This window comes from Cinclus cinclus, chromosome 21 (genome assembly GCF_963662255.1).
Source record: "Cinclus cinclus chromosome 21, bCinCin1.1, whole genome shotgun sequence".
NCBI classification, from domain to species: Eukaryota; Metazoa; Chordata; class Aves; order Passeriformes; family Cinclidae; genus Cinclus; species Cinclus cinclus.
This window is the reverse complement of record NC_085066.1, coordinates 11378926-11451014: the sequence shown is the minus strand read 5'-3', so window position 1 is coordinate 11451014 and position 72089 is coordinate 11378926.

The following is a 72089-nucleotide window of genomic DNA, read 5'->3' as shown; positions in this document are numbered from 1 at the left end:
GTGGTGTCACAATGCATCCCATGCCCTTTTAGGCCACTTGATGTCACAATGAATCATTTGATTCTTGGCGTCCATGGTGGCATAATTGTACCAGGTTTTACTGGGGCCCCATGCTTTCACAAATCATCCCTGCCCCTTTTAGGCCCATTGGTGTCACAAGGGATCATTAGATTGATAGCCTGCTTTGGGTCACAATGATTCCTTGCTTCTCTTAACCTCTGTGGTGTCACAATGCATCCCATGCCCTTTTAGGCCACTTGATGTCACAATGAATCATTTGATTCTTGGCCTCCATGGTGTCATAATGGTTCCTTGTTTCTATTGGGCCCCATGCTGTCACAATTCATCCCTGGCCCTTTTACGCCCCCTGGTGTCAAATGGGATCCTGGGATTATTAGCCTGCAATGGGTCACAATGGATCCTTGCTTCTCTTAACCTCTGTGGTGTCACAATGCATTCCAAGCCCTTTTAGGCCACTTGGTCTTACAATGAACCATTTGATTCTTGGCCTTCATGGTGGCATAATGGTACCTTGCTTCTATAGGTCCCCGTGCTGTCAAGGTTCATCCGTGGTCCTTTTGCGCCCCCTGGTGTCAAAAGGGATTCTTAGATTGTTAGCCTGCATTGGGTCACAATGGTTCCATGCTTCTCTTAACCCCTGTGGTGTCACAATGCATCCCATGCCCTTTTAGGCCACTTGATGTCACAATGAATCATTTGATTCTTGGCCTCCATGGTGGCATAATTGTACCAGGTTTTACTTGGGCCCCATGCTGTCACAATTCATCCCTGCCCCTTTTAGGCCCATTGGTGTCACAAGGGATCATTAGATTGTTAGCCTGCATTGGGTCACAATGGTTCCTTGCTTCTCTTAACCTCTGTGGTGTCACAATGCATCCCATGCCCTTTTAGGCCACTTGATGTCACAATGAATCATTTGATTCTTGGCCTCCATGGTGTCATAATGGTTCCTTGTTTCTATTGGGCCCCATGCTGTCACAATTCATCCCTGGCCCTTTTACGCCCCCTGGTGTCAAATGGGATCCTGGGATTATTAGCCTCCATTGGGTCACAATGGATCCTTGCTTCTCTTAACCCCTGTGCTGTCACAATGCATCCCATGCCCTTTTAGGCCACTTGATGTCACAATGAATCATTTGATTCTTGGCCTCCACGGTGGCATAATAGATCCTTGCTTCTATTGGTCCCCGTGCTGTAACAATCCATCCCTGGCCCTTTTTATACCCCCTGGTGCCACAAGGGATCATTAGATTGTTAGCCTGCATTGGGTCACAATGGTTCCTTGCTTCTCTTAACCCCTGTGGTGTCACAATGCATCCCATGCCCTTTTAGGCCACTTAATGTCGCAATGAATCATTTGATTCTTAGCCTCCATGATGGCGTAATTGTACCAGGTTTTAATTGGGCCCCATGCTTTCACAATACATCCCTGCCCCTTTTAGGCCCATTGGTGTCAAAAGGGATCATTAGATTGTTAGCGTCCATTGGGTCACAATGGATCCTTGCTTCTCTTAACCCCAGTGCTGTCACAATGCATCCCATGCCCTTTTAGGCCACTTGATGTCACAATGAATTATTTGTTTCTTGGCCTCCATGGTGGCATAATAGATCCTTGCTTCTATTGGTCCCCGTGCTGTAACAATTCATTCCTGGCCCTTTTAGGCCCATTGGTGTCACAAGGGATCATTAGATTGTTAGCCTGCATTGGGTCACAATGGTTCCTTGCTTCTCTTAACCCCTGTGGTGTCACAATGCATCCCATGCCCTTTTAGGCCACTTGATGTCACAATGAATCATTTGATTCTTGGCCTCCACGGTGGCATAATAGATCCTTTCTTCTATTGGTCCCCGTGCTGTAACAATTCATCCCTGGCCCTTTTTTTACCCCCTGGTGCCACAAGGGATCATTAGATTGTTAGCCTGCATTGGGTCACAATGATTCCTTGCTTCTCTTAACCTCTGTGGTGTCACAATGCATCCCATGCCCTTTTAGGCCACTTGATGTCACAATGAATCATTTGATTCTTGGCCTCCATGGTGTCATAATGGTTCCTTGTTTCTATTGGTCCCCGTGCTGTCACAATTCATCCCTGGCCCTTTTACGCCCCCTGGTGTCAAATGGGATCCTGGGATTATTAGCCTCCATTGGGTCACAATGGATCCTTGCTTCTCTTAACCCCTGTGGTGTCACAATGCATCCCATGCCCTTTTAGGCCACTTGATGTCACAATGAATCATTTGATTCTTGGCCTCCACGGTGGCATAATAGATCCTTGCTTCTATTGGTCCCCGTGCTGTAACAATCCATCCCTGGCCCTTTTTATACCTCCTGGTGCCACAAGGGATCATTAGATTGTTAGCCTGCATTGGGTCACAATGGTTCCTTGCTTCTCTTAACCTCTGTGGTGTCACAATGCATTCCAAGCCCTTTTAGGCCACTTGGTCTTACAATGAACCATTTGATTCTTGGCCTTCATGGTGTCATAATGGTTCCTTGCTTCTATAGCTCCCCATGCTGTCAGAGTTCATCCGTGGTCCTTTTCCGCCCCCTGGTGTCAAAAGGGATTCTTAGATTGTTAGCCTGCATTGGGTCACAATGGTTCCTTGCTTCTCTTAACCCCTGTGGTGTCACAATGCATCCCATGCCCTTTTAGGCCACTTGATGTCACAATGAATCATTTGATTCTTGGCGTCCATGGTGGCATAATTGTACCAGGTTTTACTGGGGCCCCATGCTTTCACAAATCATCCCTGCCCCTTTTAGGCCCATTGGTGTCACAAGGGATCATTAGATTGATAGCCTGCATTGGGTCACAATGATTCCTTGCTTCTCTTAACCTCTGTGTTGTCACAATGCATCCCATGCCCTTTTAGGACTCTTGATGTCACAATGAATCATTTGATTCTTGGCCTCCATGGTGTCATAATGGTTCCTTGTTTCTATTGGGCCCCATGCTGTCACAATTCATCCCTGGCCCTTTTACGCCCCCTGGTGTCAAATGGGATCCTGGGATTATTAGCCTCCATTGGGTCACAATGGATCCTTGCTTCTCTTAACCTCTGTGGTGTCACAATGCATTCCAAGCCCTTTTAGGCCACTTGGTCTTACAATGAATCATTTGATTCTTGGCCTTCATGGTGGCATAATGGTACCTTGCTTCTATAGGTCCCGGTGCTGTCAAGGTTCATCCGTGGTCCTTTTGCGCCCCCTGGTGTCAAAAGGGATTCTTAGATTGTTAGCCTGCATTGGGTCACAATGGTTCCATGCTTCTCTTAACCCCTGTGGTGTCACAATGCATCCCATGCCCTTTTAGGCCACTTGATGTCACAATGAATCATTTGATTCTTGGCCTCCATGGTGGCATAATTGTACCAGGTTTTACTTGGGCCCCATGCTGTCACAATTCATCCCTGCCCCTTTTAGGCCCATTGGTGTCACAAGGGATCATTAGATTGTTAGCCTGCATTGGGTCACAATGGTTCCTTGCTTCTCTTAACCTCTGTGCTGTCACAATGCATCCCATGCCCTTTTAGGCCACTTGATGTCACAATGAATCATTTGATTCTTGGCCTCCATGGTGTCATAATGATTCCTTGTTTCTATTGGGCCCCAAGCTGTCACAATCCATCCCTGGCCCTTTTACGCCCCCTGGTGTCAAATGGGATCCTGGGATTATTAGCCTCCATTGGGTCACAATGGATCCTTGCTTCTCTTAACCTCTGTGGTGTCATAATGCATCCCATGCCCTTTTAGGCCACTTGATGTCACAATGAATCATTTGATTCTTGGCCTCCATGGTGTCATAATGGTTCCTTGTTTCTATTGGGCCCCATGATGTCACAATTCATCCCTGGCCCTTTTACGCCCCCTGGTGTCAAATGGGATCCTGGGATTATTAGCCTCCATTGGGTCACAATGGATCCTTGCTTCTCTTAACCCCTGTGCTGTCACAATGCATCCCATGCCCTTTTAGGCCACTTGATGTCACAATGAATCATTTGATTCTTGGCCTCCACGGTGGCATAATAGATCCTTGCTTCTATTGGTCCCCGTGCTGTAACAATCCATCCCTGGCCCTTTTTATACCCCCTGGTGCCACAAGGGATCATTAGATTGTTAGCCTGCATTGGGTCACAATGGTTCCTTGCTTCTCTTAACCCCTGTGGTGTCACAATGCATCCCATGCCCTTTTAGGCCACTTAATGTCGCAATGAATCATTTGATTCTTAGCCTCCATGATGGCGTAATTGTACCAGGTTTTAATTGGGCCCCATGCTTTCACAATACATCCCTGCCCCTTTTAGGCCCATTGGTGTCAAAAGGGATCATTAGATTGTTAGCGTCCATTGGGTCACAATGGATCCTTGCTTCTCTTAACCCCAGTGCTGTCAAAATGCATCCCATGCCCTTTTAGGCCACTTGATGTCACAATGAATTATTTGTTTCTTGGCCTCCATGGTGGCATAATAGATCCTTGCTTCTATTGGTCCCCATGCTGTAACAATTCATTCCTGGCCCTTTTAGGCCCATTGGTGTCAAAAGGGATCATTAGATTGTTAGCCTGCATTGGGTCACAATGGTTCCTTGCTTCTCTTAACCTCTGTGGTGTCACAATGCATCCCATGCCCTTTTAGGCCACTTGATGTCACAATGAACCATTTGATTCTTGGCCTCCATGATGGCGTAATTGTACCAGGTTTTAATTGGGCCCCATGCTTTCACAATACATCCCTGCCCCTTTTAGGCCCATTGGTGTCACAAGGGATCCTGGGATTATTAGCCTCCATTGAGTCACAATGGATCCTTGTTCTCTTAACCCCTGTGCTGTCACAATGCATCCCATGCCCTTTTAGGCCACTTGATGTCACAATGAATCATTTGATTCTTGACCTCCACGGTGGCATAATAGATCCTTGCTTCTATTGGTCCCCGTGCTGTAACAATCCATCCCTGGCCCTTTTACGCCCCTGGTGTCAAATGGGATCCTGGGATTATTAGCCTCCATTGGGTTACAGTGGATCCTTGTTTCTCTTAACCTCTGTGGTGTCACAATGCATTCCAAGCCCTTTTAGGCCACTTGGTCTTACAATGAACCATTTGATTCTTGGCCTTCATGGTGTCATAATGGTTCCTTGCTTCTATAGGTCCCCATGAGGTCAGAGTTCATCCATGGTCCTTTTGCGCCCCCTGGTGTCAAAAGGGATTCTTAGATTGTTAGCCTGCATTGGGTCACAATGGTTCCTTGCTTCTCTTAACCCCTGTGGTGTCACAATGTATCCCATGCCCTTTTAGGCCACTTGATGTCACAATGAATCATTTGATTCTTGGCCTCCATGGTGGCATAATTGTACCAGGTTTTACTTGGGCCCCATGCTTTCACAATTCATCCCTGCCCCTTTTAGGCCCATTGGTGTCACAAGGGATCCTGGGATTATTAGCCTCCATTGGGTCACAATGGATCCTTGCTTCTCTTAACCCCTGTGGTGTCACAATGCATCCCATGCCCTTTTAGGCCACTTGATGTCACAATGAATCATTTGATTCTTGGCCTCCACGGTGGCATAATAGATCCTTGCTTCTATTGGTCCCCGTGCTGTAACAATTCATCCCTGGCCCTTTTTATACCCCCTGGTGCCACAAGGGATCATTAGATTGTTAGCCTGCATTGGGTCACAATGGTTCCTTGCTTCTCTTAACCTCTGTGGTGTCACAATGCATCCCATGCCCTTTTAGGCCACTTGATGTCACAATGAATCATTTGATTCTTGGCCTCCATGGTGTCATAATGGTTCCTTGTTTCTATTGGTCCCCGTGCTGTCACAATTCATCCCTGGCCCTTTTACGCCCCCTGGTGTCAAATGGGATCCTGGGATTATTAGCCTCCATTGGGTCACAATGGATCCTTGCTTCTCTTAACCCCTGTGCTGTCACAATGCATCCCATGCCCTTTTAGGCCACTTGATGTCACAATGAATCATTTGATTCTTGGCCTCCACGGTGGCATAATAGATCCTTGCTTCTATGGGTCCCCGTGCTGTAACAATCCATCCCTGGCTCTTTTTATACCTCCTGGTGCCACAAGGGATCATTAGATTGTTAGCCTGCATTGGGTCACAATGGTTCCTTGCTTCTCTTAACCTCTGTGGTGTCACAATGCATTCCAAGCCCTTTTAGGCCACTTGGTCTTACAATGAACCATTTGATTCTTGGCCTTCATGGTGTCATAATGGTTCCTTGCTTCTATAGCTCCCCATGCTGTCAGAGTTCATCCGTGGTCCTTTTACGCCCCCTGGTGTCAAAAGGGATTCTTAGATTGTTAGCCTGCATTGGGTCACAATGGTTCCTTGCTTCTCTTAACCCCTGTGGTGTCACAATGCATCCCATGCCCTTTTAGGCCACTTGATGTCACAATGAATCATTTGATTCTTGGCCTCCATGGTGGCATAATTGTACCAGGTTTTACTGGGGCCCCATGCTTTCACAAATCATCCCTGCCCCTTTTAGGCCCATTGGTGTCACAAGGGATCATTAGATTGATAGCCTGCATTGGGTCACAATGATTCCTTGCTTCTCTTAACCTCTGTGGTGTCACAATGCATCCCATGCCCTTTTAGGACTCTTGATGTCACAATGAATCATTTGATTCTTGGCCTCCATGGTGTCATAATGGTTCCTTGTTTCTATTGGGCCCCATGCTGTCACAATTCATCCCTGGCCCTTTTACGCCCCCTGGTGTCAAATGGGATCCTGGGATTATTAGCCTCCATTGGGTCACAATGGATCCTTGCTTCTCTTAACCCCTGTGGTGTCACAATGCATCCCATGCCCTTTTAGGCCACTTGATGTCACAATGAATCATTTGATTCTTGGCCTCCATGGTGGCATAATTGTACCAGGTTTTACTTGGGCCCCATGCTTTCACAATTCATCCCTGGCCCTTTTAGGCCTATTGGTGTCAAATGGGATTCTTAGATTGTTAGCCTGCATTGGGTCACAATGGTTCCTTGCTTCTCTTAACCCCTGTGGTGTCACAGTGCATCCCATGCCGTTTTAGGCCACTTAATGTCACAATGAATCATTTGATTCTTGGCCTCCATGGTAGCATAATTGTGCCAGGTTTTACTTGGGCCCCATGCTGTCGCAATTCATCCCTGCCCCTTTTAGGCCCATTGGTGTCACAAGGGATCATTAGATTGTTAGCCTGCATTGGGTCTCAATGGTTCCTTGCTTCTCTTAACCTCTGTGGTGTCACAATGCATCCCATGCCCTTTTAGGCCACTTGATGTCACAATGAATCATTTGATTCTTGGCCTCCATGGTGTCATAATGGTTCCTTGTTTCTATTGGGCCCCATGCTGTCACAATTCATCCCTGGCCCTTTTACGCCCCCTGGTGTCAAATGGGATCCTGGGATTATTAGCCTCCATTGGGTCACAATGGATCCTTGCTTCTCTTAACCCCTGTGCTGTCACAATGCATCCCATGCCCTTTTAGGCCACTTGATGTCACAATGAATCATTTGATTCTTGGCCTCCACGGTGGCATAATAGATCCTTGCTTCTATTGGTCCCCGTGCTGTAACAATCCATCCCTGGCCCTTTTTATACCCCCTGGTGCCACAAGGGATCATTAGATTGTTAGCCTGCATTGGGTCACAATGGTTCCTTGCTTCTCTTAACCTCTGTGCTCTCACAATGCATTCCAAGCCCTTTTAGGCCACTTGATGTCACAATGAACCATTTGATTCTTGGCCTTCATGGTGTCATAATGGTTCCTTGCTTCTATAGGTCCCCATGCTGTCACAATTCATCCCTGGCCCTTTTATGCCCCCTGGTGTCAAATGGGATCCTGGGATTATTAGCCTCCATTGGGTCACAATGGATCCTTGCTTCTCTTAACCCCTGTGCTGTCACAATGCATCCCATGCCCTTTTAGGCCACTTGATGTCACAATGAATCATTTGATTCTTGGCCTCCATGATGGCGTAATTGTACCAGGTTTTCACTGGGCCCCATGCTTTCACAATACATCCCTGCCCCTTTTAGGCCCATTGGTGTCACTAGGGATCATTAGATTGTTAGCCTGCAATGGGTCACAATGGATCCTTGCTTCTCTTAACCTCTGTGGTGTCACAATGCATCCCATGCCCTTTTAGGCCACTTGATGTCACAATGAATCATTTGATTCTTGGCCTCCATGGTGTCATAATGGTTCCTTGTTTCTATTGGGCCCCATGCTGTCACAATTCATCCCTGGCCCTTTTACGCCCCCTGGTGTCAAATGGGATCCTGGGATTATTAGCCTCCATTGGGTCACAATGGATCCTTGCTTCTCTTAACCCCTGTGCTGTCACAATGCATCCCATGCCCTTTTAGGCCACTTGATGTCACAATGAATCATTTGATTCTTGGCCTCCACGGTGGCATAATAGATCCTTGCTTCTATTGGTCCCCGTGCTGTAACAATCCATCCCTGGCCCTTTTTATACCCCCTGGTGCCACAAGGGATCATTAGATTGTTAGCCTGCATTGGGTCACAATGGTTCCTTGCTTCTCTTAACCTCTGTGGTGTCACAATGCATTCCAAGCCCTTTTAGGCCACTTGGTCTTACAATGAACCATTTGATTCTTGGCCTTCATGGTGGCATAATGTTTCCTTGCTTCTATAGGTCCCCGTGCTGTCAAGGTTCATCCGTGGTCCTTTTGCGCCCCCTGGTGTCAAAAGGGATTCTTAGATTGTTAGCCTGCATTGGGTCACAATGGTTCCATGCTTCTCTTAACCCCTGTTGTGTCACAATGCATCCCATGCCCTTTTAGGCCACTTGATGACACAATGAATCATTTGATTCTTGGCCTCCATGGTGGCATAATTGTACCAGGTTTTACTTGGGCCCCATGCTGTCAAAATTCATCCCTGCCCCTTTTAGGCCCATTGGTGTCACAAGGGATCATTAGATTGTTAGCCTGCATTGGGTCACAATGGTTCCTTGCTTCTCTTAACCTCTGTGGTGTCACAATGCATCCCATGCCCTTTTAGGCCACTTGATGTCACAATGAATCATTTGATTCTTGGACTCCATGGTGTCATAATGGTTCCTTGTTTCTATTGGGCCCCATGCTGTCACAATTCATCCCTGGCCCTTTTACGCCCCCTGGTGTCAAATGGGATCCTGGGATTATTAGCCTCCATTGGGTCACAATGGATCCTTGCTTCTCTTAACCCCTGTGCTGTCACAGTGCATCCCATGCACTTTTAGGCCACTTGATGTCACAATGAATCATTTGATTCTTGGCCTCCACGTTGGCATAATAGATCCTTGCTTCTATTGGTCCCCGTGCTGTAACAATCCATCCCTGGCCCTTTTTATACCCCCTGGTGCCACAAGGGATCATTAGATTGTTAGCCTGCATTGGGTCACAATGGTTCCTTGCTTCTCTTAACCTCTGTGCTCTCACAATGCATTCCAAGCCCTTTTAGGCCACTTGGTCTTACAATGAACCATTTGATTCTTGGCCTTCATGGTGTCATAATGGTTCCTTGCTTCTATAGGTCCCCATGCTGTCAGAGTTCATCCGTGGTCCTTTTGCGCCCCCTGGTTTCAAAAGGGATGCTTAGATTGTTAGCCTGCATTGGGTCACAATGGTTCCTTGCTTCTCTTAACCCCTGTGGTGTCACAATGCATCCCATGCCCTTTTAGGCCACTTAATGTCGCAATGAATCATTTGATTCTTAGCCTCCATGATGGCGTAATTGTACCAGGTTTTAATTTGGGCCCCATGCTTTCACAATACATCCCTGCCCCTTTTAGGCCCATTGGTGTCAAAAGGGATCATTATATTGTTAGCGTCCATTGGGTCACAATGGATCCTTGCTTCTCTTAACCCCAGTGCTGTCACAATGCATCCCATGCCCTTTTAGGCCACTTGATGTCACAATGAATTATTTGTTTCTTGGCCTCCATGGTGGCATAATAGATCCTTGCTTCTATTGTTCCCCGTGCTGTAACAATTCATTCCTGGCCCTTTTAGGCCCATTGGTGTCACAAGGGATCATTAGATTGTTAGCCTGCATTGGGTCACAATGGTTCCTTGCTTCTCTTAACCTCTGTGGTGTCACAATGCATCCCATGCCCTTTTAGGCCACTTGATGTCACAATGAATCATTTGATTCTTGGCCTCCATGGTGTCATAATGGTTCCTTGTTTCTATTGGGCCCCATGCTGTCACAATTCATCCCTGGCCCTTTTACGCCCCCTGGTGTCAAATGGGATCCTGGGATTATTAGCCTCCATTGGGTCACAATGGATCCTTGCTTCTCTTAACCCCTGTGCTGTCACAATGCATCCCATGCCCTTTTAGGCCACTTGATGTCACAATGAATCATTTGATTCTTGGCCTCCACGGTGGCATAATAGATCCTTGCTTCTATTGGTCCCCGTGCTGTAACAATCCATCCCTGGCCCTTTTTATACCCCCTGGTGCCACAAGGGATCATTAGATTGTTAGCCTGCATTGGGTCACAATGGTTCCTTGCTTCTCTTAACCTCTGTGCTCTCACAATGCATTCCAAGCCCTTTTAGGCCACTTGATGTCACAATGAACCATTTGATTCTTGGCCTTCATGGTGTCATAATGGTTCCTTGCTTCTATAGGTCCCCATGCTGTCACAATTCATCCCTGGCCCTTTTGCGCCCCCTGGTGTCAAATGGGATCCTGGGATTATTAGCCTCCATTGGGTCACAATGGATCCTTGCTTCTCTTAACCCCTGTGCTGTCACAATGCATCCCATGCCCTTTTAGGCCCCTTGATGTCACAATGAATCATTTGATTCTTGGCCTCCATGATGGCGTAATTGTACCAGGTTTTAATTGGGCCCCATGCTTTCACAATACATCCCTGCCCCTTTTAGGCCCATTGGTGTCACTAGGGATCATTAGATTGTTAGCCTGCAATGGGTCACAATGGATCCTTGCTTCTCTTAACCTCTGTGGTGTCACAATGCATTCCAAGCCCTTTTAGGCCACTTGGTCTTACAATGAACTATTTGATTCTTGGCCTTCATGGTGGCATAATGTTTCCTTGCTTCTATAGGTCCCCGTGCTGTCAAGGTTCATCCGTGGTCCTTTTGCGCCCCCTGGTGTCAAAAGGGATTCTTAGATTGTTAGCCTGCATTGGGTCACAATGGTTCCATGCTTCTCTTAACCCCTGTTGTGTCTCAATGCATCCCATGCCCTTTTAGGCCACTTGATGACACAATGAATCATTTGATTCTTGGCCTCCATGGTGGCATAATTGTACCAGGTTTTACTTGGGCCCCATGCTGTCAAAATTCATCCCTGCCCCTTTTAGGCCCATTGGTGTCACAAGGGATCATTAGATTGTTAGCCTGCATTGGGTCACAATGGTTCCTTGCTTCTCTTAACCTCTGTGGTGTCACAATGCATCCCATGCCCTTTTAGGCCACTTGATGTCACAATGAATCATTTGATTCTTGGCCTCCATGGTGTCATAATGCTTCCTTGTTTCTATTGGGCCCCAAGCTGTCACAATCCATCCCTGGCCCTTTTACGCCCCCTGGTGTCAAATGGGATCCTGGGATTATTAGCCTCCATTGGGTCACAATGGATCCTTGCTTCTCTTAACCCCTGTGGTGTCATAATGCATCCCATGCCCTTTTAGGCCACTTGATGTCACAATGAATCATTTGATTCTTGGACTCCATGGTGTCATAATGGTTCCTTGTTTCTATTGGGCTCCATGCTGTCACAATTCATCCCTGGCCCTTTTACGCCCCCTGGTGTCAAATGGGATCCTGGGATTATTAGCCTCCATTGGGTCACAATGGATCCTTGCTTCTCTTAACCCCTGTGCTGTCACAATGCATCCCATGCCCTTTTAGGCCACTTGATGTCACAATGAATCATTTGACTCTTGGCCTCCACGGTGGCATAATAGATCCTTGCTTCTATTGGTCCCCGTGCTGTAACAATCCATCCCTGGCCCTTTTTATAACCCCTGGTGCCACAAGGGATCATTAGATTGTTAGCCTGCATAGGGTCACAATGGTTCCTTGCTTCTCTTAACCTCTGTGGTGTCACAATGCATTCCAAGCCCTTTTAGGCCACTTGATGTCACAATGAATCATTTGATTCTTGGCCTCCATGATGGCGTAATTGTACCAGGTTTTAATTGGGCCCCATGTTTTCACAATACATCCCTGCCCCTTTTAGGCCCACTGGTGTCAAAAGGGATCATTAGATTGTTAGCCTCCATTGGGTCACAATGGATCCTTGCTTCTCTTAACCCCTGTGCTGTCACAATGCATCCCATCCCCTTTTAGGGCACTTGATGTCACAATGAATTATTTGATTCTTGGCCTCCATGGTGGCATAATAGATACTTGCTTCTATTGGTCCCCGTGCTGTAACAATCCATCCCTGGCCCTTTTAGGCCCATTGGTGTCACAAGGGATCATTAGATTGTTAGCCTGCATTGGGTCACAATGGTTCCTTGCTTCTCTTAACCTCTGTGGTGTCACAATGCATCCCATGCCCTTTTAGGCCACTTGATGTCACAATGAATCATTTGATTCTTGGCCTCCATGGTGTCATAATGGTTCCTTGTTTCTATTGGGCCCCATGCTGTCACAATTCATCCCTGGCCCTTTTACGCCCCCTGGTGTCAAATGGGATCCTGGGATTATTAGCCTCCATTGGGTCACAATGGATCCTTGCTTCTCTGAACCCCAGTGCTGTCACAATGCATCCCATGCCCTTTTAGGCCACTTGATGTCACAATGAATTATTTGTTTCTTGGCCTCCATGGTGGCATAATAGATCCTTGCTTCTATTGGTCCCCGTGCTGTAACAATTCATTCCTTGCCCTTTTAGGCCCATTGGTGTCACAAGGGATCATTAGATTGTTAGCCTGCATTGGGTCACAATGGTTCCTTGCTTCTCTTAACCTCTGTGGTGTCACAATGCATCCCATGCCCTTTTAGGCCACTTGATGTCACAATGAACCATTTGATTCTTGGCCTCCATGGTGTCATAATGCTTCATTGTTTCTATTGGGCCCCATGCTGTCACAATTCATCCCTGGCCCTTTTACGCCCCCTGGTGTCAAATGGGATCCTGGGATTATTAGCCTCCATTGAGTCACAATGGATCCTTGTTCTCTTAACCCCTGTGCTGTCACAATGCATCCCATGCCCTTTTAGGCCACTTGATGTCACAATGAACCATTTGATTCTTGACCTCCACGGTGGCATAATAGATCCTTGCTTCTATTGGTCCCCGTGCTGTCACAATTCATCCCTGGCCCTTTTACGCCCCCTGGTGTCAAATGGGATCCTGGGATTATTAGCCTCCATTGGGTCACAATGGATCCTTGCTTCTCTTAACCCCTGTGGTGTCACAATGCATCCCATGCCCTTTTAGGCCACTTGATGTCACAATGAATCATTTGATTCTTGGCCTCCACGGTGGCATAATAGATCCTTGCTTCTATTGGTCCCCGTGCTGTAACAATCCATCCCTGGCTCTTTTTATACCTCCTGGTGCCACAAGGGATCATTAGATTGTTAGCCTGCATTGGGTCACAATGGTTCCTTGCTTCTCTTAACCTCTGTGGTGTCACAATGCATTCCAAGCCCTTTTAGGCCACTTGGTCTTACAATGAACCATTTGATTCTTGGCCTTCATGGTGTCATAATGGTTCCTTGCTTCTATAGCTCCCCATGCTGTCAGAGTTCATCCGTGGTCCTTTTCCGCCCCCTGGTGTCAAAAGGGATTCTTAGATTGTTAGCCTGCATTGGGTCACAATGGATCCTTGCTTCTCTTAACCCCTGTGCTGTCAGAATGCATCCCATGCCCTTTTAGGCCACTTGATGTCACAATGAATCATTTGATTCTTGGCGTCCATGGTGGCATAATTGTACCAGGTTTTACTGGGGCCCCATGCTTTCACAAATCATCCCTGCCCCTTTTAGGCCCATTGGTGTCACAAGGGATCATTAGATTCATAGCCTGCATTGGGTCACAATGATTCCTTGCTTCTCTTAACCTCTGTGGTGTCACAATGCATCCCATGCCCTTTTAGGACTCTTGATGTCACAATGAATCATTTGATTCTTGGCCTCCATGGTGTCATAATGGTTCCTTGTTTCTATTGGGCCCCATGCTGTCACAATTCATCCCTGGCCCTTTTACGCCCCCTGGTGTCAAATGGGATCCTGGGATTATTAGCCTCCATTGGGTCACAATGGATCCTTGCTTCTCTTAACCCCTGTGGTGTCACAATGCATCCCATGCCCTTTTAGGCCACTTGATGTCACAATGAATCATTTGATTCTTGGCCTCCACGGTGGCATAATAGATCCTTGCTTCTATTGGTCCCCGTGCTGTAACAATCCATCCCTGGCCCTTTTAGGCTCATTGGTGTCACAAGGGATTCTTAGATTGTTAGCCTGCATTGGGTCACAATGGTTCCTTGCTTCTCTTAACCCCTGTGGTGTCACAATGCATCCCATGCCGTTTTAGGCCACTTAATGTCACAATGAATCATTTGATTCTTGGCCTCCATGGTAGCATAATTGTGCCAGGTTTTACTTGGGCCCCATGCTGTCGCAATTCATCCCTGCCCCTTTTAGGCCCATTGGTGTCACAAGGGATCATTAGATTGTTAGCCTGCATTGGGTCACAATGGTTCCTTGCTTCTCTTAACCTCTGTGGTGTCACAATGCATCATCCCATGCCCTTTTAGGCCACTTGATGTCACAATGAATCATTTGATTCTTGGCCTCCATGGTGTCATAATGGTTCCTTGTTTCTATTGGGCCCCATGCTGTCACAATTCATCCCTGGCCCTTTTACGCCCCCTGGTGTCAAATGGGATCCTGGGATTATTAGCCTCCATTGGGTCACAATGGATCCTTGCTACTCTTAACCCCTGTGCTGTCACAATGCATCCCATGCCCTTTTAGGCCACTTAATGTCACAATGAATCATTTGATTCTTGGCCTCCACGGTGGCATAATAGATCCTTGCTTCTATTGGTCCCCGTGCTGTAACAATCCATCCCTGGCCCTTTTTATACCCCCTGGTGCCACAAGGGATCATTAGATTGTTAGCCTGCATTGGGTCACAATGGTTCCTTGCTTCTCTTAACCTCTGTGCTGTCACAATGCATCCCATGCCCTTTTAGGCCACTTGATGTCACAATGAATCATTTGATTCTTGGCCTCCACGGTGGCGTAATTGTACCAGGTTTTAATTGGGCCCCATGCTTTCACAATACATCCCTGCCCCTTTTAGGCCCATTGGTGTCACTAGGGATCATTAGATTGTTAGCCTGCAATGGGTCACAATGGATCCTTGCTTCTCTTAACCTCTGTGGTGTCACAATGCATCCCATGCCCTTTTAGGCCACTTGATGTCACAATGAATCATTTGATTCTTGGCCTCCATGGTGTCATAATGGTTCCTTGTTTCTATTGGGCCCCATGCTGTCACAATTCATCCCTGGCCCTTTTACGCCCCCTGGTGTCAAATGGGATCCTGGGATTATTAGCCTCCATTGGGTCACAATGGATCCTTGCTTCTCTTAACCCCTGTGCTGTCACAATGCATCCCATGCCCTTTTAGGCCACTTGATGTCACAATGAATCATTTGATTCTTGGCGTCCATGGTGGCTTGATTGTTCCAGGTTTTCACTGGGCCCCATGCTTTCACAATACATCCCTGACCCTTTTAGGCCCATTGGTGTCAAAAGGGGTCCTTAGATTGTTAGCCTCAATTGGGTGACAATGGATCCTTGCTTCTCTTAACCCCTGTGCTGTCACAATGCATCCCATGCCCTTTTAGGCCACTTGATGTCACAATGAATCATTTGACTCTTGGCCTCCACGGTGGCATAATAGATCCTTGCTTCTATTGGTCCCCGTGCTGTAACAATCCATCCCTGGCCCTTTTTATACCCCCTGGTGCCACAAGGGATCATTAGATTGTTAGCCTGCATAGGGTCACAATGGTTCCTTGCTTCTCTTAACCTCTGTGGTGTCACAATGCATTCCAAGCCCTTTTAGGCCACTTGATGTCACAATGAACCATTTGATTCTTGGCCTCCATGATGGCGTAATTGTACCAGGTTTTAATTGGGCCCCATGCTTTCACAATACATCCCTGCCCCTTTTAGGCCCACTGGTGTCAAAAGGGATCATTAGATTGTTAGCCTCCATTGGGTCACAATGGATCCTTGCTTCTCTTAACCCCTGTGCTGTCACAATGCATCCCATGCCCTTTTAGGGCACTTGATGTCACAATGAATTATTTGATTCTTGGCCTCCATGGTGGCATAATAGATACTTGCTTCTATTGGTCCCCGTGATGTAACAATCCATCCCTGGCCCTTTTAGGCTCATTGGTGTCACAAGGGATCATTAGATTGTTAGCCTGCATAGGGTCACAATGGTTCCTTGCTTCTCTTAACCTCTGTGGTGTCACAATGCATCCCATGCCCTTTTAGGCCACTTGATGTCACAATGAATCATTTGATTCTTGGCCTCCATGGTGTCCTAATGGTTCCTTGTTTCTATTGGGCCCCATGCTGTCACAATTCATCCCTGGCCCTTTTACGCCCCCTGGTGTCAAATGGGATCCTGGGATTATTAGCCTCCATTGGGTCACAATGGATCCTTGCTTCTCTTAACCCCTGTGCTGTCACAATGCATCCCATGCCCTTTTAGGCCACTTGATGTCACAATGAATCATTTGATTCTTGGCCTCCACGGTGTCATAATGGTTCCTTGCTTCTATTGGTCCCCGTGCTGTAACAATCCATCCCTGGCCCTTTTTATACCCCCTGGTGCCTCAAAGGATCATTAGATTGTTAGCCTGCATTGGGTCACAATGGTTCCTTGCTTCTCTTAACCTCTGTGCTGTCACAATGCATTCCAAGCCCTTTTAGGCCACTTGGTCTTACAATGAACCATTTGATTCTTGGCCTTCATGGTGTCATAATGGTTCCTTGCTTCTATAGGTCCCCGTGCTGTCAAGGTTCATCCGTGGTCCTTTTGCGCCCCCTGGTGTCAAAAGGGATTCTTAGATTGTTAGCCTGCATTGGGTCACAATGGTTCCATGCTTCTCTTAACCCCTGTGGTGTCACAATGCATCCCATGCCCTTTTAGGCCACTTGATGTCACAATGAATCATTTGATTCTTGGCCTCCACGGTGGCAAAATTGCACCAGGTTTTACTTGGGCCCCATGCTGTCCCAATATATCCCTGCCCCTTTTAGGCCCATTGGTGTCACAAGGGATCATTAGATTGTTAGCCTGCATTGGGTCACAATGGTTCCTTGCTTCTCTTAACCTCTGTGGTGTCACAATGCATCCCATGCCCTTTTAGGCCACTTGATGTCACAATGAATCATTTGATTCTTGGCCTCCATGGTGTCATAATGCTTCATTGTTTCTATTGGGCCCCAAGCTGTCACAATTCATCCCTGGCCCTTTTACGCCCCCTGGTGTCAAATGGGATCCTGGGATTATTAGCCTCCATTGGGTCACAATGGATCCTTGCTTCTCTTAACCCCTGTGCTGTCACAATGCATCCCATGCCCTTTTAGGCCACTTGATGTCACAATGAATCATTTGATTCTTGGCCTCCATGGTGTCATAATGGTTCCTTGTTTCTATTGGGCCCCATGCTGTCACAATTCATCCCTGGCCCTTTTACGCCCCCTGGTGTCAAATGGGATCCTGGGATTATTAGCCTCCATTGAGTCACAATGGATCCTTGTTCTCTTAACCCCTGTGCTGTCACAATGCATCCCATGCCCTTTTAGGCCACTTGATGTCACAATGAATCATTTGATTCTTGGCCTCCACGGTGGCATAATAGATCCTTGTTTCTATTGGTCCCCGTGCTTTAACAATCCATCCCTGGCTCTTTTTATACCTCCTGGTGCCACAAGGGATCATTAGATTGTTAGCCTGCATTGGGTCACAATGGTTCCTTGCTTCTCTTAACCTCTGAGGTGTCACAATGCATTCCTAGCCCTTTTAGGCCACTTGGTCTTACAAGGAACCATTTGATTCTAGGCCTTCATGGTGTCATAATGGTTCCTTGCTTCTATAGGTCCCCATGCTGTCAGAGTCCATCCGTGGTCCTTTTCCGCCCCCTGGTGTCAAAAGGGATTCTTAGATTGTTAGCCTGCATTGGGTCACAATGATTCCTTGCTTCTCTTAACCTCTGTGGTGTCACAATGCATCCCATGCCCTTTTAGGCCACTTGATGTCACAATGAATCATTTGATTCTTGGCCTCCATGGTGTCATAATGGTTCCTTGTTTCTATTGGGCCCCGTGCTGTAACAATCCATCCCTGGCCCTTTTTATACCCCCTGGTGCCACAAGGGATCATTAGATTGTTAGCGTCCATTGGGTCACAATGGTTCCTTGCTTCTCTTAACCTCTGTGCTGTCACAATGCATTCCAAGCCCTTTTAGGCCACTTGGTCTTACAATGAACCATTTGATTCTTGGCCTTCATGGTGTCATAATGGTTCCTTGCTTCTATAGGTCCCCATGCTGTCACAATTCATCCCTGGCCCTTTTACGCCCCCTGGTGTCAAATGGGATCCTGGGATTATTAGCCTCCATTGGGTCACAATGGATCCTTGCTTCTCTTACACCCCTGTGCTGTCACAATGCATCCCATGCCCTTTTAGGCCACTTGATGTCACAATGAATCATTTGATTCTTGGCCTCCATGATGGCGTAATTGTACCAGGTTTTAATTGGGCCCCATGCTTTCACAATACATCCCTGCCCCTTTTAGGCCCATTGGTGTCACAAGGGATCATTAGATTGTTAGCCTCCATTGGGTCACAATGGATCCTTGCTTCTCTTAACCCCTGTGCTGTCACAATGCATCCCATGCCCTTTTAGGCCACCGATGTCACAATGAATTTTTTGATATTTGGCCTCCATGGTGGCATAATAGATCCTTGCTTCTATTGGTCCCCGTGCTGTAACAATCCATCCCTGGCCCTTTTAGGCCCATTGGTGTCACTAGGGATCATTAGATTGCTAGCCTGCAATGGGTCACAATGGTTCCTTGCTTCTCTTAACCTCTGTGGTGTCACAATGCATCCCATGCCCTTTTAGGCCACTTGATGTCACAATGAATCATTTGATTCTTGGACTCCATGGTGTCATAATGGTTCCTTGTTTCTATTGGGCCCCATGCTGTCACAATTCATCCCTGGCCCTTTTACGCCCCCTGGTGTCAAATGGGATCCTGGGATTATTAGCCTCCATTGGGTCACAATGGATCCTTGCTTCTCTTAACCCCTGTGCTGTCACAATGCATCCCATGCCCTTTTAGGCCACTTGATGTCACAATGAATTTTTTGTTTCTTGGCCTCCATGGTGGCATAATAGATCCTTGCTTCTATTGGTCCCCGTGCTGTAACAATTCATCCCTGGCCCTTTTAGGCCCATTGGTGTCACAAGGGATCATTAGATTGTTAGCCTGCATTGGGTCACAATGGTTCCTTGCTTCTCTTAACCTCTGTGGTGTCACAATGCATCCCATGCCCTTTTAGGCCACTTGATGTCACAATGAACCATTTGATTCTTGGCCTCCATGGTGTCATAATGCTTCATTGTTTCTATTGGGCCCCATGCTGTCACAATTCATCCCTGGCCCTTTTACGCCCCCTGGTGTCAAATGGGATCCTGGGATTATTAGCCTCCATTGAGTCACAATGGATCCTTGTTCTCTTAACCTCTGTGGTGTCACAATGCATCCCATGCCCTTTTAGGCCACTTGATGTCACAATGAATCATTTAATTCTTGGCCTCCATGGTGTCATAATGGTTCCTTGTTTCTATTGGTCCCCGTGCTGTCACAATTCATCCCTGGCCCTTTTACGCCCCCTGGTGTCAAATGGGATCCTGGGATTATTAGCCTCCATTGGGTCACAATGGATCCTTGCTTCTCTTAACCCCTGTGGTGTCACAATGCATCCCATGCCCTTTTAGGCCACTTGATGTCACAATGAATCATTTGATTCTTGGCCTCCACGGTGGCATAATAGATCCTTGCTTCTATTGGTCCCCGTGCTGTAACAATCCATCCCTGGCTCTTTTTATACCTCCTGGTGCCACAAGGGATCATTAGATTGTTAGCCTGCATTGGGTCACAATGGTTCCTTGCTTCTCTTAACCTCTGTGGTGTCACAATGCATTCCAAGCCCTTTTAGGCCACTTGGTCTTACAATGAACCATTTGATTCTTGGCCTTCATGGTGTCATAATGGTTCCTTGCCTCTATAGCTCCCCATGCTGTCAGAGTTCATCCGTGGTCCTTTTCCGCCCCCTGGTGTCAAAAGGGATCCTGGGATTATTAGCCTCCTTTGGGTCACAATGGATCCTTGCTTCTCTTAACCCCTGTGCTGTCACAATGCATCCCATGCCCTTTTAGGCCACTTGATGTCACAATGAATCATTTGATTCTTGGCGTCCATGGTGGCATAATTGTACCAGGTTTTACTGGGGCTCCATGCTTTCACAAATCATCCCTGCCCCTTTTAGGACCATTGGTGTCACAAGGGATCATTAGATTGATAGCCTGCATTGGGTCACAATGATTCCTTGCTTCTCTTAACCTCTGTGGTGTCACAATGCATCCCATGCCCTTTTAGGACTCTTGATGTCACAATGAATCATTTGATTCTTGGCCTCCATGGTGTCATAATGGTTCCTTGTTTCTATTGGGCCCCATGCTGTCACAATTCATCCCTGGCCCTTTTACGCCCCCTGGTGTCAAATGGGATCCTGGGATTATTAGCCTCCATTGGGTCACAATGGATCCTTGCTTCTCTTAACCCCTGTGCTGTCACAATGCATCCCATGCCCTTTTAGGCCACTTGATGTCACAATGAATCATTTGATTCTTGGCCTCCATGGTGGCATAATTGTACCAGGTTTTACTTGGGCCCCATGCTTTCACAATTCATCCCTGGCCCTTTTAGGCCTATTGGTGTCACAAGGGATTCTTAGATTGTTAGCCTGCATTGGGTCACAATGGTTCCTTGCTTCTCTTAACCCCTGTGGTGTCACAGTGCATCCCATGCCGTTTTAGGCCACTTAATGTCACAATGAATCATTTGATTCTTGGCCTCCATGGTAGCATAATTGTGCCAGGTTTTACTTGGGCCCCATGCTGTCGCAATTCATCCCTGCCCCTTTTAGGCCCATTGGTGTCACAAGGGATCATTAGATTGTTAGCCTGCATTGGGTCACAATGGTTCCTTGCTTCTCTTAACCTCTGTGGTGTCACAATGCATCATCCCATGCCCTTTTAGGCCACTTGATGTCACAATGAGTCATTTGATTCTTGGCCTCCATGGTGTCATAATGGTTCCTTGTTTCTATTGGGCCCCATGCTGTCACAATTCATCCCTGGCCCTTTTACGCCCCCTGGTGTCAAATGGGATCCTGGGATTATTAGCCTCCATTGGGTCACAATGGATCCTTGCTACTCTTAACCCCTGTGCTGTCACAATGCATCCCATGCCCTTTTAGGCCACTTGATGTCACAATGAATCATTTGATTCTTGGCCTCCACGGTGGCATAATAGATCCTTGCTTCTATTGGTCCCCGTGCTGTAACAATCCATCCCTGGCCCTTTTTATACCCCCTGGTGCCACAAGGGATCATTAGATTGTTAGCCTGCATTGGGTCACAATGGTTCCTTGCTTCTCTTAACCTCTGTGCTCTCACAATGCATTCCAAGCCCTTTTAGGCCACTTGATGTCACAATGAACCATTTGATTCTTGGCCTTCATGGTGTCATAATGGTTCCTTGCTTCTATAGGTCCCCATGCTGTCAGAGTTCATCCGTGGTCCTTTTGCGCCCCCTGGTTTCAAAAGGGATTCTTATATTGTTTGCCTGCATTGGGTCACAATGGATCCTTGCTTCTCTTAACCCCTGTGCTGTCACAATGCATCCCATGCCCTTTTAGGCCACTTGATGTCACAATGAATCATTTGATTCTTGGCCTCCATGATGGCGTAATTGTACCAGGTTTTAATTGGGCCCCATGCTTTCACAATACATCCCTGCCCCTTTTAGGCCCATTGGTGTCACTAGGGATCATTAGATTGTTAGCCTGCAATGGGTCACAATGGATCCTTGCTTCTCTTAACCTCTGTGGTGTCACAATGCATCCCGTGCCCTTTTAGGCCACTTGATGTCACAATGAATCATTTGATTCTTGGCCTCCATGGTGTCATAATGGTTCCTTGTTTCTTTTGGGCCCCATGCTGTCACAATTCATTCCTGGCCCTTTTACGCCCCCTGGTGTCAAATGGGATCCTGGGATTATTAGCCTCCATTGGGTCACAATGGATCCTTGCTTCTCTTAACCCCTGTGCTGTCACAATGCATCCCATGCCCTTTTAGGCCACTTGATGTCACAATGAATCATTTGATTCTTGGCCTCCATGGTGGCTTGATTGTTCCAGGTTTTCACTGGGCCCCATGCTTTCACAATACATCCCTGACCCTTTTAGGCCCATTGGTGTCAAAAGGGATCCTTAGATTGTTAGCCTCAATTGGGTGACAATGGATCCTTGCTTCTCTTAACCCCTGTGCTGTCACAATGCATCCCATGCCCTTTTAGGCCACTTGATGTCACAATGAATCATTTGACTCTTGGCCTCCACGGTGGCATAATAGATCCTTGCTTCTATTGGTCCCCGTGCTGTAACAATCCATCCCTGGCCCTTTTTATACCCCCTGGTGCCACAAGGGATCATTAGATTGTTAGCCTGCATAGGGTCACAATGGTTCCTTGCTTCTCTTAACCTCTGTGGTGTCACAATGCATTCCAAGCCCTTTTAGGCCACTTGATGTAAAAATGAACCATTTGATTCTTGGCCTCCATGATGGCGTAATTGTACCAGGTTTTAATTGGGCCCCATGCTTTCACAATACATCCCTGCCCCTTTTAGGCCCACTGGTGTCAAAAGGGATCATTAGATTGTTAGCCTCCATTGGGTCACAATGGATCCTTGCTTCTCTTAACCCCTGTGCTGTCACAATGCATCCCATGCCCTTTTAGGGCACTTGATGTCACAATGAATTATTTGATTCTTGGCCTCCATGGTGGCATAATAGATACTTGCTTCTATTGGTCCCCGTGCTGTAAGAATCCATCCCTGGCCCTTTTAGGCTCATTGGTGTCACAAGGGATCATTAGATTGTTAGCCTGCATTGGGTCACAATGGTTCCTTGCTTCTCTTAACCTCTGTGGTGTCACAATGCATCATCCCATGCCCTTTTAGGCCACTTGATGTCACAATGAATCATTTGATTCTTGGCCTCCATGGTGTCATAATGGTTCCTTGTTTCTATTGGGCCCCATGCTGTCACAATTCATCCCTGGCCCTTTTACGCCCCCTGGTGTCAAATGGGATCCTGGGATTATTAGCCTCCATTGGGTCACAATGGATCCTTGCTTCTCTTAACCCCTGTGCTGTCACAATGCATCCCATGCCCTTTTAGGCCACTTGATGTCACAATGAATCATTTGATTCTTGGCCTCCACGGTGGCATAATAGATCCTTGCTTCTATTGGTCCCCGTGCTGTAACAATCCATCCCTGGCACTTTTTATACCCCCTGGTGTCAAAAGGGATCATTAGATTGTTAGCCTGCATTGGGTCACAATGGTTCCTTGCTTCTCTTAACCTCTGTGCTGTCACAATGCATTCCAAGCCCTTTTAGGCCACTTGGTCTTACAATGAACCATTTGATTCTTGGCCTTCATGGTGGCATAATGGTTCCTTGCTTCTATAGGTCCCCGTGCTGTCAAGGTTCATCCGTGGTCCTTTTTCGCCCCCTGGTGTCAAAAGGGATTCTTAGATTGTTAGCCTGCATTGGGTCACCATGGTTCCATGCTTCTCTTAACCCCTGTGGTGTCACAATGCATCCCATGCCCTTTTAGGCCACTTGATGTCACAATGAATCATTTGATTCTTGGCCTCCACGGTGGCATAATTGCACCAGGTTTTACTTGGGCCCCATGCTGTCCCAATACATCCCTGCCCCTTTTAGGCCCATTGGTGTCACAAGGGATCATTAGATTGTTAGCCTGCATTGGGTCACAATGGTTCCTTGCTTCTCTTAACCTCTGTGGTATCACAATGCATCCCATGCCCTTTTAGGCCACTTGATGTCACAATGAATCATTTGATTCTTGGCCTCCATGGTGTCATAATGGTTCCTTGATTGTATTGGGCTCCATGCTGTCACAATTCATCCCTGGCCCTTTTACGCCCCCTGGTGTCAAATGGGATCCTGGGATTATTAGCCTCCATTGGGTCACAATGGATCCTTGCTTCTCTTAACCTCTGTGGTGTCACAATGCATCCCATGCCCTTTTAGGCCACTTGATGTCACAATGAATCATTTGATTCTTGGCCTCCATGGTGTCATAATGCTTCCTTGTTTCTATTGGGCCCCAAGCTGTCACAATTCATCCCTGGCCCTTTAACGCCCCCTGGTGTCAAATGGGATCCTGGGATTATTAGCCTCCATTGAGTCACAATGGATCCTTGTTCTCTTAACCCCTGTGCTGTCACAATGAATCCCATGCCCTTTTAGGCCACTTGATGTCACAATGAATCATTTGATTCTTGGCCTCCACGGTGGCATAATAGATCCTTGATTCTATTGGTCCCCGTGCTTTAACAATCCATCCCTGGCTCTTTTTATACCTCCTGGTGCCACAAGGGATCATTAGATTGTTAGCCTGCATTGGGTCACAATGGTTCCTTGCTTCTCTTAACCTCTGAGGTGTCACAATGCATTCCTAGCCCTTTTAGGCCACTTGGTCTTACAAGGAACCATTTGATTCTAGGCCTTCATGGTGTCATAATGGTTCCTTGCTTCTATAGGTCCGCATGCTGTCAGAGTCCATCCGTGGTCCTTTTCCGCCCCCTGGTGTCAAAATGGATTCTTAGATTGTTAGCCTGCATTGGGTCACAATGATTCCTTGCTTCTCTTAACCTCTGTGGTGTCACAATGCATCCCATGCCCTTTTAGGCCACTTGATGTCACAATGAATCATTTGATTCTTGGCCTCCATGGTGTCATAATGGTTCCTTGTTTCTATTGGTCCCCGTGCTGTAACAATCCATCCCTGGCCCTTTTTATACCCCCTGGTGCCACAAGGGATCATTAGATTGTTAGCCTGCATTGGGTCACAATGGTTCCTTGCTTCTCTTAACCTCTGTGGTGTCACAATGCATTCCAAGCCCTTTTAGGCCACTTGGTCTTACAATGAACCATTTGATTCTTGGCCTTCATGGTGTCATAATGGTTCCTTGCTTCTATAGGTCCCCATGCTGTCAGAATTCATCCCTGGCCCTTTTACGCCCCCTGGTGTCAAATGGGATCCTGGGATTATTAGCCTCCATTGGGTCACAATGGATCCTTGCTTCTCTTAACCCCTGTGCTGTCACAATGCATCCCATGCCCTTTTAGGCCACTTGATGTCACAATGAATCATTTGATTCTTGGCCTCCATGATGGCGTAATTGTACCAGGTTTTAATTGGGCCCCATGCTTTCACAATACATCCCTGCCCCTTTTAGGCCCATTGGTGTCACAAGGGATCATTAGATTGTTAGCCTCCATTGGGTCACAATGGATCCTTGCTTCTCTTAACCCCTGTGCTGTCACAATGCATCCCATGCCCTTTTAGGCCACCGATGTCACAATGAATTTTTTGATATTTGGCCTCCATGGTGGCATAATAGATCCTTGCTTCTATTGGTCCCCGTGCTGTAACAATCCATCCCTGGCCCTTTTAGGCCCATTGGTGTCACTAGGGATCATTAGATTGCTAGCCTGCAATGGGTCACAATGGTTCCTTGCTTCTCTTAACCTCTGTGGTGTCACAATGCATCCCATGCCCTTTTAGGCCACTTGATGTCACAATGAATCATTTGATTCTTGGACTCCATGGTGTCATAATGGTTCCTTGTTTCTATTGGGCCCCATGATGTCACAATTCATCCCTGGCCCTTTTACGCCCCCTGGTGTCAAATGGGATCCTGGGATTATTAGCCTCCATTGGGTCACAATGGATCCTTGCTTCTCTTAACCCCTGTGCTGTCACAATGCATCCCATGCCCTTTTAGGCCACTTGATGTCACAATGAATCATTTGATTCTTGGCCTCCATGGTGGCTTGATTGTTCCAGGTTTTCACTGGGCCCCATGCTTTCACAATACATCCCTGACCCTTTTAGGCCCATTGGTGTCAAAAGGGATCCTTAGATTGTTAGCCTCAAATGGGTGACAATGGATCCTTGCTTCTCATAACCCCTGTGCTGTCACAATGCATCCCATGCCCTTTTAGGCCACTTGATGTCACAATGAATTATTTGATTCTTGCCCTCCATGGTGGCATAATTGTACCAGGTTTTACTTGGGCCCCATGCTTTCACAATTCATCCCTGGCCCTTTTAGGCCTATTGGTGTCAAATGGGATTCTTAGATTGTTAGCCTGCATTGGGTCACAATGGTCCATGCTTCTCTTAACCCCTGTGGTGTCACAATGCATCCCATGCCCTTTTAGGCCACTTAATGTCACAATGAATCATTTGATTCTTGGCCTCCATGGTGGCATAATTGTGCCAGGTTTTACTTGGGCCCCATGCTGTCGCAATTCATCCCTGCCCCTTTTAGGCCCATTGGTGTCACAAGGGATCATTAGATTGTTAGCCTGCATTGGGTCACAATGGTTCCTTGCTTCTCTTAACCTCTGTGGTGTCACAATGCATCCCATGCCCTTTTAGGCCACTTGATGTCACAATGAATCATTTGATTCTTGGCCTCCATGGTGTCATAATGGTTCCTTGTTTCTATTGGGCCCCATGCTGTCACAATTCATCCCTGGCCCTTTTACGCCCCCTGGTGTCAAATGGGATCCTGGGATTATTAGCCTCCATTGGGTCACAATGGATCCTTGCTTCTCTTAACCTCTGTGCTGTCACAATGCATTCCAAGCCCTTTTAGGCCACTTGGTCTTACAATGAACCATTTGATTCTTGGCCTTCATGGTGGCATAATGGTTCCTTGCTTCTATAGGTCCCCGTGCTGTCAAGGTTCATCCGTGGTCCTTTTGCGCCCCCTGGTGTCAAAAGGGATTCTTAGATTGTTAGCCTGCATTGGGTCACCATGGTTCCATGCTTCTCTTAACCCCTGTGGTGTCACAATGCATCCCATGCCCTTTTAGGCCACTTGATGTCACAATGAATCATTTGATTCTTGGCCTCCACGGTGGCATAATTGCACCAGGTTTTACTTGGGCCCCATGCTGTCCCAATACATCCCTGCCCCTTTTAGGCCCATTGGTGTCACAAGGGATCATTAGATTGTTAGCCTGCATTGGGTCACAATGGTTCCTTGCTTCTCTTAACCTCTGTGGTGTCACAATGCATCCCATGCCCTTTTAGGCCACTTGATGTCACAATGAATCATTTGATTCTTGGCCTCCATGGTGTCATAATGCTTCCTTGTTTCTATTGGGCCCCAAGCTGTCACAATTCATCCCTGGCCCTTTTACGCCCCCTGGTGTCAAATGGGATCCTGGGATTATTAGCCTCCATTGGGTCACAATGGATCCTTGCTTCTCTTAACCTCTGTGGTGTCACAATGCATCCCATGCCCTTTTAGGCCACTTGATGTCACAATGAATCATTTGATTCTTGGCCTCCATGGTGTCATAATGCTTCCTTGTTTCTATTGGGCCCCAAGCTGTCACAATTCATCCCTGGCCCTTTTACGCCCCCTGGTGTCAAATGGGATCCTGGGATTATTAGCCTCCATTGAGTCACAATGGATCCTTGTTCTCTTAACCCCTGTGCTGTCACAATGCATCCCATGCCCTTTTAGGCCACTTGATGTCACAATGAATCATTTGATTCTTGGCCTCCACGGTGGCATAATAGATCCTTGCTTCTATTGGTCCCCGTGCTTTAACAATCCATCCCTGGCTCTTTTTATACCTCCTGGTGCCACAAGGGATCATTAGATTGTTAGCCTGCATTGGGTCACAATGGTTCCTTGCTTCTCTTAACCTCTGAGGTGTCACAATGCATTCCTAGCCCTTTTAGGCCACTTGGTCTTACAAGGAACCATTTGATTCTAGGCCTTCATGGTGTCATAATGGTTCCTTGCTTCTATAGGTCCCCATGCTGTCAGAGTCCATCCGTGGTCCTTTTCCGCCCCCTGGTGTCAAAAGGGATTCTTAGATTGTTAGCCTGCATTGGGTCACAATGATTCCTTGCTTCTCTTAACCTCTGTGGTGTCACAATGCATCCCATGCCCTTTTAGGCCACTTGATGTCACAATGAATCATTTGATTCTTGGCCTCCATGGTGTCATAATGGTTCCTTGTTTCTATTGGGCCCCGTGCTGTAACAATCCATCCCTGGCCCTTTTTATACCCCCTGGTGCCACAAGGGATCATTAGATTGTTAGCCTGCATTGGGTCACAATGGTTCCTTGCTTCTCTTAACCTCTGTGCTGTCACAATGCATTCCAAGCCCTTTTAGGCCACTTGGTCTTACAATGAACCATTTGATTCTTGGCCTTCATGGTGTCATAATGGTTCCTTTCTTCTATAGGTCCCCATGCTGTCAGAATTCATCCCTGGCCCTTTTACGCCCCCTGGTGTCAAATGGGATCCTGGGATTATTAGCCTCCATTGGGTCACAATGGATCCTTGCTTCTCTTAACCCCTGTGCTGTCACAATGCATCCCATGCCCTTTTAGGCCACTTGATGTCACAATGAATCATTTGATTCTTGGCCTCCATGATGGCGTAATTGTACCAGGTTTTAATTGGGCCCCATGCTTTCACAATACATCCCTGCCCCTTTTAGGCCCATTGGTGTCACAAGGGATCATTAGATTGTTAGCCTCCATTGGGTCACAATGGATCCTTGCTTCTCTTAACCCCTGTGCTGTCACAATGCATCCCATGCCCTTTTAGGCCACCGATGTCACAATGAATTTTTTGATATTTGGCCTCCATGGTGGCATAATAGATCCTTGCTTCTATTGGTCCCCGTGCTGTAACAATCCATCCCTGGCCCTTTTAGGCCCATTGGTGTCACTAGGGATCATTAGATTGCTAGCCTGCAATGGGTCACAATGGTTCCTTGCTTCTCTTAACCTCTGTGGTGTCACAATGCATCCCATGCCCTTTTAGGCCACTTGATGTCACAATGAATCATTTGATTCTTGGACTCCATGGTGTCATAATGCTTCCTTGTTTCTATTGGGCCCCATGCGGTCACAATTCATCCCTGGCCCTTTTACGCCCCCTGGTGTCAAATGGGATCCTGGGATTATTAGCCTCCATTGGGTCACAATGGATCCTTGCTTCTCTTAACCCCTGTGCTGTCACAATGCATCCCATGCCCTTTTAGGCCACTTGATGTCACAATGAATCATTTGATTCTTGGCCTCCATGGTGGCTTGATTGTTCCAGGTTTTCACTGGGCCCCATGCTTTCACAATACATCCCTGACCCTTTTAGGCCCATTGGTGTCAAAAGGGATCCTTAGATTGTTAGCCTCAAATGGGTGACAATGGATCCTTGCTTCTCATAACCCCTGTGCTGTCACAATGCATCCCATGCCCTTTTAGGCCACTTGATGTCACAATGAATCATTTGATTCTTGCCCTCCATGGTGGCATAATTGTACCAGGTTTTACTTGGGCCCCATGCTTTCACAATTCATCCCTGGCCCTTTTAGGCCTATTGGTGTCAAATGGGATTCTTAGATTGTTAGCCTGCATTGGGTCACAATGGTCCATGCTTCTCTTAACCCCTGTGGTGTCACAATGCATCCCATGCCCTTTTAGGCCACTTAATGTCACAATGAATCATTTGATTCTTGGCCTCCATGGTGGCATAATTGTGCCAGGTTTTACTTGGGCCCCATGCTGTCGCAATTCATTCCTGGCCCTTTTAGGCCCATTGGTGTCACAAGGGATCATTAGATTGTTAGCCTGCATTGGGTCACAATGGTTCCTTGCTTCTCTTAACCTCTGTGGTGTCACAATGCATCCCATGCCCTTTTAGGCCACTTGATGTCACAATGAATCATTTGATTCTTGGCCTCCATGGTGTCATAATGGTTCCTTGTTTCTATTGGGCCCCATGCTGTCACAATTCATCCCTGGCCCTTTTACGCCCCCTGGTGTCAAATGGGATCCTGGGATTATTAGCTTCCATTGGGTCACAATGGATCCTTGCTTCTCTTAACCTCTGTGCTGTCACAATGCATTCCAAGCCCTTTTAGGCCACTTGGTCTTACAATGAACCATTTGATTCTTGGCCTTCATGGTGGCATAATGGTTCCTTGCTTCTATAGGTCCCCGTGCTGTCAAGGTTCATCCGTGGTCCTTTTGCGCCCCCTGGTGTCAAAAGGGATTCTTAGATTGTTAGCCTGCATTGGGTCACCATGGTTCCATGCTTCTCTTAACCCCTGTGGGGTCACAATGCATCCCATGCCCTTTTAGGCCACTTGATGTCACAATGAATATTTGATTCTTGGCCTCCACGGTGGCATAATTGCACCAGGTTTTACTTGGGCCCCATGCTGTCCCAATACATCCCTGCTCCTTTTAGGCCCATTGGTGTCACAAGGGATCATTAGATTGTTAGCCTGCATTGGGTCACAATGGTTCCTTGCTTCTCTTAACCTCTGTGGTGTCACAATGCATCCCATGCCCTTTTAGGCCACTTGATGTCACAATGAATCATTTGATTCTTGGCCTCCATGGTGTCATAATGCTTCCTTGTTTCTATTGGGCCCCAAGCTGTCACAATTCATCCCTGGCCCTTTTACGCCCCCTGGTGTCAAATGGGATCCTGGGATTATTAGCCTCCATTGGGTCACAATGGATCCTTGCTTCTCTTAACCTCTGTGGTGTCACAATGCATCCCATGCCCTTTTAGGCCACTTGATGTCACAATGAATCATTTGATTCTTGGCCTCCATGGTGTCATAATGGTTCCTTGTTTCTATTGGGCCCCAAGCTGTCACAATTCATCCCTGGCCCTTTTACCCCCCCTGGTGTCAAATGGGATCCTGGGATTATTAGCCTCCATTGAGTCACAATGGATCCTTGTTCTCTTAACCCCTGTGCTGTCACAATGCATCCCATGCCCTTTTAGGCCACTTGATATCACAATGAATCATTTGATTCTTGGCCTCCACGGTGGCATAATAGATCCTTGCTTCTATTGGTCCCCGTGCTTTAACAATCCATCCCTGGCTCTTTTTATACCTCCTGGTGCCACAAGGGATCATTAGATTGTTAGCCTGCATTGGGTCACAATGGTTCCTTGCTTCTCTTAACCTCTGAGGTGTCACAATGCATTCCTAGCCCTTTTAGGCCACTTGGTCTTACAAGGAACCATTTGATTCTAGGCCTTCATGGTGTCATAATGGTTCCTTGCTTCTATAGGTCCCCATGCTGTCAGAGTCCATCCGTGGTCCTTTTCCGCCCCCGGGTGTCAAAAGGGATTCTTAGATTGTTAGCCTGCATTGGGTCACAATGATTCCTTGCTTCTCTTAACCTCTGTGCTGTCACAATGCATCCCATGCCCTTTTAGGCCACTTGATGTCACAATGAATCATTTGATTCTTGGCCTCCATGGTGTCATAATGGTTCCTTGTTTCTATTGGGCCCCGTGCTGTAACAATCCATCCCTGGCCCTTTTTATACCCCCTGGTGCCACAAGGGATCATTAGATTGTTAGCCTGCATTGGGTCACAATGGTTCCTTGCTTCTCTTAACCTCTGTTCTGTCACAATGCATTCCAAGCCCTTTTAGGCCACTTGGTCTTACAATGAACCATTTGATTCTTGGCCTTCATGGTGTCATAATGGTTCCTTGCTTCTATAGGTCCCCATGCTGTCAGAATTCATCCCTGGCCCTTTTACGCCCCCTGGTGTCAAATGGGATCCTGGGATTATTAGCCTCCATTGGGTCACAATGGATCCTTGCTTCTCTTAACCCCTGTGCTGTCACAATGCATCCCATGCCCTTTTAGGCCACTTGATGTCACAATGAAGCATTGGATTCTTGGCCTCCATGATGGCGTAATTGTACCAGGTTTTAATTGGGCCCCATGCTTTCACAATACATCCCTGCCCCTTTTAGGCCCATTGGTGTCACAAGGGATCATTAGATTGTTAGCCTCCATTGGGTCACAATGGATCCTTGCTTCTCTAAACCCCTGTGCTGTCACAATGCATCCCATGCCCTTTTAGGCCACCGATGTCACAATGAATCATTTGATTCTTGGACTCCATGGTGTCATAATGGTTCCTTGTTTCTATTGGGCCCCATGCTGTCACAATTCATCCCTGGCCCTTTTACGCCCCCTGGTGTCAAATGGGATCCTGGGATTATTAGCCTCCATTGGGTCACAATGGATCCTTGCTTCTCTTAACCCCTGTGCTGTCACAATGCATGCCATGCCCTTTTAGGCCACTTGATGTCACAATGAATTATTTGTTTCTTGGCCTCCATGGTGGCATAATAGATCCTTGCTTCTATTGGTCCCCGTGCTGTAACAATTCATTCCTGGCCCTTTTAGGCCCATTGGTGTCACAAGGGATCATTAGATTGTTAGCCTGCATTGGGTCACAATGGTTCCTTGCTTCTCTTAACCTCTGTGGTGTCACAATGCATCCCATGCCCTTTTAGGCCACTTGATGTCACAATGAACCATTTGATTCTTGGCCTCCATGGTGTCATAATGCTTCATTGTTTCTATTGGGCCCCATGCTGTCACAATTCATCCCTGGCCCTTTTACGCCCCCTGGTGTCAAATGGGATCCTGGGATTATTAGCCTCCATTGAGTCACAATGGATCCTTGTTCTCTTAACCCCTGTGCTGTCACAATGCATCCCATGCCCTTTTAGGCCACTTGATGTCACAATGAATCATTTGATTCTTGACCTCCACGGTGGCATAATAGATCCTTGCTTCTATTGGTCCCCGTGCTGTAACAATCCATCCCTGGCCCTTTTACGTCCCCTGGTGTCAAATGGGATCCTGGGATTATTAGCCTCCATTGGGTTACAGTGGATCCTTGTTTCTCTTAACCTCTGTGGTGTCACAATGCATTCCAAGCCCTTTTAGGCCACTTGGTCTTACAATGAACCATTTGATTCTTGGCCTTCATGGTGTCATAATGGTTCCTTGCTTCTATAGGTCCCCATGAGGTCAGAGTTCATCCATGGTCCTTTTGCGCCCCCTGGTGTCAAAAGGGATTCTTAGATTGTTAGCCTGCATTGGGTCACAATGGTTCCTTGCTTCTCTTAACCCCTGTGGTGTCACAATGTATCCCATGCCCTTTTAGGCCACTTGATGTCACAATGAATCATTTGATTCTTGGCCTCCATGGTGGCATAATTGTACCAGGTTTTACTTGGGCCCCATGCTTTCACAATTCATCCCTGCCCCTTTTAGGCCCATTGGTGTCACAAGGGATCATTAGATTGTTAGCCTTCATTGGGTCACAATGGTTCCTTGCTTCTCTTAACCCCTGTGGTGTCACAATGCATCCCATGCCCTTTTAGGCCACTTGATGTCACAATGAATCATTTGATTCTTGGCCTCCACGGTGGCATAATAGATCCTTGCTTCTATTGGTCCCCGTGCTGTAACAATTCATCCCTGGCCCTTTTTATACCCCCTGGTGCCACAAGGGATCATTAGATTGTTAGCCTGCATTGGGTCACAATTGTTCCTTGCTTCTCTTAACCTCTGTGGTGTCACAATGCATCCCATGCCCTTTTAGGCCACTTGATGTCACAATGAATCATTTGATTCTTGGCCTCCATGGTGTCATAATGGTTCCTTGTTTCTATTGGTCCCCGTGCTGTCACAATTCATCCCTGGCCCTTTTACGCCCCCTGGTGTCAAATGGGATCCTGGGATTATTAGCCTCCATTGGGTCACAATGGATCCTTGCTTCTCTTAACCTCTGTGGTGTCACAATGCATCCCATGCCCTTTTAGGCCACTTGATGTCACAATGAATCATTTGATTCTTGGCCTCCACGGTGGCATAATAGATCCTTGCTTCTATTGGTCCCCGTGCTGTAACAATCCATCCCTGGCTCTTTTTATACCCCCTGGTGCCACAAGGGAACATTAGATTGTTAGCCTGCATTGGGTCACAATGGTTCCTTGCTTCTCTTAACCTCTGTGGTGTCACAATGCATTCCAAGCCCTTTTAGGCCACTTGGTCTTACAATGAACCGTTTGATTCTTGGCCTTCATGGTGTCATAATGGTTCCTTGCTTCTATAGCTCCCCATGCTGTCAGAGTTCATCCGTGGTCCTTTTCCGCCCCCTGGTGTCAAAAGGGATTCTTAGATTGTTAGCCTGCATTGGGTCACAATGGATCCTTGCTTCTCTTAACCCCTGTGCTGTCACAATGCATCCCATGCCCTTTTAGGCCACTTGATGTCACAATGAATCATTTGATTCTTGGCGTCCATGGTGGCAGAATTGTACCAGGTTTTACTGGGGCCCCATGCTTTCACAAATCATCCCTGCCCCTTTTAGGCCCATTGGTGTCACAAGGGATCATTAGATTGATAGCCTGCATTGGGTCACAATGATTCCTTGCTTCTCTTAACCTCTGTGGTGTCACAATGCATCCCATGCCCTTTTAGGACTCTTGATGTCACAATGAATCATTTGATTCTTGGCCTCCATGGTGTCATAATGGTTCCTTGTTTCTATTGGGCCCCATGCTGTCACAATTCATCCCTGGCCCTTTTACGCCCCCTGGTGTCAAATGGGATCCTGGGATTATTAGCCTCCATTGGGTCACAATGGATCCTTGCTTCTCTTAACCCCTGTGCTGTCACAATGCATCCCATGCCCTTTTAGGCCACTTGATGTCACAATGAATCATTTGATTCTTGGCCTCCATGGTGGCATAATTGTACCAGGTTTTACTTGGGCCCCATGCTGTCGCAATTCATCCCTGCCCCTTTTAGGCCCATTGGTGTCACAAGGGATCATTAGATTGTTAGCCTGCATTGGGTCACAATGGTTCCTTGCTTCTCTTAACCTCTGTGGTGTCACAATGCATCCCATGCCCTTTTAGGCCACTTGATGTCACAATGAATCATTTGATTCTTGGCCTCCATGGTGTCATAATGCTTCCTTGTTTCTATTGGGCCCCATGCTGTCACAATTCATCCCTGGCCCTTTTACGCCCCCTGGTGTCAAATGGGATCCTGGGATTATTAGCCTCCATTGGGTCACAATGGATCCTTGCTTCTCTTAACCTCTGTGGTGTCACAATGCATCCCATGCCCTTTTAGGCCACTTGATGTCACAATGAATCATTTGATTCTTGGCCTCCATGGTGTCATAATGGTTCCTTGTTTCTATTGGTCCCCGTGCTGTCACAATTCATCCCTGGCCCTTTTACGCCCCCTGGTGTCAAATGGGATCCTGGGATTATTAGCCTCCATTGGGTCACAATGGATCCTTGCTTCTCTTAACCCCTGTGGTGTCACAATGCATCCCATGCCCTTTTAGGCCACTTGATGTCACAATGAATCATTTGATTCTTGGCCTCCACGGTGGCATAATAGATCCTTGCTTCTATTGGTCCCCGTGCTGTAACAATCCATCCCTGGCCCTTTTTATACCCCCTGGTGCCACAAGGGATCATTAGATTGTTAGCCTGCATTGGGTCACAATGGTTCCTTGCTTCTCTTAACCTCTGTGGTGTCACAATGCATTCCAAGCCCTTTTAGGCCACTTGGTCTTACAATGAATCATTTGATTCTTGGCCTTCATGGTGTCATAATGGTTACTTGCGTCTATAGGTCCCCATGTTGTCAGAGTTCATCCGTGGTCCTTTTGCGCCCAATGGTTTCTAAAGGGATTCTTAGATTGTTAGCCTGCATTGGGTCACAATGGTTCCTTGCTTCTCTTAACCTCTGTGGTGTCACAATGCATCCCATGCCCTTTTAGGACTCTTGATGTCACAATGAACCATTTGATTCTTGGCTTCCATGGTGTCATAATGCTTCCTTGTTTCTATTGGGCCCCATGCTGTCACAATTCATCCCTGGCCCTTTTACGCCCCCTGGTGTCGAATGGGATCCTGGGATTATTAGCCTCCATTGAGTCACAATGGATCCTTGTTCTCTTAACCCCTGTGCTGTCACAATGCATCCCATGCCCTTTTAGGCCACTTGATGTCACAATGAATCATTTGATTCTTGACCTCCACGGTGGCATAATAGATCCTTGCTTCTATTGGTCCCCGTGCTGTAACAATCCATCCCTGGCCCTTTTACGTCCCCTGGTGTCAAATGGGATCCTGGGATTATTAGCCTCCATTGGGTCACAATGGATCCTTGCTTCTCTTAACCCCTGTGGTGTCACAATGCATCCCATGACCTTTTAGGCCACTTGGTCTTACAATGAACCATTTGATTCTTGGCCTTCATGGTGTCATAATGGTTCCTTGCTTCCATAGGTCCCCATTAGGTCAGAGTTCATCCATGGTCCTTTTGCGCCCCCTGGTGTCAAAAGGGATTCTTAGATTGTTAGCCTGCATTGGGTCACAATGGTTCCATGCTTCTCTTAACCCCTGTGTTGTCACAATGCATCCCATGCCCTTTTAGGCCACTTGATGTCACAATGAATCATTTGATTCTTGGCCTCCATGGTGGCATAATTGTACCAGGTTTTACTTGGGCCCCATGCTTTCACAATTCATCCCTGCCCCTTTTAGGCCCCCTGGTGTCACAAGGGATCATTAGATTGTTAGCCTTCATTGGGTCACAATGGTTCCTTGCTTCTCTTAACCCCTGTGGTGTCACAATGCATCCCATGCCCTTTTAGGCCACTTGATGTCACAATGAATCATTTGATTCTTGGCCTCCATGGTGTCATAATGGTTCCTTGTTTCTATTGGGCCCCATGCTGTCACAATTCATCCCTGGCCCTTTTACGCCCCCTGGTGTCAAATGGGATCCTGGGATTATTAGCCTCCATTGGGTCACAATGGATCCTTGCTTCTCTTAACCCCTGTGGTGTCACAATGCATCCCATGACCTTTTAGGCCACTTGATGTCACAATGAATCATTTGATTCTTGGCCTCCATGGTGGCATAATTGTACCAGGTTTTACTTGGGCCCCATGCTTTCACAATTCATCCCTGGCCCTTTTAGGCCTATTGGTGTCAAATGGGATCATTAGATTGTTAGCCTGCATGGGGTCACAATGGTTCCTTGCTTCTCTTAACCCCTGTGGTGTCACAATGCATCCCATGCCCTTTTAGGCCACTTGATGTCACAATGAATCATTTGATTCTTGGCCTCCATGGTAGCATAATTGTGCCAGGTTTTACTTGGGCCCCATGCTGTCGCAATCCATCCCTGCCACTTTTAGGCCTATTGGTGTGAAATGGGATTCTTAGATTGTTAGCCTGCATTGGGTCACAATGGTTCCTTGCTTCTCTTAACCTCTGTGGTGTCACAATGCATTCCAAGCCCTTTTAGGCCACTTGGTCTTACAATGAACCATTTGATTCTTGGCCTTCATGGTGTCATAATGGTTACTTGCGTCTATAGGTCCCCATGTTGTCAGAGTTCATCCGTGGTCCTTTTGCGCCCAATGGTTTCAAAAGGGATTCTTAGATTGTTAGCCTGCATTGGGTCACAATGGTTCCTTGCTTCTCTTAACCCCTGTGGTGTCACAATGCATCCCATGCCCTTTTAGGCCACTTAATATCGCAATGAATCATTTGATTCTTGGCCTCCATGGTCGCATAATTGTTCCTTGTTTCTATTGGGCCCCATGCTTTCACAATGCATCCCTGCCTCTTTTAGGCCCATTGGTGTCAAAAGGGATCATTAGATTGTTAGCCTGCATTGGGTCACAATGGATCCTTGCTTCTCTTAACCCCTGTGGTGTCACAATGCATCCCATGCACTTTTAGGCCACTTGATGTCACAATGAATTATTTGTTCCTTGGCCTCCATGGTGGCATTATAGATCCTTGCTTCTATTGGTCCCCGTGCTGTAACAATTCATTCCTGGCCCTTTTAGGCCCATTGGTGTCACAAGGGATCATTAGATTGTTAGCCTGCATTGGGTCACAATGGTTCCTTGCTTCTCTTAACCTCTGTGGTGTCACAATGCATCCCATGCCCTTTTAGGCCACTTGATGTCACAATGAATCATTTGATTCTTGGCCTCCATGGTGTCATAATGCTTCCTTGTTTCTATTGGGCCCCATGCTGTCACAATTCATCCCTGGCCCTTTTACGCCCCCTGGTGTCAAATGGGATCCAGGGATTATTAGCCTCCATTGGGTCACAATGGATCCTTGCTTCTCTTAACCCCTGTGCTGTCACAATGCATACCATGCCCTTTTAGGCCACTTGATGTCACAATGAATCATTTGATTCTTGGCCTCCATGGCGGCTTGATTGTTCCAGGTTTTCACTGGGCCCCATGCTGTAAAAATCCATCCCTGGCCCTTTTACGCCCCCTGGTGTCAAATGGGATCCTTAGATTGTTAGCCTCAATTGGGTGACAATGGATCCTTGCTTCTCTTAACCCCTGTGCTGTCACAATGCATCCCATGCCCTTTTAGGCCACTTGATGTCACAATGAATCATTTGATTCTTGGCCTCCACGGTGGCATAATAGATCCTTGCTTCTATTGGTCCCCGTGCTGTAACAATCCATCCCTGGCCCTTTTTATACCCCCTGGTGCCACAAGGGATCATTAGATTGTTAGCCTGCATAGGGTCACAATGGTTCCTTGCTTCTCTTAACCTTTGTGGTGTCACAATGCATTCCAAGCCCTTTTAGGCCACTTGATGTCACAATGAACCATTTGATTCTTGGCCTCCATGATGGCGTAATTGTACCAGGTTTTAATTGGGCCCCATGCTTTCACAATACATCCCTGCCCCTTTTAGGCCCATTGGTGTCCAAAGGGATCATTAGATTGTTAGCCTGCATTGGGTCACAATGGTTCCTTGCTTCTCTTAACCCCTGTGGTGTCACAATGCATCCCATGCCCTTTTAGGCCACTTGATGTCACAATGAATCATTTGATTCTTGGCCTCCATGGTGGCTTGATTGTTCCAGGTTTTCACTGGGCACCATGCTGTAACAATCCATCCCTGGCCCTTTTACGCCCCCTGGTGTCAAATGGGATCCTTAGATTGTTAGCCTCAATTGGGTGACAATGGATCCTTGCTTCTCTTAACCCCTGTGCTGTCACAATGCATCCCATGCCCTTTTAGGCCACTTGATGTCACAATGAATCATTTGATTCTTGGCCTCCACGGTGGCATAATAGATCCTTGCTTCTATTGGTCCCCGTGCTGTAACAATCCATCCCTGGCCCTTTTTATACCCCCTGGTGCCACAAGGGATCATTAGATTGTTAGCCTTCATTGGGTCACAATGGTTCCTTGCTTCTCTTAACCTCTGTGGTGTCACAATGCATTCCAAGCCCTTTTAGGCCACTTGATGTCACAATGAACCATTTGATTCTTGGCCTCCATGGTGGCGTAATTGTACCAGGTTTTAATTGGGCCCCATGTTTTCACAATACATCCCTGGCCCTTTTAGGCCCATTGGTGTCACAAGGGATCATTAGATTGTTAGCCTGCATTGGGTCACAATGGTTCCTTGCTTCTCTTAACCTCTGTGGTGTCACAATGCATCCCATGCCCTTTTAGGCCACTTGATGTCACAATGAATCATTTGATTCTTGGCCTCCATGTTTTCATAATGCTTCCTTGTTTCTATTGGGCCCCATGCTGTCACAATTCATCCCTGGCCCTTTTACGCCCCCTGGTGTCAAATGGGATCCTGGGATTATTAGCCTCCATTGGGTCACAATGGATCCTTGCTTCTCTTAACCCCTGTGCTGTCACAATGCATCCCATGCCCTTTTAGGCCACTTGATGTCACAATGAATCATTTGATTCTTGGCCTCCACGGTGGCATAATAGATCCTTGCTTCTATTGGTCCCCGTGCTGTAACAATCCATCCCTGGCCCTTTTTATACCCCCTGGTGCCACAAGGGATCATTAGATTGTTAGCCTGCATTGGGTCACAATGGTTCCTTGCTTCTCTTAACCTCTGTGCTGTCACAATGCATTCCAAGCCCTTTTAGGCCACTTGTTCTTACAATGAATCATTTGATTCTTGGCCTTCATGGTGTCATAAGGGTTCCTTGCTTCTATACGTCCCCATGCTGTCAGAGTTCATCCGTGGTCCTTTTGCGCCCAATGGTTTCAAAAGGGATTCTTAGATTGTTAGCCTGCATTGGGTCACAATGGTTCCTTGCTTCTCTTAACCCCTGTGGTGTCACAATGCATCCCATGCCCTTTTAGGCCCCTTAATGTCGCAATGAATCATTTGATTCTTGGCCTCCATGATGGCGTAATTGTACCAGGTTTTAATTGGGCCCCATGCTTTCACAATTCATCCCTGGCCCTTTTAGGCCTATTGGTGTCAAATGGGATCATTAGATTGTTAGCCTGCATTGGGTCACAATGGTTCCTTGCTTCTCTTAACCCCTGTGGTGTCACAATGCATCCCATGCCCTTTTAGGCCACTTGATGTCACAATGAATCATTTGATTCTTGGCCTCCATGGTGGCATAATTTTGCCAGGTTTTACTTGGGCCCCATGCTGTCGCAATTCATCCCTGCCACTTTTAGGCCTATTGGTGTCAAATGGGATTCTTAGATTGTTAGCCTGCATTGGGTCACAATGGTTCCTTGCTTCTCTTAACCTCTGTGGTGTCACAATGCATTCCAAGCCCTTTTAGGCCACTTGGTCTTACAATGAACCATTTGATTCTTGGCCTTCATGGTGTCATAATGGTTACTTGCGTCTATAGGTCCCCATGTTGTCAGAGTTCATCCGTGGTCCTTTTGCGCCCAATGGTTTCAAAAGGGATTCTTAGATTGTTAGCCTGCATTGGGTCACAATGGTTCCTTGCTTCTCTTAACCTCTGTGGTGTCACAATGCATCCCATGCCCTTTTAGGCCACTTAATATCGCAATGAATCATTTGATTCTTGGCCTCCATGGTCGCATAATTGTTCCTTGTTTCTATTGGGCCCCATGCTTTCACAATGCATCCCTGCCTCTTTTAGGCCCATTGGTGTCAAAAGGGATCATTAGATTGTTAGCCTGCATTGGGTCACAATGGATCCTTGCTTCTCTTAACCCCTGTGCTGTCACAATGCATCCCATGCACTTTTAGGCCACTTGATGTCACAATGAATTATTTGTTCCTTGGCCTCCATGGTGGCATTATAGATCCTTGCTTCTATTGGTCCCCGTGCTGTAACAATTCATTCCTGGCCCTTTTAGGCCCATTGGTGTCACAAGGGATCATTAGATTGTTAGCCTGCATTGGGTCACAATGGTTCCTTGCTTCTCTTAACCCCTGTGGTGTCACAATGCATCCCATGCCCTTTTAGGCCACTTGATGTCACAATGAATCATTTGATTCTTGGCCTCCATGGTGTCATAATGCTTCCTTGTTTCTATAGGTCCCCATGCTGTCAGAATTCATCCCTGGCCCTTTTACGCCCCCTGGTGTCAAATGGGATCCTGGGATTATTAGCCTCCATTGGGTCACAATGGATCCTTGCTTCTCTTAACCCCTGTGCTGTCACAATGCATACCATGCCCTTTTAGGCCACTTGATGTCACAATGAATCATTTGATTCTTGGCCTCCATGGCGGCTTGATTGTTCCAGGTTTTCACTGGGCCCCATGCTGTAACAATCCATCCCTGGCCCTTTTACGCCCCCTGGTGTCAAATGGGATCCTTAGATTGTTAGCCTCAATTGGGTGACAATGGATCCTTGCTTCTCATAACCCCTGTGCTGTCACAATGCATCCCATGCCCTTTTAGGCCACTTGATGTCACAATGAATCATTTGATTCTTGGCCTCCACGGTGGCATAATAGATCCTTGCTTCTATTGGTCCCCGTGCTGTAACAATCCATCCCTGGCCCTTTTTATACCCCCTGGTGCCACAAGGGATCATTAGATTGTTAGCCTGCATAGGGTCACAATGGTTCCTTGCTTCTCTTAACCAATGTGCTCTCACAATGCATTCCAAGCCCTTTTAGGCCACTTGATGTCACAATGAACCATTTGATTCTTGGCCTCCATGATGGCGTAATTGTACCAGGTTTTTATTGGGCCCCATGCTTTCACAATACATCCCTGTCCCTTTTAGGCCCATTGATGTCAAAAGGGATCATTAGATTGTTAGCCTGCATTGGGTCACAATGGTTCCTTGCTTCTCTTAACCTCTGTGGTGTCACAATGCATCCCATGCCCTTTTAGGCCACTTGATGTCACAATGAACCATTTGATTCTTGGCCTCCATGGTGGCGTAATTGTACCAGGTTTTAATTGGGCCCCATGCTTTCACAATACATCCCTGGCCCTTTTAGGCCCATTGGTGTCAAAAGGGATCATTAGATGGTTAGCCTGCATTGGGTCACAATGGTTCCTTGCTTCTCTTAACCCCTGTGCTGTCACAATGCATCCCATGCCCTTTTAGGCCACTTGATGTCACAATGAATCATTTGATTCTTGGCCTCCACGGTGGCATAATAGATCCTTGCTTCTATTGGTCCCCGTGCTGTAACAATCCATCCCTGGCCCTTTTTATACCCCCTGGTGCCACAAGGGATCATTAGATTGTTAGCCTTCATTGGGTCACAATGGTTCCTTGCTTCTCTTAACCTCTGTGGTGTCACAATGCATTCCAAGCCCTTTTAGGCCACTTGATGTCACAATGAACCATTTGATTCTTGGCCTCCATGGTGGCGTAATTGTACCAGGTTTTAATTGGGCCCCATGTTTTCACAATACATCCCTGGCCCTTTTAGGCCCATTGGTGTCACAAGGGATCATTAGATTGTTAGCCTGCATTGGGTCACAATGGTTCCTTGCTTCTCTTAACCTCTGTGGTGTCACAATGCATCCCATGCCCTTTTAGGCCACTTGATGTCACAATGAATCATTTGATTCTTGGCCTCCATGTTTTCATAATGCTTCCTTGTTTCTATTGGGCCCCATGCTGTCACAATTCATCCCTGGCCCTTTTACGCCCCCTGGTGTCAAATGGGATCCTGGGATTATTAGCCTCCATTGGGTCACAATGGATCCTTGCTTCTCTTAACCCCTGTGCTGTCACAATGCATCCCATGCCCTTTTAGGCCACTTGATGTCACAATGAATCATTTGATTCTTGGCCTCCACGGTGGCATAATAGATCCTTGCTTCTATTGGTCCCCGTGCTGTAACAATCCATCCCTGGCCCTTTTTATACCCCCTGGTGCCACAAGGGATCATTAGATTGTTAGCCTGCATTGGGTCACAATGGTTCCTTGCTTCTCTTAACCTCTGTGCTGTCACAATGCATTCCAAGCCCTTTTAGGCCACTTGTTCTTACAATGAATCATTTGATTCTTGGCCTTCATGGTGTCATAAGGGTTCCTTGCTTCTATACGTCCCCATGCTGTCAGAGTTCATCCGTGGTCCTTTTGCGCCCAATGGTTTCAAAAGGGATTCTTAGATTGTTAGCCTGCATTGGGTCACAATGGTTCCTTGCTTCTCTTAACCCCTGTGGTGTCACAATGCATCCCATGCCCTTTTAGGCCACTTAATATCGCAATGAATCATTTGATTCTTGGCCTCCATGGTCGCATAATTGTTCCTTGTTTCTATTGGGCCCCATGCTTTCACAATGCATCCCTGCCTCTTTTAGGCCCATTGGTGTCAAAAGGGATCATTAGATTGTTAGCCTGCATTGGGTCACAATGGATCCTTGCTTCTCTTAACCCCTGTGGTGTCACAATGCATCCCATGCACTTTTAGGCCACTTGATGTCACAATGAATTATTTGTTCCTTGGCCTCCATGGTGGCATTATAGATCCTTGCTTCTATTGGTCCCCGTGCTGTAACAATTCATTCCTGGCCCTTTTAGGCCCATTGGTGTCACAAGGGATCATTAGATTGTTAGCCTGCATTGGGTCACAATGGTTCCTTGCTTCTCTTAACCTCTGTGGTGTCACAATGCATCCCATGCCCTTTTAGGCCACTTGATGTCACAATGAATCATTTGATTCTTGGCCTCCATGGTGTCATAATGCTTCCTTGTTTCTATTGGGCCCCATGCTGTCACAATTCATCCCTGGCCCTTTTACGCCCCCTGGTGTCAAATGGGATCCAGGGATTATTAGCCTCCATTGGGTCACAATGGATCCTTGCTTCTCTTAACCCCTGTGCTGTCACAATGCATACCATGCCCTTTTAGGCCACTTGATGTCACAATGAATCATTTGATTCTTGGCCTCCATGGCGGCTTGATTGTTCCAGGTTTTCACTGGGCCCCATGCTGTAAAAATCCATCCCTGGCCCTTTTACGCCCCCTGGTGTCAAATGGGATCCTTAGATTGTTAGCCTCAATTGGGTGACAATGGATCCTTGCTTCTCTTAACCCCTGTGCTGTCACAATGCATCCCATGCCCTTTTAGGCCACTTGATGTCACAATGAATCATTTGATTCTTGGCCTCCACGGTGGCATAATAGATCCTTGCTTCTATTGGTCCCCGTGCTGTAACAATCCATCCCTGGCCCTTTTTATACCCCCTGGTGCCACAAGGGATCATTAGATTGTTAGCCTGCATAGGGTCACAATGGTTCCTTGCTTCTCTTAACCTTTGTGGTGTCACAATGCATTCCAAGCCCTTTTAGGCCACTTGATGTCACAATGAACCATTTGATTCTTGGCCTCCATGATGGCGTAATTGTACCAGGTTTTAATTGGGCCCCATGCTTTCACAATACATCCCTGCCCCTTTTAGGCCCATTGGTGTCCAAAGGGATCATTAGATTGTTAGCCTGCATTGGGTCACAATGGTTCCTTGCTTCTCTTAACCCCTGTGGTGTCACAATGCATCCCATGCCCTTTTAGGCCACTTGATGTCACAATGAATCATTTGATTCTTGGCCTCCATGGTGGCTTGATTGTTCCAGGTTTTCACTGGGCACCATGCTGTAACAATCCATCCCTGGCCCTTTTACGCCCCCTGGTGTCAAATGGGATCCTTAGATTGTTAGCCTCAATTGGGTGACAATGGATCCTTGCTTCTCTTAACCCCTGTGCTGTCACAATGCATCCCATGCCCTTTTAGGCCACTTGATGTCACAATGAATCATTTGATTCTTGGCCTCCACGGTGGCATAATAGATCCTTGCTTCTATTGGTCCCCGTGCTGTAACAATCCATCCCTGGCCCTTTTTATACCCCCTGGTGCCACAAGGGATCATTAGATTGTTAGCCTTCATTGGGTCACAATGGTTCCTTGCTTCTCTTAACCTCTGTGGTGTCACAATGCATTCCAAGCCCTTTTAGGCCACTTGATGTCACAATGAACCATTTGATTCTTGGCCTCCATGGTGGCGTAATTGTACCAGGTTTTAATTGGGCCCCATGTTTTCACAATACATCCCTGGCCCTTTTAGGCCCATTGGTGTCACAAGGGATCATTAGATTGTTAGCCTGCATTGGGTCACAATGGTTCCTTGCTTCTCTTAACCTCTGTGGTGTCACAATGCATCCCATGCCCTTTTAGGCCACTTGATGTCACAATGAATCATTTGATTCTTGGCCTCCATGTTTTCATAATGCTTCCTTGTTTCTATTGGGCCCCATGCTGTCACAATTCATCCCTGGCCCTTTTACGCCCCCTGGTGTCAAATGGGATCCTGGGATTATTAGCCTCCATTGGGTCACAATGGATCCTTGCTTCTCTTAACCCCTGTGCTGTCACAATGCATCCCATGCCCTTTTAGGCCACTTGATGTCACAATGAATCATTTGATTCTTGGCCTCCACGGTGGCATAATAGATCCTTGCTTCTATTGGTCCCCGTGCTGTAACAATCCATCCCTGGCCCTTTTTATACCCCCTGGTGCCACAAGGGATCATTAGATTGTTAGCCTGCATTGGGTCACAATGGTTCCTTGCTTCTCTTAACCTCTGTGCTGTCACAATGCATTCCAAGCCCTTTTAGGCCACTTGTTCTTACAATGAATCATTTGATTCTTGGCCTTCATGGTGTCATAAGGGTTCCTTGCTTCTATACGTCCCCATGCTGTCAGAGTTCATCCGTGGTCCTTTTGCGCCCAATGGTTTCAAAAGGGATTCTTAGATTGTTAGCCTGCATTGGGTCACAATGGTTCCTTGCTTCTCTTAACCCCTGTGGTGTCACAATGCATCCCATGCCCTTTTAGGCCCCTTAATGTCGCAATGAATCATTTGATTCTTGGCCTCCATGATGGCGTAATTGTACCAGGTTTTAATTGGGCCCCATGCTTTCACAATTCATCCCTGGCCCTTTTAGGCCTATTGGTGTCAAATGGGATCATTAGATTGTTAGCCTGCATTGGGTCACAATGGTTCCTTGCTTCTCTTAACCCCTGTGGTGTCACAATGCATCCCATGCCCTTTTAGGCCACTTGATGTCACAATGAATCATTTGATTCTTGGCCTCCATGGTGGCATAATTTTGCCAGGTTTTACTTGGGCCCCATGCTGTCGCAATTCATCCCTGCCACTTTTAGGCCTATTGGTGTCAAATGGGATTCTTAGATTGTTAGCCTGCATTGGGTCACAATGGTTCCTTGCTTCTCTTAACCTCTGTGGTGTCACAATGCATTCCAAGCCCTTTTAGGCCACTTGGTCTTACAATGAACCATTTGATTCTTGGCCTTCATGGTGTCATAATGGTTACTTGCGTCTATAGGTCCCCATGTTGTCAGAGTTCATCCGTGGTCCTTTTGCGCCCAATGGTTTCAAAAGGGATTCTTAGATTGTTAGCCTGCATTGGGTCACAATGGTTCCTTGCTTCTCTTAACCTCTGTGGTGTCACAATGCATCCCATGCCCTTTTAGGCCACTTAATATCGCAATGAATCATTTGATTCTTGGCCTCCATGGTCGCATAATTGTTCCTTGTTTCTATTGGGCCCCATGCTTTCACAATGCATCCCTGCCTCTTTTAGGCCCATTGGTGTCAAAAGGGATCATTAGATTGTTAGCCTGCATTGGGTCACAATGGATCCTTGCTTCTCTTAACCCCTGTGCTGTCACAATGCATCCCATGCACTTTTAGGCCACTTGATGTCACAATGAATTATTTGTTCCTTGGCCTCCATGGTGGCATTATAGATCCTTGCTTCTATTGGTCCCCGTGCTGTAACAATTCATTCCTGGCCCTTTTAGGCCCATTGGTGTCACAAGGGATCATTAGATTGTTAGCCTGCATTGGGTCACAATGGTTCCTTGCTTCTCTTAACCCCTGTGGTGTCACAATGCATCCCATGCCCTTTTAGGCCACTTGATGTCACAATGAATCATTTGATTCTTGGCCTCCATGGTGTCATAATGCTTCCTTGTTTCTATAGGTCCCCATGCTGTCAGAATTCATCCCTGGCCCTTTTACGCCCCCTGGTGTCAAATGGGATCCTGGGATTATTAGCCTCCATTGGGTCACAATGGATCCTTGCTTCTCTTAACCCCTGTGCTGTCACAATGCATACCATGCCCTTTTAGGCCACTTGATGTCACAATGAATCATTTGATTCTTGGCCTCCATGGCGGCTTGATTGTTCCAGGTTTTCACTGGGCCCCATGCTGTAACAATCCATCCCTGGCCCTTTTACGCCCCCTGGTGTCAAATGGGATCCTTAGATTGTTAGCCTCAATTGGGTGACAATGGATCCTTGCTTCTCATAACCCCTGTGCTGTCACAATGCATCCCATGCCCTTTTAGGCCACTTGATGTCACAATGAATCATTTGATTCTTGGCCTCCACGGTGGCATAATAGATCCTTGCTTCTATTGGTCCCCGTGCTGTAACAATCCATCCCTGGCCCTTTTTATACCCCCTGGTGCCACAAGGGATCATTAGATTGTTAGCCTGCATAGGGTCACAATGGTTCCTTGCTTCTCTTAACCAATGTGCTCTCACAATGCATTCCAAGCCCTTTTAGGCCACTTGATGTCACAATGAACCATTTGATTCTTGGCCTCCATGATGGCGTAATTGTACCAGGTTTTTATTGGGCCCCATGCTTTCACAATACATCCCTGTCCCTTTTAGGCCCATTGATGTCAAAAGGGATCATTAGATTGTTAGCCTGCATTGGGTCACAATGGTTCCTTGCTTCTCTTAACCTCTGTGGTGTCACAATGCATCCCATGCCCTTTTAGGCCACTTGATGTCACAATGAACCATTTGATTCTTGGCCTCCATGGTGGCGTAATTGTACCAGGTTTTAATTGGGCCCCATGCTTTCACAATACATCCCTGGCCCTTTTAGGCCCATTGGTGTCAAAAGGGATCATTAGATGGTTAGCCTGCATTGGGTCACAATGGTTCCTTGCTTCTCTTAACCCCTGTGCTGTCACAATGCATCCCATGCCCTTTTAGGCCACTTGATGTCACAATGAATCATTTGATTCTTGGCCTCCACGGTGGCATAATAGATCCTTGCTTCTATTGGTCCCCGTGCTGTAACAATCCATCCCTGGCCCTTTTTATACCCCCTGGTGCCACAAGGGATCATTAGATTGTTAGCCTTCATTGGGTCACAATGGTTCCTTGCTTCTCTTAACCTCTGTGGTGTCACAATGCATTCCAAGCCCTTTTAGGCCACTTGATGTCACAATGAACCATTTGATTCTTGGCCTCCATGGTGGCGTAATTGTACCAGGTTTTAATTGGGCCCCATGTTTTCACAATACATCCCTGGCCCTTTTAGGCCCATTGGTGTCACAAGGGATCATTAGATTGTTAGCCTGCATTGGGTCACAATGGTTCCTTGCTTCTCTTAACCTCTGTGGTGTCACAATGCATCCCATGCCCTTTTAGGCCACTTGATGTCACAATGAATCATTTGATTCTTGGCCTCCATGTTTTCATAATGCTTCCTTGTTTCTATTGGGCCCCATGCTGTCACAATTCATCCCTGGCCCTTTTACGCCCCCTGGTGTCAAATGGGATCCTGGGATTATTAGCCTCCATTGGGTCACAATGGATCCTTGCTTCTCTTAACCCCTGTGCTGTCACAATGCATCCCATGCCCTTTTAGGCCACTTGATGTCACAATGAATCATTTGATTCTTGGCCTCCACGGTGGCATAATAGATCCTTGCTTCTATTGGTCCCCGTGCTGTAACAATCCATCCCTGGCCCTTTTTATACCCCCTGGTGCCACAAGGGATCATTAGATTGTTAGCCTGCATTGGGTCACAATGGTTCCTTGCTTCTCTTAACCTCTGTGCTGTCACAATGCATTCCAAGCCCTTTTAGGCCACTTGTTCTTACAATGAATCATTTGATTCTTGGCCTTCATGGTGTCATAAGGGTTCCTTGCTTCTATACGTCCCCATGCTGTCAGAGTTCATCCGTGGTCCTTTTGCGCCCAATGGTTTCAAAAGGGATTCTTAGATTGTTAGCCTGCATTGGGTCACAATGGTTCCTTGCTTCTCTTAACCCCTGTGGTGTCACAATGCATCCCATGCCCTTTTAGGCCCCTTAATGTCGCAATGAATCATTTGATTCTTGGCCTCCATGATGGCGTAATTGTACCAGGTTTTAATTGGGCCCCATGCTTTCACAATTCATCCCTGCCCCTTTTAGGCCCATTGGTGTCAAAAGGGATCATTAGATTGTTAGCCTGCATTGGGTCACAATGGATCCTTGCTTCTCTTAACCCCTGTGCTGTCACAATGCATCCCATGCCCTTTTAGGCCACTTGATGTCACAATGAATTATTTGTTTCTTGGCCTCCATGGTGGCATAATTGTTCCTTGCTTCTATTGGTCCCCGTGCTGTAACAATTCATTCCTGGACCTTTTAGGCCCATTGGTGTCACAAGGGATCATTAGATTGTTAGCCTGCATTGGGTCTCAATGGTTCCTTGCTTCTCTTAACCTCTGTGGTGTCACAATGCATCCCATGCCCTTTTAGGCCACTTGATGTCACAATGAACCATTTGATTCTTGGCCTCCATGGTGTCATAATGCTTCCTTGTTTCTATTGGGCCCCATGCTGTCACAATTCATCCCTGGCCCTTTTACGCCCCCTGGTGTCAAATGGGATCCTGGGATTATTAGCCTCCATTGAGTCACAATGGATCCTTGTTCTCTTAACCCCTGTGCTGTCACAATGCATCCCATGCCCTTTTAGGCCACTTGATGTCACAATGAATCATTTGATTCTTGACCTCCACGGTGGCATAATAGATCCTTGCTTCTATTGGTCCCCGTGCTGTAACAATCCATCCCTGGCCCTTTTACGCCCCCTGGTGTCAAATGGGATCCTGGGATTATTAGCCTCCATTGGGTTATAGTGGATCCTTGTTTCTCTTAACCTCTGTGGTGTCACAATGCATTCCAAGCCCTTTTAGGCCACTTGGTCTTACAATGAACCATTTGATTCTTGGCCTTCATGGTGTCTTAATGGTTCCTTGCTTCCATAGTTCCCCATGAGGTCAGAGTTCATCCATGGTCCTTTTGCGCCCCCTGGTGTCAAAAGGGATTCTTAGATTGTTAGCCTGCATTGGGTCACAATGGTTCCTTGCTTCTCTTAACCCCTGTGTTGTCACAATGCATCCCATGCCCTTTTAGGCCACTTGATGTCACAATGAATCATTTGATTCTTGGCCTCCATGGTGGCATAATTGTACCAGGTTTTACTTGGGCCCCATGCTTTCACAATTCATCCCTGCCCCTTTTAGGCCCATTGGTGTCACAAGGGATCATTAGATTGTTAGCCTTCATTGGGTCACAATGGTTCCTTGCTTCTCTTAACCCCTGTGGTGTCACAATGCATCCCATGCCCTTTTAGGCCACTTGATGTCACAATGAATCATTTGATTCTTGGCCTCCATGGTGTCATAATGGTTCCTTGTTTCTATTGGGCCCCATGCTGTCACAATTCATCCCTGGCCCTTTTACGCCCCCTGGTGTCAAATGGGATCCTGGGATTATTAGCCTCCATTGGGTCACAATGGATCCTTGCTTCTCTTAACCCCTGTGCTGTCACAATGCATCCCATGCCCTTTTAGGCCACTTGATGTCACAATGAATCATTTGATTCTTGGCCTCCATGGTGGCATAATTGTACCAGGTTTTACTTGGGCCCCATGCTTTCACAATTCATCCCTGGCCCTTTTAGGCCTATTGGTGTCAAATGGGATCATTAGATTGTTAGCCTGCATTGGGTCACAATGGTTCCTTGCTTCTCTTAACCCCTGTGGTGTCACAATGCATCCCATGCCCTTTTAGGCCACTTGATGTCACAATGAATCATTTGATTCTTGGCCTCCATGGTGGCATAATTTTGCCAGGTTTTACTTGGGCCCCATGCTGTCGCAATTCATCCCTGCCACTTTTAGGCCTATTGGTGTCAAATGGGATTCTTAGATTGTTAGCCTGCATTGGGTCACAATGGTTCCTTGCTTCTCTTAACCTCTGTGGTGTCACAATGCATTCCAAGCCCTTTTAGGCCACTTGGTCTTACAATGAACCATTTGATTCTTGGCCTTCATGGTGTCATAATGGTTACTTGCGTCTATAGGTCCCCATGTTGTCAGAGTTCATCCGTGGTCCTTTTGCGCCCAATGGTTTCAAAAGGGATTCTTAGATTGTTAGCCTGCATTGGGTCACAATGGTTCCTTGCTTCTCTTAACCTCTGTGGTGTCACAATGCATCCCATGCCCTTTTAGGCCACTTAATATCGCAATGAATAATTTGATTCTTGGCCTCCATGGTCGCATAATTGTTCCTTGTTTCTATTGGGCCCCATGCTTTCACAATGCATCCCTGCCTCTTTTAGGCCCATTGGTGTCAAAAGGGATCATTAGATTGTTAGCCTGCATTGGGTCACAATGGATCCTTGCTTCTCTTAACCCCTGTGCTGTCACAATGCATCCCATGCACTTTTAGGCCACTTGATGTCACAATGAATTATTTGTTCCTTGGCCTCCATGGTGGCATTATAGATCCTTGCTTCTATTGGTCCCCGTGCTGTAACAATTCATTCCTGGCCCTTTTAGGCCCATTGGTGTCACAAGGGATCATTAGATTGTTAGCCTGCATTGGGTCACAATGGTTCCTTGCTTCTCTTAACCCCTGTGGTGTCACAATGCATCCCATGCCCTTTTAGGCCACTTGATGTCACAATGAATCATTTGATTCTTGGCCTCCATGGTGTCATAATGCTTCCTTGTTTCTATAGGTCCCCATGCTGTCAGAATTCATCCCTGGCCCTTTTACGCCCCCTGGTGTCAAATGGGATCCTGGGATTATTAGCCTCCATTGGGTCACAATGGATCCTTGCTTCTCTTAACCCCTGTGCTGTCACAATGCATCCCATGCCCTTTTAGGCCACTTGATGTCACAATGAATCATTTGATTCTTGGCCTCCATGGCGGCTTGATTGTTCCAGGTTTTCACTGGGCCCCATGCTGTAACAATCCATCCCTGGCCCTTTTACGCCCCCTGGTGTCAAATGGGATCCTTAGATTGTTAGCCTCAATTGGGTGACAATGGATCCTTGCTTCTCATAACCCCTGTGCTGTCACAATGCATCCCATGCCCTTTTAGGCCACTTGATGTCACAATGAATCATTTGATTCTTGGCCTCCACGGTGGCATAATAGATCCTTGCTTCTATTGGTCCCCGTGCTGTAACAATCCATCCCTGGCCCTTTTTATACCCCCTGGTGCCACAAGGGATCATTAGATTGTTAGCCTGCATAGGGTCACAATGGTTCCTTGCTTCTCTTAACCAATGTGCTCTCACAATGCATTCCAAGCCCTTTTAGGCCACTTGATGTCACAATGAACCATTTGATTCTTGGCCTCCATGATGGCGTAATTGTACCAGGTTTTTATTGGGCCCCATGCTTTCACAATACATCCCTGTCCCTTTTAGGCCCATTGATGTCAAAAGGGATCATTAGATTGTTAGCCTGCATTGGGTCACAATGGTTCCTTGCTTCTCTTAACCTCTGTGGTGTCACAATGCATCCCATGCCCTTTTAGGCCACTTGATGTCACAATGAACCATTTGATTCTTGGCCTCCATGGTGGCGTAATTGTACCAGGTTTTAATTGGGCCCCATGCTTTCACAATACATCCCTGGCCCTTTTAGGCCCATTGGTGTCAAAAGGGATCATTAGATGGTTAGCCTGCATTGGGTCACAATGGTTCCTTGCTTCTCTTAACCTCTGTGGTGTCACAATGCATCCCATGCCCTTTTAGGACTCTTGATGTCACAATGAACCATTTGATTCTTGGCCTCCATGGTGTCATAATGCTTCCTTGTTTCTATTGGGCCCCATGCTGTCACAATTCATCCCTGGCCCTTTTACGCCCCCTGGTGTCAAATGGGATCCTGGGATTATTAGCCTCCATTGAGTCACAATGGATCCTTGTTCTCTTAACCCCTGTGCTGTCACAATGCATCCCATGCCCTTTTAGGCCACTTGATGTCACAATGAATCATTTGATTCTTGACCTCCACGGTGGCATAATAGATCCTTGCTTCTATTGGTCCCCGTGCTGTAACAATCCATCCCTGGCCCTTTTTATACCCCCTGGTGCCACAAGGGATCATTAGATTGTTAGCCTGCATTGGTTCACAATGGTTCCTTGCTTCTCTTAACCTCTGTGGTGTCACAATGCATTCCAAGCCCTTTTCGGCCACTTGGTCTTACAATGAACCATTTGATTCTTGGCCTTCATGGTGTCATAATGGTTCCTTGCTTCTATAGGTCCCCATGCTGTCAGAGTTCATCCGTGGTCCTTTTGCGCCCCCTGGTGTCAAAAGGGATTCTTAGATTGTTAGCCTGCATTGGGTCACAATGGTTCCTTGCTTCTCTTAACCCCTGTGGTGTCACAATGCATCCCATGCCCTTTTAGGCCACTTAATGTCGCAATGAATCATTTGATTCTTGGCCTCCATGATGGCGTAATTGTACCAGGTTTTAATTGGGCCCCATGCTTTCACAATACATCCCTGCTCCTTTTAGGCCCATTGGTGTCAAAAGGGATCATTAGATTGTTAGCCTCCATTGGGTCACAATGGATCCTTGCTTCTCTTAACCCCTGTGCTGTCACAATGCATCCCATGCACTTTTAGGCCACTTGATGTCACAATGAATTATTTGTTCCTTTGCCTCCATGGTGGCATAATAGATCCTTGCTTCTATTGGTCCCCGTGCTGTAACAATTCATTCCTGGCCCTTTTAGGCCCATTGGTGTCACAAGGGATCATTAGATTGTTAGCCTGCATTGGGTCACAATGGTTCCTTGCTTCTCTTAACCTCTGTGGTGTCACAATGCATCCCATGCCCTTTTAGGCCACTTGATGTCACAATGAATCATTTGATTCTTGGCCTCCATGGTGGCATAATGCTTCCTTGTTTCTATTGGGCCCCATGCTGTCACAATTCATCCCTGGCCCTTTTACGCCCCCTGGTGTCAAATGGGATCCTGGGATTATTAGCCTCCATTGGGTCACAATGGATCCTTGCTTCTCTTAACCCCTGTGCTGTCACAATGCATCCCATGCCCTTTTAGGCCACTTGATGTCACAATGAATCATTTGATTCTTGGCCTGCACGGTGGCATAATAGATCCTTGCTTCTATTGGTCCCCGTGCTGTAACAATCCATCCCTGGCTCTTTTTATACCCCCTGGTGCCACAAGGGATCATTAGATTGTTAGCCTGCATTGGGTCACAATGGTTCCTTGCTTCTCTTAACCTCTGTGGTGTCACAATGCATTCCAAGCCCTTTTAGGCCACTTGGTCTTACAATGAACCATTTGATTCTTGGCCTTCATGGTGTCATAATGGTTCCTTGCTTCTATAGGTCCCCATGCTGTCAGAGTTCATCCGTGGTCCTTTTGCGCCCCCTGGTTTCAAAAGGGATTCTTAGATTGTTAGCCTGCATTGGGTCACAATGGTTCCTTGCTTCTCTTAACCCCTGTGTTGTCACAATGCATCCCATGCCCTTTTAGGCCACTTAATGTCGCAATGAATCATTTGATTCTTGGCCTCCATGATGGCGTAATTGTAGCAGGTCTTAATTGGGCCCCATGCTTTCACAATACATCCCTGCCCCTTTTAGGCCCATTGGTGTCAAAAGGGATCATTAGATTGTTAGCCTGCATTGGGTCAGAATGGATCCTTGCTTCTCTTAACCCCTGTGCTGTCACAATGCATCCCATGCAATTTTAGGCCACTTGATGTCACAATGAATTATTTGTTTCTTGGCCTCCATGGTGGCATAATAGATCCTTGCTTCTATTGGTCCCCGTGCTGTAACAATTCATCCCTGCCCCTTTTAGGCCCATTGGTGTCACAAGGGATCATTAGATTGTTAGCCTGCATTGGGTCACAATGGTTCCTTGCTTCTCTTAACCTCTGTGGTGTCACAATGCATCCCATGCCCTTTTAGGCCACTTGATGTCACAATGAATCATTTGATTCTTGGCCTCCATGGTGGCATAATAGATCCTTGCTTCTATTGGTCCCCGTGCTGTAACCATCCATCCCTGGCCCTTTTTATACCCCCTGGTGCCACAAGGGATCATTAGATTGTTCGCCTGCATTGGGTCACAATGGTTCCTTGCTTCTCTTAACCTCTGTGGTGTCACAATGCATTCCAAGCCCTTTTAGGCCACTTGGTCTTACAGTGAACCATTTGATTCTTGGCCTTCATGGTGTCATAATGGTTCCTTGCTTCTATAGGTCCCCATGCTGTCAGAGTCCATCTGTGGTCCTTTTGCGCGCCCTGGTGTCAAAAGGGATTCTTAGATTGTTAGCCTGCATTGGGTCACAATGGTTCCTTGGTTCTCTTAACCCCTGTGGTGTCACAATGCATCCCATGCCCTTTTAGGCCACTTGATGTCACAATGAATCATTTGATTCTTGGCCTCCATGGTGGCGTAATTGTACCAGGTTTTACTTGGGCCACATGCTATCACAATACATCCCTGCCCCTTTTAGGCCTATTGGTGTCAAAAGGGATCATTAGATTGTTAGCCTGCATTGGGTCACAATGGATCCTTGCTTCTCTTAACCCCTGTGCTGTCACAATGCATCCCATGCACTTTTAGGCCACATGATGTCACAATGAATTATTTGTTTCTTGGCCTCCATGGTGGCATAATAGATCCTTGCTTCTATTGGTCCCCGTGCTGTAACAATTCATTCCTGGCCCTTTTCGGCCCTTTGGTGTCACAAGGGATCATTAGATTGTTAGCCTCCATTGGGTCACAATGGATCCTTGCTTCTCTTAACCCCTGTGCTGTCACAATGCATCCCATGCCCTTTTAGGCCACTTGATGTCACAATGAATTATTTGATTCTTTGCCTCCATGGTGTGATAATGGTTCCTTGATTCTAATGGGCCCCATGCTGTCACAATTCATCCCTGGCCCTTTTACGGCCCCTGGTGTCAAAAGGGATTCTTAGATTGTTAGCCTGCATTGGGTCACCATGGTTCCTTGCTTCTCTTAACCCCTGTGGTGTCACAATGCATCCCATGTCCTTTTAGGCCACTTGATGTCACAATGAATCATTTGATTCTTGGCCTCCACAGTGGCATAATAGATCCTTGCTTCTATTGGTCCCCGTGCTGTAACAATCCATCCCTGGCCCTTTTTATACCCCCTGGTGCCACAAGGGGTCATTAGATTGTTAGCCTGCATTGGGTCTCAATGGTTCCTTTCTTCTCTTAACCTCTGTGGTGTCACAATGAATTCCAAGCCCTTTTAGGCCACTTGATGTCACAATGAACCATTTGATTCTTGGCCTTCATGGTGTCATAATGGTTCCTTGCTTCTATAGGTCCCCATGCTGTCAAGGTTCATTCGTGGTCCTTTTGCGCCCCCTGGTGTCAAAAGGGATTCTTAGATTGTTAGCCTTCATTGGGTCACAATGGTTCCTTGCTTCTCTTAACCCCTGTGGTGCCACAATGCATCCCATGCCCTTTTAGGCCACCTGATGTCACAATGAATCATTTGATTCTTGGCCTGCATGGTGGAGTAATTGTACGAGGTTTCTATTGGGCCCCATGCTTTCACAATACATCCCTGCCCCTTTTAGGCCCATTCATGTCACAAGGGATCATTAGATTGTTAGCCTGCATTGGGTCACAATGGATCCTTGCTTCTCTTAACCCCTGTGCTGTCACAATGCATCCCATGCCCTTTTAGGCCACATGATGTCACAATGAATCATTTGATTCTTGGTCTCCATGGTGGCGTAATTGTACGAGGTTTCTATTGGGCCCCATGCTTTCACAATACATCCCTGCCTCTTTTAGGCCCATTGGTGTCACAAGGGATCCTTAGATTGTTAGCCTCCATTGGGTCACAATGGATCCTTGCTTCTCTTAACCCCTGTGCTGTCACAATGCATCCCATGCCATTTTAGGCCACATGATGTCACAATGAATTATTTGATTCTTGGCCTCCATGGTGGCATAATAGATCCTTGCTTCTATTGGTCCCCGTGCTGTAACAATTCATCCCTGGCCCTTTTAGGCCCATTGGTGTCACAAGGGATCATTAGATTGTTAGCCTCCATTGGGTCACAAAGGTTCCTTGCTTCTCTTAACCTCTGTGGTGTCACAATGCATCCCATGCACTTTTAGGCCACTTGATGTCACAATGAATCATTTGATTCTTGGCCTCCATGGTGTCATAATGGTTCCTTGATTGTATTGGGCTCCATGCTGTCACAATTCATCCCTGGTCCTTTTACGCCCCCTGGTGACAAATGGGATCCTGGGATTATTAGCCTCCATTGGGTCACAATGGATCCTTGCTTCTCTTAACCCCTGTGCTGTCACAATGCATCCCATGCCCTTTTAGGCCACTTGATGTCACAATGAATCATTTGATTCTTGGCCTCCACGGTGGCATAATAGATCCTTGCTTCTATTGGTCCCCGTGCTGTAACAATCCATCCCGGGCCCTTTTAATACCCCCTGGTGCCACAAGGGATCATTAGATTGTTAGCCTGCATTGGGTCACAATGGTTCCTTGCTTCTTTTAACCTCTGTGGTGTCACAATGCATTCCAAGCCCTTTTAGGCCACTTGGTCTTACAATGAACCATTTGATTCTTGGCCTTCATGGTGTCATAATGGTTCCTTGCTTCTATAGGTCCCCATGCTATCAGAGTTAAATCCGTGGTCCTTTTTCGCCCCCTGGTGTCAAAAGGGATTCTTAGATTGTTAGCCTGTATTGGGTCACAATGGTGCCTTGCTTCTCTTAACCCCTGTGGTGTCACAATGCATCCCATGCCCTTTTAGGCCACTTGATGTCACAATGAATCATTTGATTCTTGGCCTCCATGGTGGCATAATTGTACCAGGTTTTAATTGGGCCCCATGCTTTCACAATACATCCCTGCCCCTTTTAGGCCCATTGGTGTCACAAGGGATCATTAGATTGTTAGCCTGCATTGGGTCACAAGGGATCCTTGCTTCTCTTAACCCCTGTGCTGTCACAATGCATCCCATGCCCTTTTAGGCCACTTGGTCTTACAATGAACCATTTGATTCTTGGCCTCCATGGTGTGATAATGCTTCCTTGATTCCAATGGGCCCCATGCTGTCACAATTCATCCCTGCCCCTTTTACGGCCACTGGTGTCAAAAGGGATTCTTAGATTGTTAGCCTGCATTGGATCACCATGGTTCCTTGCTTCTCTTAACCTCTGTGGTGTCACAATGCATCCCATGCCCTTTTAGGCCACTTGATGTCACAATGAATCATTTGATTCTTGGCCTCTACAGTGGCATAATAGATCCTTGCTTCCATTGGTCCCCGTTCTGTAACAATCCATCCCTGGCCCTTTTTATACCCCCTGGTGCCACACGGGATCATTAGATTGTTAGCCTGCATTTGGTCACAATGGATCCTTGCTTCTCTTAACCCCTGTGCTGTCTCAATGCATCCCATGCCCTTTTAGGCCACTTGATGTCACAATGAATCATTTGATTCTTGGCCTCCATGGTGGCATAATTGTACCAGGTTTTAATTGGGCCCCATGCTTTCACAAATCATCCCTGCCCCTTTTAGGCCCATTGGTGTCACAAGGGATCATGAGATTGATAGCCTGCATTGGGTCACAATGACTCCATGCTTCTCTTAACCTCTGCGGTGTCACAATGCATCCCATGCCCATTTAGGCCACTTGATGTCACAATGAATCATTTGATTCTTGGCCTCCATGGTGTCATAATGGTTCCTTGTTTCTATTGGGCCCCATGCTGTCACAATTCATCCCTGGCCCTTTTACGCCCCCTGGTGTCAAATGGGATCCTGGGATTATTAGCCTCCATTGGGTCACAATGGATCCTTGCTTCTCTTAACCTCTGTGGTGTCACAATGCATCCCATGCCCTTTTAGGCCACTTGATGTCACAATGAATCATTTGATTCTTGGACTCCATGGTGGCATAATTGTACCAGGTTTTACTTGGGCCCCATGTTTCACAATTCATCCCTGGCACTTTTAGGCCTATTGGTGTCAAATGGGATTCTTAGATTGTTAGCCTGCATTGGGTCACAATGGTTCCTTGCTTCTCTTAACCCCTGTGGTGTCACAATGCATCCCATGCCCTTTTAGGCCACTTGATGTCACAATGAATCATTTGATTCTTGGCCTCCATGGTGGCATAATTGTGCCAGGTTTTACTTGGGCCCCATGCTGTCGCAATTCATCCCTGCCCCTTTTAGGCCCATTGGTGTCACAAGGGATCATTAGATTGTTAGCCTGCATTGGGTCACAATGGTTCCTTGCTTCTCTTAACCTCTGTGGTGTCACAATGCATCCCATGCCCTTTTAGGCCACTTGATGTCACAATGAATCATTTGATTCTTGGCCTCCATGGTGTCATAATGGTTCCTTGTTTCTATTGGGCCCCATGCTGTCACAATTCATCCCTGGCCCTTTTACGCCCCCTGGTGTGAAATGGGATCCTGGGATTATTAGCCTCCTTTGGGTCACAATGGATCCTTGCTTCTCTTAACCCCTGTGCTGTCACAATGCATCCCATGCCCTTTTAGGCCACTTGATGTCACAATGAATCATTTGATTCTTGGCCTCCACGGTGGCATAATAGATCCTTGCTTCTATTGGTCCCCGTGCTGTAACAATCCATCCCTGGCCCTTTTTATACCCCCTGGTGCCACAAGGGATCATTAGATTGTTAGCCTGCATTGGGTCACAATGGTTCCTTGCTTCTCTTAACCCCTGTGCTGTCACAATGCATCCCATGCCCTTTTAGGCCACTTGATGTCACAATGAATTATTTGATTCTTGGCCTCCATGGTGGCATAATAGATCCTTGCTTCTATTGGTCCCCGTGCTGTAACAATCCATCCCTGGCCCTTTTAGGCCCATTGGTGTCACAAGGGATCATTAGATTGTTAGCCTGCAATGGGTCACAAAGGTTCCTTGCTTCTCTTAACCTCTGTGGTGTCACAATGCATCCCATGCCCTTTTAGGCCACCGATGTCACAATGAATTATTTGATTCTTGGCCTCCATGGTGGCTTGATTGTTCCAGGTTTTCACTGGGCCCCATGCTTTCACAATACATCCCTGACCCTTTTAGGCCCATTGGTGTCAAAAGGGATCCTTAGATTGTTAGCCTCAATTGGGTGACAATGGATCCTTGCTTCTCTTAACCCCTGTGCTGTCACAATGCATCCCATGCCCTTTTAGGCCACTTGATGTCACAATGAATCATTTGACTCTTGGCCTCCACGGTGGCATAATAGATCCTTGCTTCTATTGGTCCCCGTGCTGTAACAATCCATCCCTGGCCCTTTTTATACCCCCTGGTGCCACAAGGGATCATTAGATTGTTAGCCTGCATTGGGTCACAATGGTTCCTTGCTTCTCTTAACCTCTGTGGTGTCACAATGCATTCCAAGCCCTTTTAGGCCACTTGATGTCACAATGAACCATTTGATTCTTGGCCTCCATGGTGGCGTAATTGTACCAGGTTTTAATTGGGCCCCATGCTTTCACAATACATCCCTTGCCCTTTAAGGCCCACCTGTGTCAAAAGGGATCATTAGATTGTTAGCCTCCATTGGGTCACAATGGATCCTTGCTTCTCTTAACCCCTGTGCTGTCACAATGCATCCCATGCCCTTTTAGGCCACATGATGTCACAATGAATTATTTGATTCTTGGCCTCCATGGTGGCATAATAGATACTTGCTTCTATTGGTCCCCGTGCTGTAACAATCCATCCCTGGCCCTTTTAGGCCCATTGGTGTCACAAGGGATCATTAGATTGTTAGCCTCCATTGGGTCACAATGTTTCCTTGCTTCTCTTAACCTCTGTGGTGTCACAATGCATCCCATGCACTTTTAGGCCACTTGATGTCACAATGAATCATTTGATTCTTGGCCTCCATGGTGTCATAATGGTTCCTTGTTTCTATTGGGCCCCATGCTGTCACAATTCATCCCTGGCCCTTTTACGCCCCCTGGTGTCAAATGGGATCCTGGGATTATTAGCCTCCATTGGGTCACAATGGATCCTTGCTTCTCTTAACCCCTGTGCTGTCACAATGCATCCCATGCCCTTTTAGGCCACTTGATGTCACAATGAATCATTTGATTCTTGGCCTCCACGGTGGCATAATAGATCCTTGCTTCTATTGGTCCCCGTGCTGTAACAATCCATCCCTGGCCCTTTTTATACCCCCTGGTGCCACAAGGGATCATTAGATTGTTAGCCTGCATTGGGTCACAATGTTTCCTTGCTTCTCTTAACCTCTGTGGTGTCACAATGCATTCCAAGCCCTTTTAGGCCACTTGGTCTTACAATGAACCATTTGATCCTTGGCCTTCATGGTGTCATAATAGATCCTTGCTTCTATAGGTCCCCATGCTGTCAGAGTTCATCCGTGGTCCTTTTACGCCCCCTGGTGTCAAAAGGGATTCTTAGATTGTTAGCCTGCATTGGGTCACAATGGTTCCATGCTTCTATTAACCCCTGTGGTGTCACAATGCATCCCATGCCCTTTTAGGCCACTTGATGTCACAATGAATCATTTGATTCTTGGCCTCCATGGTGGCATAATTGTAGCAGGTTTTACTTGGGCCCCATGCTGTCACAATCCATCCCTGGCCCTTTTAGGCCCATTGGTGTCACAAGGGATCATTAGATTGTTAGCCTGCATTGGGTCACAATGGTTCCTTGCTTCTCTTAACCTCTGTGGTGTCACAATGCATCCCATGCCCTTTTAGGCCACTTGATGTCACAATGAATCATTTGATTCTTGGCCTCCATGTTGTCATAATGCTTCCTTGTTTCTATTGGGCCCCAAGCTGTCACAATTCATCCCTGGCCCTTTTACGCCCCCTGGTGTCACATGGGATCCTGGGATTATTAGCCTCCATTGGGTCACAATGGATCCCTGCTTCTCTTAACCTCTGTGGTGTCACAATGCATCCCATGCCCTTTTAGGCCACTTGATGTCACAATGAATCATTTGATTCTTGGCCTCCATGTTTTCATAATGCTTCCTTGTATCTATTGGTCCCCATGCTGTCACAATTCATCCCTGGCCCTTTTACGCCCCCTGGTGTCAAATGGGATCATTAGATTATTAGCCTCCTTTGGGTCACAATGGATCCTTGCTTCTCTTAACCCCTGTGCTGTCACAATGCATCCCATGCCCTTTTAGGCCACTTGATGTCACAATGAATCATTTGATTCTTGGCCTCCACGGGGGCATAATAGATCCTTGATTCTATTGGTCCCCGTGCTGTAACAGTCCATCCCTGGCCCTTTTTATACCCCCTGGTGCCACAAGGGATCATTAGATTGTTAGCCTGCATTGGGTCACAATGGTTCCTTACTTCTCTTAACCTCTGTGCTGTCACAATGCATTCCAAGCCCTTTTCGGCCACTTGGTCTTACAATGAACCATTTGATTCTTGGCCTTCATGGTGTCATAATGGTTCCTTGCTTCTATAGGTCCCCATGCTGTCAGAGTTCATCTGTGGTCCTTTTGCGCCCCCTGGTTTCAAAAGGGATTCTTAGATTGTTAGCCTGCATTGGGTCACAATGGTTCCTTGCTTCTCTTAACCCCTGTGGTGTCACAATGCATCCCATGCCCTTTTAGGCTACTTAATGTCGCAATTAATCATTTGATTCTTGGCCTCCATGATGGCGTAATTGTACCAGGTTTTAATTGGGCCCCATGCTTTCACAATACATCCCTGCCCCTTTTAGGCCCATTGGTGTCAAAAGGGATCATTAGATTGTTAGCCTCCATTGGGTCACAATGGATCCTTGCTTCTCTTAACCCCTGTGCTCTCACAATGCATCCCATGCCCTTTTAGGCCACTTGATGTCACAATGAATTATTTGTTTCTTGGCCTCCATGGTGGCATAATAGATCCTTGCTTCTATTGGTCCCCGTGCTGTAACAATTCATTCCTGGCCCTTTTTATACCCCCTGGTGCCACAAGGGATCATTAGATTGTTAGCCTCCATTGGGTCACAATGGTTCCTTGATTCTCTTAACCTCTGTGGTGTCACAATGCATTCCAAGCCCTTTTAGGCCACTTGATGTCACAATGAACCATTTGATTCTTGGCATCCATGGTGTCATAATGCTTCCTTGTTTCTATTGGGCCCCATGCTGTCACAATTCATCCCTGGCCCTTTTACGCCCCCTGGTGTCAAATGGGATCCTGGGATTATTAGCCTCCATTGAGTCACAATGGATCCTTGTTCTCTTAACCCCTGTGCTGTCACAATGCATCCCATGCCCTTTTAGGACCCCTGATGTCACAATGAATCATTTGATTCTTGACCTCCACGGTGGCATAATAGATCCTTGCTTCTATTGGTCCCCGTGCTGTAACAATCCATCCCTGGCCCTTTTACGCCCCCTGGTGTCAAATGGGATCCTGGGATTATTAGCCTCCATTGGGTTACAGTGGATCCTTGTTTCTCTTAACCTCTGTGGTGTCACAATGCATCCCATGCCCTTTTAGGCCACTTAATGTCACAATGAATCATTTGATTCTTGGCCTCCATGATGGCGTAATTGTACCAGGTTTTAATTGGGCCCCATGCTTTCACAATACATCCCTTGCCCTTTAAGGCCCACTGGTGTCAAAAGGGATCATTAGATTGTTAGCCTCCATTGGGTCACAATGGATCCTTGCTTCTCTTAACCCCTGTGCTGTCACAATGCATCCCATGCCCTTTTAGGCCACATGATGTCACAATGAATCATTTGATTCTTGGCCTCCACGGTGGCATAATAGATCCTTGCTTCTATTGGTCCCCGTGCTGTAACAATCCATCCCTGGTCCTTTTTATACCCCCTGGTGCCACAAGGGATCATTAGATTGTTAGCCTGCATAGGGTCACAATGGTTCCTTGCTTCTCTTAACCTCTGTGGTGTCACAATGCATTCCAAGCCCTTTTAGGCCACTTGATGTCACAATGAACCATTTGATTCTTGGCCTCCATGGTGGCGTAATTGTACCAGGTTTTAATTGGGCCCCATGCTTTCACAATACATCCCTTGCCCTTTAAGGCCCACTGGTGTCAAAAGGGATCATTAGATTGTTAGCCTCCATTGGGTCACAATGGATCCTTGCTTCTCTTAACCCCTGTGCTGTCACAATGCATCCCATGCCCTTTTAGGCCACATGATGTCACAATGAATCATTTGATTCTTGGCCTCCACGGTGGCATAATAGATCCTTGCTTCTATTGGTCCCCGTGCTGTAACAATCCATCCCTGGTCCTTTTTATACCCCCTGGTGCCACAAGGGATCATTAGATTGTTAGCCTGCATTGGGTCACAATGGTTCCTTGCTTCTCTTAACCTCTGTGGTGTCACAATGCATTCCAAGCCCTTTTCGGCCACTTGGTCTTACAATGAACCATTTGATCCTTGGCCTTCATGGTGTCATAATAGATCCTTGCTTCTATAGGTCCCCATGCTGTCAGAGTTCATCCGTGGTCCTTTTCCGCCCCCTGGTGTCAAAAGGGATTCTTAGATTGTTAGCCTCCATTGGGTCACAATGGTTCCATGCTTCTCTTAACCCCTGTGGTGTCACAATGCATCCCATGCCCTTTTAGGCCACTTGATGTCACAATGAATCATTTGATTCTTAGCCTCCACGGTGGAATAATAGATCCTTGCTTCTATTGGTCCCCGTGCTGTAACAATTCATCCCTGGCCCTTTTAGGCCCTTTGGTGTCACAAGGGATCATTAGATTGTTAGCCTGGATTGGGTCACAATGATTCCTTGCTTCTCTTATCCCCCGTGGTGTCACAATGCATCCCATGCCCTTTTAGGCCACTTGATGTCAAAATGCATCATTTGATTCTTGGCCTCCATTGTGGCGTAATTGTACCAGGTTTTAATTGGGCCCCATGCATCACAATACATCCCTGCCCCTTTTAGGCCCATTGGTGTCACAAGGGATCATTAGATGTTTAACCTGCATTGGGTCACAATGGTTCCTTGCTTCTCTTAACCCCTGTGGTGTCACAATGCATCCCATGCCCTTTTAGGCCACTTGGTGTTACATGAATCATTTGAGTCTTGGCCTCTATGGTGTCATAATATTTCCATGTTTTTATTGTGCCCCATGCTTTCACAATGCATCCCTGGCCCTATTACAAGCCCTGGTGTCAAAAGGGATCATTAGATTGTTAGCCTGCATTGGGTCACAATGGTTCCTTGCTTCTCTGAACCTCTGTGCTGTCACAATGCATCCCATGCCCTTTTAGGCCACTTGATGTCACAATGAATCTTTTGATTCTTGGCCTCCACGGTGGCATAATAGATCCTTGCTTCTATTGGTCCCCGTGCTGTAACAATCCATCCCTGGCCCTTTTTATACCCCCTGGTGCCACAAGGGATCATTAGATGGTTAGCCTGCATTGGGTCACAATGGTTCCTTGCTTCTCTTAACCTCTGTGGTGTCACAATGCATTCCAAGCCCTTTTCGGCCACTTGGTCTTACAATGAACCATTTGATTCTTGGCCTTCATGGTGTCATAAGGGTTCCTTGTTTCTATTGGGCCCCATGCTGTCAAGGTTCATCCGTGGTCCTTTTGCGCTCCCTGGTGTCAAAAGGGATTCTTAGATTGTTAGCCTGCATTGGGTCACAATGGTTCCTTGCTTCTCTTAACCCCTGTGGTGTCACAATGCATCCCATGCCCTTTTAAGCCACTTGATGTCACAATGAATCATTTGATTCTTGGCCTCCATGGTGTCATAATGGTTCCTTGTTTCTATTGGGCCCCATGCTGTCACAATTCATCCCTGGCCCTTTTACGCCCCCTGGTGTCAAATGGGATCCTGGGATTATTAGCCTCCATTGAGTCACAATGGATCCTTGCTTCTCTTAACCCCTGTGCTGTCACAATGCATCCCATGCCCTTTTAGGCCACTTGATGTCACAATGAATCATTTGATTCTTGGCCTCCACGGTGGCATAATAGATCCTTGATTCTATTGGTCCCCGTGCTGTAACAATCCATCCCTGGCCTTTTTTATACCCCCTGGGGTCACAAGGGATCATTAGATTGTTAGCCTGCATTGGGTCACAATGGTTCCTTGCTTCTCTTAACCTCTGTGCTGTCACAATGCATTCCAAGCACTTTTAGGCCACTTGATGTTACAATGAACCATTTGATTCTTGGCCTTCATGGTGTCATAATGGTTCCTTGCTTCTATAGGTCCCCATGCTGTCAGAGTTCATCCGTGGTCCTTTTGCGTCCCCTGGTGTCAAAAGGGATTCTTAGATTGTTAGCCTGCATTGGGTTACAATGGTGCCTTGCTTCTCTTAACCTCTGTGGTGTCACAATGCATCCCATGCCCTTTTAGGCCACTTGATGTCACAATGAATAATTTGATTCTTGGCCTCCATGGCGGCATAATTGTACCAGGTTTTCATTGGGCCCAATGCTTTCACAATTCATCCCTGCCCCTTTTAGGCCCATTGGTGTCAAAAGGGATCATTAGATTGTTAGCCTCCATTGGGTCACAATGGATCCTTGCTTCTCTTAACCCCTGTGGTGTCACAATGCATCCCATGCCCTTTTAGGCCACTTGATGTCACAATGAATCATTTGATTCTTGGCCTCCATGGTGGCATAATGGTTCCTTGTTTCTATTGGGCCCCATGCTGTCACAATTCATCCCTGGCCCTTTTACGCCCCCTGGTGTCAAATGGGATCCTGGGATTATTAGCCTCCATTGGGTCACAAATGATCCTTGCTTCTCTTAACCCCTGTGGTGTCGCAATGCATCCCATGCCCTTTTAGGCCACTTGATGTCACAATGTATCATTTGATTCTTGGCCTCCACGGTGGCATAATAGATCCTTGCTTCTATTGGTCCCCGTGCTGTAACAATCCATCCCTGGCTCTTTTTATACCCCCTGGTGCCACAAGGGATCATTAGATTGTTAGCCTGCATTGGGTCACAATGGTTCCTTGCTTCTCTTAACCTCTGTGGTGTCACAATGCATTCCAAGCCCTTTTAGGCCACTTGGTCTTACAATGAACCATTTGATTCTTGGCCTTCATGGTGTCATAATGGTTCCTTGCTTCTATAGGTCCCCATGCTGTCAGAGTTCATCCGTGGTCCTTTTGCGCCCCCTGGTTTCAAAAGGGATTCTTAGATTGTTAGCCTGCATTGGGTCACAATGGTTCCTTGCTTCTCTTAACCCCTGTGTTGTCACAATGCATCCCATGCCCTTTTAGGCCACTTAATGTCGCAATGAATCATTTGATTCTTGGCCTCCATGATGGCGTAATTGTAGCAGGTCTTAATTGGGCCCCATGCTTTCACAATACATCCCTGCCCCTTTTAGGCCCATTGGTGTCAAAAGGGATCATTAGATTGTTAGCCTGCATTGGGTCAGAATGGATCCTTGCTTCTCTTAACCCCTGTGCTGTCACAATGCATCCCATGCACTTTTAGGCCACTTGATGTCACAATGAATTATTTGTTTCTTGGCCTCCATGGTGGCATAATAGATCCTTGCTTCTATTGGTCCCCGTGCTGTAACAATTCATCCCTGCCCCTTTTAGGCCCATTGGTGTCACAAGGGATCATTAGATTGTTAGCCTGCATTGGGTCACAATGGTTCCTTGCTTCTCTGAACCTCTGTGGTGTCACAATGCATCCCATGCCCTTTTAGGCCACTTGATGTCACAATGAATCATTTGATTCTTGGCCTCCATGGTGGCATAATAGATCCTTGCTTCTATTGGTCCCCGTGCTGTAACCATCCATCCCTGGCCCTTTTTATACCCCCTGGTGCCACAAGGGATCATTAGATTGTTAGCCTGCATTGGGTCACAATGGTTCCTTGCTTCTCTTAACCTCTGTGGTGTCACAATGCATTCCAAGCCCTTTTAGGCCACTTGGTCTTACAGTGAACCATTTGATTCTTGGCCTTCATGGTGTCATAATGGTTCCTTGCTTCTATAGGTCCCCATGCTGTCAGAGTCCATCTGTGGTCCTTTTGCGCGCCCTGGTGTCAAAAGGGATTCTTAGATTGTTAGCCTGCATTGGGTCACAATGGTTCCTTGGTTCTCTTAACCCCTGTGGTGTCACAATGCATCCCATGCCCTTTTAGGCCACTTGATGTCACAATGAATCATTTGATTCTTGGCCTCCATGGTGGCGTAATTGTACCAGGTTTTACTTGGGCCACATGCTATCACAATACATCCCTGCCCCTTTTAGGCCTATTGGTGTCAAAAGGGATCATTAGATTGTTAGCCTGCATTGGGTCACAATGGATCCTTGCTTCTCTTAACCCCTGTGCTGTCACAATGCATCCCATGCACTTTTAGGCCACATGATGTCACAATGAATTATTTGATTCTTGGCCTCCATGGTGGCATAATAGATCCTTGCTTCTATTGGTCCCCGTGCTGTAACAATTCATTCCTGGCCCTTTTCGGCCCATTGGTGTCACAAGGGATCATTAGATTGTTAGCCTCCATTGGGTCACAATGGATCCTTGCTTCTCTTAACCCCTGTGCTGTCACAATGCATCCCATGCCCTTTTAGGCCACTTGATGTCACAATGAATTATTTGATTCTTTGCCTCCCTGGTGTGATAATGGTTCCTTGATTCTAATGGGCCCCATGCTGTCACAATTCATCCCTGGCCCTTTTACGGCCCCTGGTGTCAAAAGGGATTCTTAGATTGTTAGCCTGCATTGGGTCACCATGGTTCCTTGCTTCTCTTAACCCCTGTGGTGTCACAATGCATCCCATGTCCTTTTAGGCCACTTGATGTCACAATGAATCATTTGATTCTTGGCCTCCACAGTGGCATAATAGATCCTTGCTTCTATTGGTCCCCGTGCTGTAACAATCCATCCCTGGCCCTTTTTATACCCCCTGGTGCCACAAGGGGTCATTAGATTGTTAGCCTGCATTGGGTCTCAATGGTTCCTTTCTTCTCTTAACCTCTGTGGTGTCACAATGAATTCCAAGCCCTTTTAGGCCACTTGATGTCACAATGAACCATTTGATTCTTGGCCTTCATGGTGTCATAATGGTTCCTTGCTTCTATAGGTCCCCATGCTGTCAAGGTTCATTCGTGGTCCTTTTGCGCCCCCTGGTGTCAAAAGGGATTCTTAGATTGTTAGCCTTCATTGGGTCACAATGGTTCCTTGCTTCTCTTAACCCCTGTGGTGCCACAATGCATCCCATGCCCTTTTAGGCCACCTGATGTCACAATGAATCATTTGATTCTTGGCCTGCATGGTGGAGTAATTGTACGAGGTTTCTATTGGGCCCCATGCTTTCACAATACATCCCTGCCCCTTTTAGGCCCATTCATGTCACAAGGGATCATTAGATTGTTAGCCTGCATTGGGTCACAATGGATCCTTGCTTCTCTTAACCCCTGTGCTGTCACAATGCATCCCATGCCCTTTTAGGCCACATGATGTCACAATGAATCATTTGATTCTTGGTCTCCATGGTGGCGTAATTGTACGAGGTTTCTATTGGGCCCCATGCTTTCACAATACATCCCTGCCTCTTTTAGGCCCATTGGTGTCACAAGGGATCATTAGATTGTTAGCCTCCATTGGGTCACAATGGATCCTTGCTTCTCTTAACCCCTGTGCTGTCACAATGCATCCCATGCCATTTTAGGCCACATGATGTCACAATGAATTATTTGATTCTTGGCCTCCATGGTGGCATAATAGATCCTTGCTTCTATTGGTCCCCGTGCTGTAACAATTCATCCCTGGCCCTTTTAGGCCCATTGGTGTCACAAGGGATCATTAGATTGTTAGCCTCCATTGGGTCACAAAGGTTCCTTGCTTCTCTTAACCTCTGTGGTGTCACAATGCATCCCATGCACTTTTAGGCCACTTGATGTCACAATGAATCATTTGATTCTTGGCCTCCATGGTGTCATAATGGTTCCTTGATTGTATTGGGCTCCATGCTGTCACAATTCATCCCTGGTCCTTTTACGCCCCCTGGTGACAAATGGGATCCTGGGATTATTAGCCTCCATTGGGTCACAATGGATCCTTGCTTCTCTTAACCCCTGTGCTGTCACAATGCATCCCATGCCCTTTTAGGCCACTTGATGTCACAATGAATCATTTGATTCTTGGCCTCCACGGTGGCATAATAGATCCTTGCTTCTATTGGTCCCCGTGCTGTAACAATCCATCCCGGGCCCTTTTAATACCCCCTGGTGCCACAAGGGATCATTAGATTGTTAGCCTGCATTGGGTCACAATGGTTCCTTGCTTCTTTTAACCTCTGTGGTGTCACAATGCATTCCAAGCCCTTTTAGGCCACTTGGTCTTACAATGAACCATTTGATTCTTGGCCTTCATGGTGTCATAATGGTTCCTTGCTTCTATAGGTCCCCATGCTATCAGAGTTAAATCCGTGGTCCTTTTTCGCCCCCTGGTGTCAAAAGGGATTCTTAGATTGTTAGCCTGCATTGGGTCACAATGGTGCCTTGCTTCTCTTAACCCCTGTGGTGTCACAATGCATCCCATGCCCTTTTAGGCCACTTGATGTCACAATGAATCATTTGATTCTTGGCCTCCATGGTGGCATAATTGTACCAGGTTTTAATTGGGCCCCATGCTTTCACAATACATCCCTGCCCCTTTTAGGCCCATTGGTGTCACAAGGGATCATTAGATTGTTAGCCTGCATTGGGTCACAAGGGATCCTTGCTTCTCTTAACCCCTGTGCTGTCACAATGCATCCCATGCCCTTTTAGGCCACTTGGTCTTACAATGAACCATTTGATTCTTGGCCTCCATGGTGTGATAATGCTTCCTTGATTCCAATGGGCCCCATGCTGTCACAATTCATCCCTGCCCCTTTTACGGCCACTGGTGTCAAAAGGGATTCTTAGATTGTTAGCCTGCATTGGATCACCATGGTTCCTTGCTTCTCTTAACCTCTGTGGTGTCACAATGCATCCCATGCCCTTTTAGGCCACTTGATGTCACAATGAATCATTTGATTCTTGGCCTCTACAGTGGCATAATAGATCCTTGCTTCCATTGGTCCCCGTTCTGTAACAATCCATCCCTGGCCCTTTTTATACCCCCTGGTGCCACACGGGATCATTAGATTGTTAGCCTGCATTTGGTCACAATGGATCCTTGCTTCTCTTAACCCCTGTGCTGTCTCAATGCATCCCATGCCCTTTTAGGCCACTTGATGTCACAATGAATCATTTGATTCTTGGCCTCCATGGTGGCATAATTGTACCAGGTT